This window comes from Drosophila persimilis, unplaced genomic scaffold (assembly GCF_003286085.1).
Source record: "Drosophila persimilis strain 14011-0111.01,24,50 unplaced genomic scaffold, DperRS2 tig00000697-arrow-arrow-pilon, whole genome shotgun sequence".
NCBI lineage: Eukaryota > Metazoa > Arthropoda > Insecta > Diptera > Drosophilidae > Drosophila > Drosophila persimilis.
The window spans coordinates 743,109-815,197 of NW_020825338.1; the positions used below are offsets into that span (position 1 = coordinate 743,109).

Genomic DNA, 72,089 nt, shown 5'->3' on the forward strand with positions numbered 1-72,089 from the left:
TGCCACACCATCCCCTGGCGCACGGCGGTCCGCACCTCCTGCGACACATACGGTCCCATTACAGCCGCCTCCGGTCCCCTCCATTGTGGTTGCTGCTGCCACTGCCCCTGCCCCTGCTGCTGGTGATGCGGCTGCTGGTGCTGCTGCTGCTGCTGCTTCTACTCCTCGGTCTGCGGTTGCCGCCTCTCGGGGCCCTCGTCGTCCTCGGCCGGTGGCGTAGGCTGCCCCAGCTCGCCTTCCTCCTCCTCGGCCTGCTGCAGCCGCCGCTGCCACTCGGCCTCGGGGTTCGTAGCCCGCTCGCCCATGGCCTGGGGCTGCGCCCCCTCGGTCTCCGCCTCGTCGGTCCGGGGCTGCATCGGCGGCAGCACCACCCGGAATGGTGGGGGTGGCGGCGCCTTGTCGCTCTCTTGGCCTGGCTCCTCCTTACTGGCGGCTCTTCTCGCCTGTCGCCGCCGCGCCTCCAGCCGCTCGTCCCTCCGCCGCCTGATCGCCCGCGCCGCCTCCAGCACCCGGTAGATCCGGCGCTTCTCCTCCGGCGTCGCCTCCTGAAACCTCCGTTTCACCGCTTCGATCCTGTCATGCAGGGTCAGCGGCCTTCTGGTCCTCGTCTCCGGCTCCGTCCTTTGTTGCCGTCTCCATCTGGCCTTCTCTTGAGCGGTTGGAGCGCGCGGTCCGTCGGTGCATAGAACCTCGTCCTCGCTCTCCCCGGCGCCCTCATCCGATGACACCGTCGGCGACACGGAGTCGTGCCCCGACGGCGCCGGCGACACCAACGGCAAGGCCAGCAGCTGGAGGGACTGGTAGCCATCGCAGCAATCCTCCTCGTCGCCACGCAAGGACGCCCGTCGCTGACGAGAAGCATCGGCGCGATAGCCCCCTTCTCCTACTATCGCCTGTTGCTCCTCCAGGAAGGCCCTCAGGTCCTCCATCTTCTTCTTGCCATCCTCGTGGTTGAGCCCGCGTTTTGTCTCCATCTTTTTTTCTAGCTTCGATTTTTTTTTGCGTTCTCTGTGGTGATAATTACCTTCAAGTGTTCGTTGTTCCGTTTTCCACCCGCCTATATACACGCGTTGCATTGCCAATCGTTCCTAACGGTGCCGGTGCTCCGGGTTTCGGTCTCTCTTGCCCGGTTCTAACGGTTGTTGCGTTTGTACTCATGGCCCTCAGCCTCGTCTCTCTGCCGGCCGCGCTCTCTAACGGCATCTTTCCCCTGGTTGTGTGAGTACCGACGCACTCTCCGCTCTCTATCCGATTTCGCCTTATCCCTTTTTTTTGGATACTGTTGTGTTCTCGCCGCGTTTCTCTGTTGGCTGATGGATAACACTTTTCCATCTTTGATGGACTTATGATTATTTTGCTTTTTATTCCCCCATTTTATTTTTGCTTATTCACAATTTTTATTTAGCACTTTATTTCTGTTTATTTTAATTGCTATTTAATTCTTACATGCTACCGTCGACCTGTCTTCCTCATCCCGTGCTGATTGGACCCTCCTTGGCCTGGGTGAGTTCTCCCGACCCGCGATTCCGCTCGTGAACAATGGGCCCTCCGACCCTCCGCCCGAGCTGGAATCTTTGGCTCACCTCCCAGCGCAACTCCTATGCGTCTAGGCGTCTCCCTCACACAGTGGCTCTGACCCGAGGATCATCCGACTCCTCGCCCGGTAGTCCACGCATGAGCGGCACTGACGAGTCTCGTGCGTGTCCTGCGCGGCACCCTTCCCCAGTGTCCTGCGTGGCACTCTACCGTTCCTGGTCCTGCGTGACCCTTTAGGGCGACCCATTACAGCCATTCCCCTTCACCCCTGTGTCTCTCGCTCCTCGGGTTGGGGTTTCAAATCTCGTATGTGTGCCGTTCTCTTCTTCCTGTCGCCCTCCTTTCTTAGGTTGCAGATAACTGGGGATATAAAGTCCTCTATCTGGTATGGCCAATCGTACCTTGGTGCCAGCTTCGCGGCGAATCCCTCCGCTGCATTGGAAAGGTTGTGCTGTTTGGCCCATACGACCTCTCCCACTTTGGGTCTCCACGGTCTTCTTCTCAGGTTGTAGTGCCTGGCCTGATCCTGGGCTGCCCTTTCCAAGTTTCGTCGAACCAACTGAAACAGCTCTTTTAACTTCTTCGCATTTTCATCCGGCGTCTCTGTGCCTTGTCCCGTGCCTACCGTCTCCTCGTCATATAGGGCCTTTGGCAGCCGGGGTTCCCTTCCTTGCACCACGAACGCCGGTGAATATCCAGTTGTATCCGACACTCCCGAATTCATGGCCAGCATTAGCTCCGGCCATTTTTCGTCCCAACACCTTTGATCACCCTCGGTGAACTGAGCCATCATGGTCTTTACCGTTCTGTTCGTTCGCTCTGTCGGATTCTCTTGCGGCGTGTATGGCGCCGTAAACTGGTGGCGAACTCCTAGCTGCTCCAGGAATCTTTTAAATGCCCTGCTTGCAAACTGCACCCCATTGTCCGTGATGAAGACTTTGGGTGCCCCAAACCGGGCTATTATGCGTTCTCGACAGGCCTTTATTAGTGCCTCGGCTGTGGCCTTCCTCAGCGGCACCAACTCGGTCCATTTTGAGAATCGATCCACTAGCACCAGCAGCATCGAGTTCCCATGCTTCGATCTCGGCAGAGGACCCTCAAAGTCCGCGCATACCGTTGCCCATGGTTCTTCCGGCACCTGTGTCAACATTTCCCCTGCCGCTTGTAGCTGACTTGGCTTAAAACGAAGACATAGTTCGCACGTAGGCCCTCACGTCCCTGTACATCCCTGGCCAGTAATATCTTGCCGCCACCCGTGCCGCGGTTCTCCTTCCGCCGGCGTGGCCTGCTTCCGGGTAATCGTGGCTCTCCTTTAAAACCCTTTCTCGGGCATATTTCGGCACACATAACTTCCACGAGGCGACTTCTTCGCTCCCTGCCCGGTGAGGAATGTGCCGATACAAGTTTCCCCCCTTCTCCACATAGTCGGGGTACTTCGGGGATTCCCTTCTGATCTTTTCGGCCATGCCCTCTACCCACTTGCAGGGCGGCTGGCAGGCTGGCGTATTGCCGCCGTTGCATACGATAATAGAAAAACAAACAAAAGTTGCGCAAAAATCAAAAATTAAAACTTTAAAAATCGCCAAAAATTCCCAAATTATATTGCACATGTATCAATATACAGCAATACAATACAGCATAGTCAATATGCAGCTCTATTTGGCTAATATTTCGTGTGTCCTCCATTAGCATCCAATACTCCTCTGAGACGTCGCGACATCGATGATATTAGGACATTTATGTCGTAATATTCGGGTATTTTTAGCCACTCCTCGTTTTTACACAGAATCAAATTACTTTTTCAGGTAGGGCGTCGTTTGGCCACCCTTTTCTTTAACAAGGCCCACAAATTCTCGATAGGATTAAGATCCGGACTCTGGGGGGGCGTGTCAATCACTTTGTTGCAATTGTAAAGTAGCCAAGTGCGGCAAAGGAATGATTTGTGCTTTGGATCATTGTCCTGGTACAGCTTGTATTTAAGTTTGCTGGTGTTCTGTGGATCAACGAAGCCAAAATTCTGCGCACTTTTTGTCAATTCATTCCTTAAAATGTCCAAATAAAATTCTTTTGTCATAATGTCATTGAAAATGCGCAGCTCTCCAACACCTTTGGAAGAAATACAGCCCCAAACCATCACTGAAAGCTTGCCAAATTTCACAGTGGGCACAATGTTCTTTGACTGGAGGGCTGTATTCGGCTTACGCCAAACTTTTCCAGGCCCATCATTATAATACAGCATGATCTTGGTTTCGTCACACGTCGTCCCAGTACGAGAGGCTTGTCAACATTAAATATCGCAAATTTTAAGCGTTTCTCAATATTAGCTGTGGACAGCAACGGCTTCTTCCTTGCCACGTGTGAGGAGTATCTGTGGACATTTAAAACTTTTCGCACAGTCTCAGGGCAAACGGTCTTTTTTAGATTAATTTGTATATCATTGACCAACTCTCTGAGGCTTGTTTGCGGCTTATTTTCCACGGTTTTCAATATTTTAGAGCAATCCCGGCGAGAAAGCTTTTTTGGTCTGCCGGTAGAGGTCTGCAATTCCAGCCTATTTTCATTTTCCGCACGTTCAATAATATTATAGACTGTTCTCAACTTAATATTGAACATCTTGGCCAGCTCTTTAGCTGTCTTTCCTTTGCCATAATTAAAATAAACCAATTGTATCAGATTATCTTCAGTTCGTTTACCGGGCATTGCTAAAACTTCAAATAACACAAGTAACTGAACTGAATTCAAGAAAATTTGTAAACGAATGACTGCAAAGAAGACTTAAGAAAAGCACGCGTCTGGCCGTTTTTGATTTTGATGTCCCGTTTGTTTTTCCTTCGTCTTCTTTCAATCAGTGTTTACATATTGCAAAGAATTAATAGACAGAGTCATACATGCGGCTTTTTTGTTTTTTATACCCGATACTCAAAATGAGTATTGGGGTATATTAGATTTGTGGTAAAAGTGGATGTGTGTAACGTCCAGAAGGAATCGTTTCCGACCCCATAAAGTATATATATTCTTGATCAGCATCAATAGCCGAGTCGATTGAGCCATGTCTGTCTGTCCGTCTGTCCGTCCGTCCGTCTGTCCGTCTGTCCGTCCCCTTCAGCGCCTAATGCTCAAAGACTATAAGAGCTAGAGCAACGATGTTTTGGATCCAGACTTCTGTGATATGTCACTGCTACAAAAATATTTCAAAACTTTGCCCCGCCCACTTCCGCCCCCACAAAGGGCGAAAATCTGTGGCATCCACAATTTTAAAGATACGAGAAAACAAAAAACGCAGAATCGTAGAGAATGACCATATCTTTTAGACTGCAGAATCTGAATTGGATCGTATTACTATTATAGCCAGCATCAAGAAAACAATTTCATTTTTTCTCGCCCTGTCTCTCTCTAACACACAGGTAGCATAGGCGGCTTTGCTTAGAGTAAAACATTAGCGCCTAGATCTCAGAGACTATAAAAGCTAGAGCAACCAAATTTGGTATCCACACTCCTAATATATCAGACCGAGACGAGTTTGTTTCAAAATTTCGCCACACCCCCTTCCGCCCCCGCAAAGGATGCAAATCTGGGGATATTCACAAATCTCAAAGACTATTAACGCTAGAGTAACCAAATTTGGAATCCGCACTTCTCTTAGATCTCACTATAAAACGTGTATCTCAAAATTTCGCCCCACCCCCTTCCGCCCACACAAAGGACGAAAATCTGTTGCATCCACAATATTGCAGATTCGAGAAAACTAAAAACGGGGAATCATAGATAACGACCATATCTATCAGATTGCTGAATCTGGATCAGATCAGATAATTTTTGTAGCCAAAAGGAACAAATCAATTTGCAGTGGCTACGCAGCGCGTGACATCACGCTCAGACTGATTTTCTGTCTCTCTCGCACGCACTCTTTGTCGTGTCGTTTAATATTAGCGGCGTCTGCCGGAGGAAAGCCATACTGACTTAGTATCGGGTATAACTGTAGAGTTGCGGTGTCCGCAGCAACTCACAACGTTCCCCCTCGTTTTAATTTCTTTACCGTTTGTCTTGGAATTTTGCCCTTTTTTTTCGTCATACCTACAGCTTAAACACATTTTGATAACAGTTAATAAAAAAAATTCCCCCAACTTATGCCTTTACTCATATTTTCAATGTTGAAGTCAAACTTATGTGCCTTTTTAGATTTTGCAAACAATTAATAGACATACTGTACATTGTGCAATATTCTGTAAATACATTCCGGGCAACGCGAAGTGTTGTGCCGTGCATAAGTTTTTCACTAACCTACAACATAACCAAAGTGCCGAAAGTGAAAAAACGTGGGGTAGGCTGCAGCCGCTGCTGTCCCCCCCCTCCCCAATATACACACTTGCCTTTGCGCTAATAAGGCTACAAAAGAACAAACAATGGTACGTAAACCGTGCCCCAAATCCAAAAAGAAGACCACTCTGGCCTCAAGTGCTCCCTGCTCAGACAACGAAATCGATCTGCATTCCCCCCCGCTACTAATGTCGGGAATTTCGCAGAGTGATTTACGCCCCCTTTCCTGTCGCTCGACCTCATTGGCAGATTTGACCAGTGATATGCCATCAACTTCAGCTGCTGCTGCAGCCAAGTTGATGCAGGCCCCGTCCGCTGCACTGTCAAGCAAGCCATTGCTAGCCCCCCCCTCTGCCATGCTAACCAGAGCCTCTGCTGCTACTGCCTGTGCTGCCATTCCTGCTGCTGCCAAAGCCACCGCCCCTACTCGCGTAGCTGCCGCCGCAGCTAAACGCCCTCCAGCTGCTACAGTTCCTACTACTGCTAGTGCTGCTCGTGTAGCTGCCCACGCCGCTCAACGTCCTCCAGTTTCTACTGGTGCTGCTCGTGCTACTGCTTCGACTGCTACCTGTGCCCCTGGCAGTTCTGCCATTACTGTCTCCACCAATCCTACTTCCCTTGCAGCACCTGTGCTGAGCCAGCCGACTCTGTACGAGATCCTCAAGGAACAGCAGGAGAAATTGGCAAGAAAGAGGAAAGTAATGGCTAAGCTGAAGGCGGAGTCTGAGGCCCGTAACAAGAAGCGGACGACCACCTTGGGCTCGCCGATTACAAAGGCGTCGGCCAAGAAGATCAAACGGACAGTATCCTCCAAGGAGAAGCCTGACTCTAACCAGATGAATATAACGAACTACTACAATATACTCTCGGATGCTGACGACTTAGCAAACGACGATATGGATGTTGACACTGACTGCAGCGAGGGAGAGACGGAAGCCGAAGAACCTGTTCCCACAAACAGGCCCTCCACTTCTCACACCACCCCCCGCCTGCCCCTACCACTGCGCACGCACCCAATGCTGCTGCTACTGCTGACGCCAGAATTGTGCGGCCAGCCCCTATATACATTCCTAATGTTTCTGATATCTTTCCCCTGCTCCAATGCTTTGACAATGCCATTGGCGCAGGCACATATGACACTAAGCCTGCTGCTAATAGGTCTCTCAAAGTCATGTGCCATACAATAGATGGCCATAGGGCCCTAATTCGCTCTTATCTGAGGGGGAAGGTGTGGATCACCATACATTACGCCTGCGAAGCGAAAGGGGTATGCGTATCGTCATACGTCACCTGCACCGCTCCACACCCACAGACTGGGTGCGCGAGCAGCTCGGTAGGCTTGGATACAAGGTGAGGCATATTGCCAATATACTTAAAAGATTCACAAAGGAGCCGTTGGACCTATTCGAGGTCCAGCTTGAGCCTCAGGACAATAATAATAGTATTTATGAGCTAACGGCAATTTGCAGCCAACGGATCAAGGTTGAGAAGCCCATACGCGCGCCAGGCGTTCCCCAGTGCCACAAGTGCCAGATGTTTGGGCACTCCAAGAACTACTGCAGCCGTGCAGTTATATGCCTGAAGTGTGGGGAGAAGCATGACCCCAAGGACTGCCCCAAGAAGCGGGAGGATGTGCCGAAATGCGCCAATTGTAATGGTCCCCATGTTGCCAGCTACCGTGGTTGTATCAAATACAAAGAGTACTGCAACAGAAGGAATAACGGATGAGAAAAGACCAACAGGATGTTGAGTAAACTTTCGATGCCTACCTTACCCTCCGCTCAGGGTTTGCGGCTTCCCCGCCAGCCACCCGTCATGAACCAGCAGGGCTTTCCAGCACTGCAGCAGCCGGGCCGCCGGCGAGCGCGCTCAGGCGCAAGAGCTCCTGCTCCTCCAGCTCAGATGAGCAGTTATGCTGACACCCTTCGCACAAGGCAGCCAGCGAGTCATTCCCAGCCTCTTCCAGGGAGGCAAGTATGGCAGTCGGTGCCACCCACAGCGACCACAATTGGATTCCAGCGCACGGTGAGCAATCAGAGCGTCCGTCCTAGCGATGAACTCAGCCAGAAACTGGACTACCTCATCACATTGCTGACACAGGAGCGGATCCAGCATGCGGCCGCTGCTGCTGAATCTACTCAGAAACTGGAAGGGAAAATGGATGTATTAATTGCACAAATGACGAAGCTGACAGTTTGTCTATACGCTGGCATTCAGGCGAGTTCTCATGCCGGGAATGTATAGTGCTGGTACAGCCAAGCCAACGAAAGCGCACACAGATAGAAGCAAACAAGCAAAAGCTCTGCCGGCCCCTCCAGTGGAGACTCCACACGCCACGCCACGCGCTCCGCACCGCCCCAGGGGGCACCTGCAACTGAAACTCGACCACCCAAGCCGCCACCAATAGTGCTAACCAAAATCACCAACATTACCGCCACTCTTAAAGAAATCTCGCAGCTAATCCCAGCAGAAAAGTTCCACACCAAGACAACTTCGGCAGGTGGACTTCGCGTCATGTGCAGTGACGTGCAATCTTTCTGGGTACTGCAAAGACATTACAGGGATGAGGCCTGTACCACGCCATCCTATTCCTACCAGCTACAGTCTGAGAGGGGATACCGAATTGTCATTAGGGACCTGCACCACACCACCGAAAGCGAATTCGTCACTGAACTTCTGGCCAGCCACGGCCACACAGCCACTTTCATTCGGGGCATGACGAGGCGAGCTACCAATGAGCCCCTCAACATGTTCGTAGCTCAACTTGAACCAAAGCCAAACAACGCTGTGGCGTTGAATATTACTAACATGGGCGGCCAACGAGTCAAAGTCGAGGTGCAGAGGAACACCGGCCCAGTTTTCCAGTGCCACAGGTGTCAACGCATTGGGCACACCCACAATTACTGCCGAAATGACTTCGTGTGTGTTAAGTGCGCGGGGCAGCAATCCTCAATTGTTTGCCAAAAACCCTTGCAACAGCCGGCAAACTGTAGCGGCCCTCACCCAGCCAGCTACAGGGGCTGTACCGCTTTTAAAAGTGCAGCGCTGCGTAAGAAGCCGAGCGAACTTGCCCAAGCTAACAAACTACTACATGACCTGGGCATGCCTGCCCTTCCAATGACTAGAAACCGAAGCCAAAGCCGACGTCGTCGTCAGCCAAGCAAACCACGCACTCAGCAGATGAATGCCCATAGCTCCCGTACACGAGAAGAAGCACCCTGCACTTCAAAGCAGGCCTTGAGTTACGCTGCAATTGCCAGAGCGAGCCTCCCAGCGCAGCAGAAACAGCAACAACAGCGCAGGTCGATGTCGAAGAGGAAGCTGACACCAAGTACACGCTTGCAGGAGCAGCTCATAAAGCACCTCAGCCGAAATCGCTCCAAGAGCGCAGGCCGTTTTAAGAGCACAAATCGACCGCAAGGCAGCAACAACAACAACAACAACAATAATGCCGACCTCAGTAGCCTAAATGAGAAGCTAGACAAGCTTATTACTCTCCTACAAGTGCAGACGGATCGAAGGAACGAGACCACTAATAACAAGACACAACCCCAACCGAGCCTTGAAGCTAGGCTCTCCATGATCGAGAAGACACTGTACCGACTTATGGCACGACTCCCACCACCCACAAACGTCAATGAGACCTCAAATGCATAGTAATTCCCCTTTAATCAAAATCGCTTTCTGGAATGCTGCTGGGCTTCCAAACAAACTCCCTGAACTTAACGCTTATTTGGCAGGCAACAGTATTGACATCCTACTGATATCGGAATCGCATCTAAAAGAAGACACAAACCTAGTGATTGACGGCTACCACGTCTACATGGCAAACCACCCGTCGAACCGGAGCAGAGGCGGAGCGGCGGTAATCATCAAGTGCAACATCCCGCACATTTCCCTCGCACCAACAAGAGAGGACTCCATCCAAATGTGCACCACAGCTGTAACAATAAAAAACCATCAAACAATAAACATTGGTGCGATCTATTGTCCACCTGCACACGAATGGACTGATACACAATTTAAACAGGTATTCGACTCTCTGGGTAGCAGATTTATCGTAGCTGGGGATTGGAATGCCAAAAGTCAGTGGTGGGGCAATGCAAGATCCTGTAGAAGAGGGGCTGCACTTCTGAAATGCATCCAGGAAAACGACCAAAGCATACTGGCCACTGGATCCCCCACCCATTTCCCTTCAAATCGACGACATATGCCGTCTGCTATAGACTTTGCGGTTTATAAGGGTATTAGACACAATTTAATTCACATCGAAACATCATATGATTTAGGTTCAGATCACAACATGCAAATCATTAGACTCCTCCTGAGACCTGAATATGGAAAAAAGAAGATACTATTACCAAAAAATGCAAATATCAGAAGATTTCAAGCTCACCTTGAACAGCGAATCCATCTGGAGACTGAACTTCACAACGGCGACGACAGACGATGCAGTGGCTATCCTTGAAAAGATGTTCTTTTTGCAGCTGAATTGGCCTCGCAAGCCTCAAGTAACCAGCACACAGTGTACGGACCGCAAAACCTTCATCTTGACTCGCAAACGCTGAAAGCGATCAAGATCAAAAGAATACTCTGCAAAATCAACCAAAGAGATAGGTGCTCCAACCCCCTCATTGCACGCACTATCAATCAGCTGACTAACAGAATACGTAAACGGATCAAGCTGCAAAAAGACAAACAAATGAACAGACTGTTACACGACATCGACCCAACTGATAGGTACAGTATGCAGAAACTATGGCGGCTCACCAATACAATCAAGAGACAGCCCATTCCAAATCTGCCAGTCAGGAGGCACGTGGCGGAAGGGCAGCAAGCTCCTGCTGATCCTTGGTGCAAAACTACGGAGGAAAAAGCTGAGGCCTTTGCGCAGCACCTGGAAGCACGTTTCACGCCAAAGATCACGGCAGCCCTAGAAGACAGAGAAGAAATTAACGCAGTATTACAAGAAAACGGTCCAGATGTAGCTGCTCAAATAATCAGACCTGTAACCATCCAGGAACTCAAATCGGAAATTAAGAAGCTCAAGACGAAAAAGGCACCCGGTTTCGACAGCATCGACAATCGCGTCATTAAATCTCTGCCAACATCCGCCATCGAGTATCTGCTGTTGATATGCAACTCGGCTCTGCAGTTCGGCCACTTCCCAAAGTTCTGGAAATGCGCAAAAATTTCAATGTTAAGGAAGCCAGGAAAGCCGAGTGATAGGCTTGAGTCCTACAGACCCATCAGCCTGCTTACAGGCTTCTCCAAAATCCTCGAACGCCTCATCCTCAAGCGACTCTTTGAAGAAGAAAGCTTTGCCATGGCTATTCCAAACCATCAATTTGGCTTCAGAACTCAGCACTCAGCGGAACAGCAAATCGGACGAGTCACGCAATTTATCCTCAGATCCTACGAAGCGCAGCGACATTGCAGTGCCGTGTACATGGATATCCAGGAAGCTTTTGATAGAGTCTGGCACCAGGGTCTTCTCTGCAAAGTTAAAACGATAAATAAAAAAATAAAAGTCGTCTGCTGTAACAACATCACCTCAAGCCTAAAGCACATAACCGCTGGAGTGCCGCAAGGAAGCGTACTTGGCCCAGTGCTCTACAATCTTTACACTGCCGACATGCCGCAGCCACCAAGACACGCAAACGCAACCCAAATGCTAGCAACGTACGCTGATGACGCAGTATACCTCGTATCTGCCCTGAGTCCAAAACAAGCCAACGAAAATATGGAGCGGCTCCTGGCTGATGCATTATCATGGTCTAAGAAATGGGGAATAACCATCAGTCTTGCAAAAACTGCTCATGTTCTACACACTCTCTCACCTGCGCAGCAACACACTCCAGCTCCAAGGTTAGCCGGGCAACTCCTGGCCAAAAAATCCGTCATGCCATACCTGGGAATACAAATGGATATGAGCAACAACGCACTGCATGCGGATCTCCAAGTAGCAACTGTGGAAGAAGTTTTTAACAGACTCTGCAGGAACTACTACACTCGGCTAATGCAGCACACAAACTTACTTGCCTGTGAGATCGCAACGCATCCATACATTCCAAGAAGGCTGGCCAGGCCAAGGTATGCCGCAATGATTGAAGAGCACAATCCAAACAGCAACAGAAGCCTGACAGCCATCCAAACAATACTGCTCCAAGTCAGACGCGAGAACTGGCTGCGCAATCCATTTGCAACACACAACATGGAAATCAGCCGTAGTAGCGCAAATGCAGCTGCTACGCAGGCAAATGACGGCCCCAGCAGAGAACCTGATGATGAACGGCGGCAGCTCCAGAATCCAGATGATGGCGGCGGCTGAAAAGAAACTAAAACCCCTTTTATTCTTCCACAGATACGAATCCACTCACCTTCACAGAAAATCGTAATCCACATCCAGAATGACGATGCACTGGACCTCGGCCAGCTTCAGCCCTGTTGATGCTGTCCTGCAGTCCCAGTTTAGCGCCGACACTCGCAAGGATTCCACTTCGCAGCTGACGACGAGACCAATAGGCGTAATGATGTTCTTCACGGCTGCATACTCCACCTGAAAACAAATTAAAAACAATTAAAATAATGTAAACAAAGTAGCAATAAGTTTAGTGTTACCCTGGCATTTAGCCAAACTATCGATACCTACCAAAAAATACCAAATAAGCCAATACCGTAACAAATGTTACCCTGCCAATTTACAGCCACTTCTGCAACTACATGTAATGTAGATAAGCAGCCGGCGCGAAACTATTTGTAAAATATGCTAATTTTAAGAGTATAATCACTAACCATACAGTATATAGATGTGCCAGTTCATACAACGAAAGTGTCACACACCGGCTTGCGCTATCCGTACCCCAGAGTGACGTCATCATGAGAGAGAGAGCGCAGAGAGAACATCTTTGCATGTGTTAGTACACACGCAATATGTTTCGACAAAAATATGTGATTGTATGTTTTTTCAGATTTTTTGAACTCTCTCAGGTCTGATCTGTTTTGCCACCAGCATGTTTTAGTGTATGGGTGCACATGCATTCTCACGTACTTTGCGTGTGTGTGTTTACTATTGCTGGCCGCTAGAACTGAAATTTGAGTTTGGTTCTTGTTTCGGGTCTTTTGATGGACTGACCTACCGCCACAAAATAAATGAAGAATGGGCAGGGGGTGGGGGTATGGTACACTAGGGCGCGGGAAACAAAATAAAAGCTTATTTGTTATTTGTTTGATTTATACCACAAAATATAAAATATTACAATAATATAATTACACATTTATTTCCTTATTTTAAACAGGTTGATTATAAATTATAAAAATTATGCAAACGCCGTCGGTTCTCGACGTTTTTGTTTATTATAACTAAAACAATGATGTATCTAAATATACAATATAAGAAAATATATATATATACTTAAATAAATATGCATAAATATAAATGGAATTGGTTTTACATATATTTCAAATCAATTGTCAATCGCGCGCTTTCCGACGGGAATCTGCAAAGTACAAATTTAGTTTTCCAATTCCCTTTTCGCCTGTACTTCGTCTCTACCGCGACCCCGCTGCCCATCGGTTTCGTCTGTTCGGCAATTCTGGACTCTCGAGCCTCAGCACCGTCGAAGCGGTGGGCGCGGATCGCCGATGTCTTTGGAGCGGCACAGTGGGAAAATTCGATTGGAAAATTCTCTATCAGAATTTATCTAAAGCACTCATACAATTTTTTTACTATTTCGGCTGAGTCCCCACTGTGCCGCGCCAAAGACATCAGCGACCACGCTGCCCTACGGTTTCAGCACGCAGACGATTCATATTTTGTTTTTGTATTCTTTCTCTCGAGACACACCGACTCGACGCTGACCGGGCAGCAGTAATTTTGAAAACCCTCATGCAATATACGAATGTAATAAACTTTAATATTTATGTGCATATGTATGTACATAAGATATTTTATAATTGAATTAGAAAATTTATGGGTATTGTCCATGAGAGTATTCAAGGTGCGACCGGCATCTAAATTTGTACTTTGCAGATTCCCGTCGGAAAGCGCGCGATTGACAATTGATTTGAAATATATGTAAAACCAATTCCATTTATATTTATGCATATTTATTTAAGTATATATATATATTTTCTTATATTGTATATTTAGATACATCATTGTTTTAGTTATAATAAACAAAAACGTCGAGAACCGACGGCGTTTGCATAATTTTTATAATTTATAATCAACCTGTTTAAAATAAGGAAATAAATGTGTAATTATATTATTGTAATATTTTATATTTTGTGGTATAAATCAAACAAATAACAAATAAGCTTTTATTTTGTTTCCCGCGCCCTAGTGTACCATACCCCCACCCCCTGCCCATTCTTCATTTATTTTGTGGCGGTAGGTCAGTCCATCAAAAGACCCGAAACAAGAACCAAACTCAAATTTCAGTTCTAGCGGCCAGCAATAGTAAACACACACACGCAAAGTACGTGAGAATGCATGTGCACCCATACACTAAAACATGCTGGTGGCAAAACAGATCAGACCTGAGAGAGTTCAAAAAATCTGAAAAAACATACAATCACATATTTTTGTCGAAACATATTGCGTGTGTACTAACACATGCAAAGATGTTCTCTCTGCGCTCTCTCACTCATGATGACGTCACTCTGGGGTACGGATAGCGGAAGTCGGTGTGTGACACTTTCGTTGTATGAACTGGCACATCTATATACTGTATGGTTAGTGGTATAATCAAATAAAACGGTTCTCTCTTCATGTCAGCCTCCCTCCCCCCCTGCTAATGCAGGTGGCGATGGGACTGGTTCGACATGAAGAGAGACTGCCAATTTAGTTCGCAAGACGAACACAACAGAAAAAATCAAAACGTTCCGCAATTATTAAAAATTAAACCATCAAAATCGCCAAAAAATCCCTAATAATATTGAACATGTGTAAGTAAACACTGTGCAATATTCTGTTAAAACATTTCGGGGCAACGCGAAGTGTTGTGCCGTGCACAAGTTTTTCTCTGAAATACACATACTACATAACCAAAGTGCCGAAAGTGAAAAAACGTGGGGTAGGCTTCAGCCGCTGCTGACCCCTCCCCCTCCCACATATACACACTTGCCTTTGCGCTAATAAAGCTGCAAAAGAACAAACAATGGTACGTAAACCGTGCCCCAAATCCAAAAAGAAGACCACTCTGGCCTCAAGTGCTCCCTGCTCAGACAACGAAATCGATCTGCATTCCCCCCCGCTACTAATGTCGGGAATTTCGCAGAGTGATTTACGCCCCCTTTCCTGTCGCTCGACCTCATTGGCAGATTTGACCAGTGATATGCCATCAACTTCAGCTGCCGCTGCAGCCAAGTTGATGCAGGCCCCGTCCGCTGCACTGTCAAGCAAGCCATTGCTAGCCCCCCCCTCTGCCATGCTAACCAGAGCCTCTGCTGCTACTGCCTGTGCTGCCATTCCTGCTGCTGCCAAAGCCACCGCCCCTACTCGCGTAGCTGCCGCCGCAGCTAAACGCCCTCCAGCTGCTACAGTTCCTACTACTGCTAGTGCTGCTGGTGTAGCTGCCCACGCCGCTCAACGTCCTCCAGTTTCTACTGGTGCTGCTCGTGCTGCTGCTTCGACTGCTACCTGTGCCCCTGGCAGTTCTGCCATTACTGTCTCCACCAATCCTACTGCCCTTGCAGCACCTGTGCTGAGCCAGCCGACTCTGTACGAGATCCTCAAGGAACAGCAGGAGAAATTGGCAAGGGAGAGGAAAGTAATGGCTAAGCTGAATGCGGAGTCTGAGGCCCGTAACAAGAAGCGGACGACCACCTTGGGCTCGCCGATTACAAAGGCGTCGGCCAAGAAGATCAAACGGACAGTATCCTCCAAGGAGAAGCCTGACTCTAACCAGATGAATATAACGAACTACTACAATATACTCTCGGATGCTGACGACTTAGCAAACGACGATATGGATGTTGACACTGACTGCAGCGAGGGAGAGACGGAAGCCGAAGAACCTGTTCCCACAAACAGGCCCTCCACTTCTCACACCACCCCCCGCCTGCCCCTACCACTGCGCACGCACCCAATGCTGCTGCTACTGCTGACGCCAGAATTGTGCGGCCAGCCCCTATATACATTCCTAATGTTTCTGATATCTTTCCCCTGCTCCAATGCTTTGACAATGCCATTGGCGCAGGCACATATGACACTAAGCCTGCTGCTAATAGGTCTCTCAAAGTCATGTGCCATACAATAGATGGCCATAGGGCCCTAATTCGCTCTTATCTGAGGGGGAAGGTGTGGATCACCATACATTTCGCCTGCGAAGCAAAAGGGGTATGCGTATCGTCAGACGTCACCTGCACCGCTCCACACCCACAGACTGGGTGCGCGAACAGCTCGGTAGACTTGGATACAAGGTGAGGCATATTGCCAATATACTTAAAAGATTCACAAAGGAGCCGTTGGACCTATTCGAGGTCCAGCTTGAGCCTCAGGACAATAATAATAGTATTTATGAGCTAACGGGAATTTGCAGCCAACGGATCAAGGTTGAGAAGCCCATACGCGCGCCAGGCGTTCCCCAGTGCCACAAGTGCCAGATGTTTGGGCACTCCAAGAACTACTGCAGCCGTGCAGTTATATGCCTGAAGTGTGGGGAGAAGCATGACCCCAAGGACTGCCCCAAGAAGCGGGAGGATGTGCCGAAATGCGCCAATTGTAATGGTCCCCATGTTGCCAGCTACCGTGGTTGTATCAAATACAAAGAGTACTGCAACAGAAGGAATAACGGATGAGAAAAGACCAACAGGATGTTGAGTAAGCTTTCGATGCCTACCTTACCCTCCGCTCAGGGTTTGCGGCTTCCCCGCCAGCCACCCGTCATGAACCAGCAGGGCTTTCCAGCACTGCAGCAGCCGGGCCGCCGGCGAGCGCGCTCAGGGGCAAGAGCTCCTGCTCCTCCAGCTCAGATGAGCAGTTATGCTGAGGCCCTTCGCACAAGGCAGCCAGCGAGTCATTCCCAGCCTCTTCCAGGGAGGCAAGTATGGCAGTCGGTGCCACCCACAGCGACCACAATTGGATTCCAGCGCACGGTGAGCAATCAGAGCGTCCGTCCTAGCGATGAACTCAGTCAGAAACTGGACTACCTCATCACATTGCTGACACAGGAGCGGATCCAGCATGCGGCCGCTGCTGCTGAATCTACTCAGAAACTAGAAGGGAAAATGGATGTATTAATTGCACAAATGACGAAGCTAACGGATTGTTTATATGCATTATAATAATAATGCTATTTACTCTACCCGCCAACACAGCAATCTAAAGATTGTATTTTGGAACGCCTCGGGACTCCGAGTGAAGACAGCCGAACTTGCGGCATTTACACGCAGACACGAAGTTGACGTTTTGATGGTCTCTGAGCCTCGTTTTAAAACCTCAGAGACCTTCAGCGTTAAGTGTACGTACAGTGCTAATCACCCATCTGGGACTGGTCGTGGGGGATCCCTGCTCCTAATCAGAGCTGGAATCCTTCATATTGCCCTGCCTAATATAGCAACAAACCACATTCAGTGTGTATCTGCTGCCCTGACCCTGCCTGATGGCGGCCGACTAGTGTTCTCATCCATTTACTGCCCCCCATTGCAGGAGTGGTCCGAGGACGACTTCTTGGCATTGTTTGGTCAGCTGGCAACGAGATTCGTTGCTGCTGGCGATTGGAATGCGAAGAACTCATGGTGGGGAAGCGCAAGGGTTTGTAGAAGAGGCGGACAGCTGCTCAGGGCCGTTCAGAAAAGTAGCTGCAACATTCTGGCCACTGGATATCCTACTCACTACCCGTACAAATACTCGGCATACACCATCGGCAATTGACTTCGCGGTCTACAAGGGCGTGAGGGACGAAGTACTGCATATATCCCATCTAAATGACCTCTCTTCTGATCATCTCCCAATGGTGATTGAGCTGAGCATGTCTCCAGCGGAGGCGGTGACTAAGAGACGCCTCTTGCCCCCAGGGGCTAGCATTTCGAGGTTCCAATCATGGCTTGACTCGCACATCCATCTGAACACTGAGCTCAGGTCAGCAGAGGATGTTGATGATGCAGACAATATCCTTGAGAGGAACGTGTTAGCGGCAGCCGAACATGCCACAAGCAGTCTGAGGAGGCCCGTCCGACCTAGAGTCCAGGCTGAGTACCAGGTCAGCAATCGCATACGGCTGATGATTGCCACCAAGAGGCGCCTGAGGAACCTGAAACGGAACCATGACGCGGCAGCGCGACAGCTGTACAACATGCTTGCCAATAGGATTCACAAGGAGCTAGAAGCGGGCAAAGCCAGACGCGCTGACGCCATTATTGGCTTAATTGACCCTACCGATCGCTACAGCATGCAGAAGCTATGGAGGCTGACTAATGGTTTGAAGCGGCAGCCAGCAGCCAATTTGCCTGTGAGGAAGTTTTGTGCCGATGGAGAGGATAATGCTGACGATCCCTGGTGCAAGAGCACCGAGGAGAAGGCAGAGTCTTTTGCTTTGCATCTCGAGCAGAGATTTAAGCCTGTTTTGACCAGCGCGGCAGCCGACAGACGAGTCATCGAAGAGTCCCTTGAAGAGTTTGGATCCCCTGGGCCCAATTCGGGCTTCAGGGCGGTCACTCTTCCTGAGATTGAGGCACAGATCAAGGTACTAAAGCTGAAAAAGGCCCCTGGAATGGACAGGATCGACAATCGGACCATAAAAGCTCTACCTAAGTCTGCTCTACTATATTTCGCGCTCATATGCAACAGCTCCTTTAGGATTGGTTGTTTCCCTAACAGATGGAAGCACGCGGCAGTCAGTATGATCCCCAAGCCAGGGGAACCCGCCGATAAGCTGCCATCTTATCGACCCATCAGCCTGCTTTCGGGCCTGTCCAAACTGTTTGAGCGACTTATCCTAACCAGGATGATGGAAGCTGATGGATTTGTTGAGTCTATTCCAAACCATCAGTTTGGCTTCAGACATGTGCACGCGGCTGAACACCAATTGGGGAGAGTCACAAAGCTCATCCTGTCCACCTACGAGAACAACCTGTACTGCTCTGCCATCTATATGGACATTCAGGATGCTTTCGATCGAGTCTGGCATGCGGGCCTGAAACATAAGATGAAGCAGTTGTTACCGGCAGCGATATATAAGGTCTTGTCTAACTACTTGGATGATCGGTCTTTCTACGTGGAATGCACAGGCGGCGTCAAATCAGGAAACAAAATGATTGCAGCAAGCGTTCTACAGGGCAGCGTACTTGGACCTGTACTATATAATCTGTACACATACGACAAGCCGCTTCCTCGCGACAGTGGTATGCTCTTGGCCACTTATGCCGACGACACAGCAATCCTGGCCACTGGCATGAACCAGCTCATGGCTACCCAAAAGCTCAACCGTTTCCTACTGAGCATCTCCAACTGGGCAAAGCAATGGGGCATCACCATCAATTCCTCAAAAACTGTGCATTTAGTGCATACATTGCGCGCGATCCAACAGCCAGTGGCTGATTTGCAGCCGCACATTGCTGACCAGCGGATTAGTAGCATCGCTGTGCACTCGTATTTGGGGGTCAAGCTGGACGCCAAGCTCCAGTTCCACCTACACATCACCAACGTCATCACAAAGGTCAGGGCAAGGGTCCAAAAACTGCGCTGGCTCCTAAACTCAAGCAGCAAACTGAATCTCGATACCAAGGTCATGTTGTACAAGCAAATGATTGCACCTATCTGGCAGTACACATTGGCTGTATGGGGTCCATTATCCAGCAGCGCGGAATTTGGACGGATTCAGGTTGAGCAAAACAAGACCCTTCGCATGATCTGCAATGCACCATGGTATGTGAGTAACGACACCATCCACAGGGACCTGGAAGTGGACACTGTTGAGGCAGTCTACGAGAAAGCTTGCAAAAGGTACACGGAACAAATGAGATCCCACCACAACATCGAGGCAGCCAAAGTGGTCAATGACCCTTATGTACCGCACAGAGTCACAAGACCCCGGTATTCCGAGCTTCTTGGCAAACACCTACCCAAGGAACTCGCGAAGCATGAATGGAATCGCATCGAGATTATCCCAAATCAAATCCCGTACACGGAAGAGGAGCAAATAAGCCATGACCGGAACCTTGATGAAATGCGGAGGATGCTGATCAGGATGAATCGCCCAGTGTCGCCACCACCGGAGTACCACTATTACACAGAGGTCATACTCCCTAGAAGAAGGTTACTGGAGCCTGCTCCCATAGCCACAATAGACTTGACGATCAGCAGCAGAAGACAGCGATTAGAGCGATTGGGCCTGGCAGTTGATACAGCATTGAACGACCTATCCACTGATCAGACGCCTGACACACATTCGCGGCAGAGCGAGAACGGCCAAGTCAACGAAAGCACAAACACACACACTAGTACAAATGCCCAGGGAAATCAACCGCCGCCAGCAACAGGAACAAGAAGCACTGAAAACAACAACCAAAATGCTCAGCAGCAGTGAAGACTTACCGCCAACACATTCCCGTTCAGCCCCTAAGAGGGCAACAACCATGGCTGCCGCATTTGGACAAACAAACACACAAACGCACGAAAGAAAACACACAAGTATATGCGAGCGCGACGAATAGCGGTTACGGAATGATCACTCTGCTTAATATCTTCCTAAACCGATCAACTAACGACATACATAGGAATGGACAGCTGCAAATTATTAAAAAGAGTAGAAGACTCACGCGAACGAACAAGGCGCTGCTGCACAGAACTATGAGCGTTAGCATTTCTGCTGCGCAATTTCTGTCTCCTCCTTCTCTTATAGATCTCGAATTGCCCGTTAGTGAACTCACTGTGAGAGTAAGAGAGAAGCCAACAACAACTGGAAGGTGGTGGATTTCTACCATTTCCACTGCTGAGACAACGGACCGTTGCGCACATACAAACACACATCCACTCAAACGGTCAACTCAATGCTGGCTGCCCCGGACCAGGGGGCGGAACAGTAATGAATGAAGAAATGAAGACAGAAACAAAATAAGCAATAGCTCTGGCTGCCCCGGACCAGTGGGCAGAAGAGAAACGAAAACAAACAAAAACAAAAAGAATACAAGATATAGAATAAGAAAAATATGTACATATATAATCTCCCTTTTCTGCCAATGTAAGGCAACCAAAATGTTCCCCTTAATTGATAGTCTACATTTAAATCTAATCTATAGTCAAGAGTATTTTATGCTTTAGCTCTACCCACTCCCTCTCCCCCCTCTGGCTAACGGACTGTTGCCAAAGTGGAGAGATTTCCCCAAAATGATAATTGCGCCGGCAGCACTGCCGGCAGAGAAGAATTCGTGCTGTAAAAAAGCATTGTATTTGCTGCCTACGGCTGCTAAGCTACAGCCCCAACAATTTGTACCTAAAATGCTAGATTAAGTATACATATGTACAATAAAGTCCCCATAGCGTAACGTAACACTGGCTCCCCTAACCTGCTGGATCAGGCCAAGGCTCGAGCTGGGTTACGTTGCGTTATGCTAGTTACGTATCGCCGCCGTTGCATACGACAGACAAAAGGACCCACAAAGTCCGCGCATACCGTTGCCCATGGTTCTTCCGGCACCTGTGTCAACATTTCTCCTGTCGCTTGTAGCTGACTTGGCTTAAAACGAAGACATAGTTCACACTTCTGCACGTAGGCCCTCACGTCCCTGTACATCCCTGGCCAGTAATATCTTGCCGCCACCCGTGCCGCGGTTCTCCTTCCGCCGGCGTGGCCTGCTTCCGGGTTATCGTGGCTTTCCCTTTAAACCCTTTCCCAGCCATCTTTCGGCACACAAAACTTCCACGAGGCGACTTCTTCGCTCCCTGCTCGGTGAGGAATGTGCCGATACAAGTTTCCCCCCTTCTCCACATAGTCGGGGTATTTGGGGGATTCCTTTCTGACCTTTTCTACCATGCCCTCTAACCACTTGCAGGGCGTCTCGTTTACTGGTTGTGTTCCCTCCTCATGTCCTATCCGACGGCATCGTTCCTCCAACGGTTGTCGGGAGAGTGCGTCGGCTACCACGTTGAGCTGTCCTTTCCTGTACGCGACTTCAAAGTCGTACTGCTGAAACTCTAGTGCCCATCTCGCCACTCTCCCCGACGGACTTTCTATGCTATTTAGCCACTTCAGAGCCATGTGGTCCGTGACCACCTTTAAGCGATACCCTTCCAAGTATGGCCTTAACCGGCGGATGGCCCATACCATGGCCAGACATTCTTTCTCGGTCGCCGAATAGTTCCTTTCGGGTCCGTTTAGGGTCCTGCTAGCATATGATATTACCCGTTCGCCCCTTTCCGTCTCCTGCGTGAGAATCGCACCCAGCCCGTAATCACTGGCGTCTGTCTGCAGGATGAATTTCTTCGAGAAGTCGGGGCACGCCAGCACGGGGTCCGCCACTAGTCGTCTTTTCACCTCCTCGAACGCTTCCTGCCGTTCTTGTGTCCAGACCCATTCCGTCTTCTTCTTGAGGAGCCCGGTGAGTGGCTGCACGAGGGTGGCGAAGTCGGGCACGAACATCCGGTACCATGAGGCCACTCCCAAGTACTGTCTCAGCTCCTTGATATTTGTCGGCGGTTTCAGTTGATGGAAATGTGAAAACTTGTTCCTAGAAGGCAGCCACCATCACCCAATTACCTTTGAAACAGCAGGATATCAATACAAACTCAAAACTTGTTTAGCCAAAAACAGGCTACTTAAAAAATCTAAGCCAATCTAAGCTTAATGGCATACAAAACTTTCCACCCATAACCCTGATATCGGTCTTAGCCAAGAAAGTAAATGGTAAAAGCCAAACTTGAAATGCAGATACCAGAAAAGCGGAATATACCTGTGAAGGCATAAGCCTCCACAATAGAGATCACGACACCATCCCTTGAAGGGACCGCCCCGACGGTTGTTACCTAATTTCATTATTATCTCCTGTTATCTTTATCTCATTATCTCATTATATTACTAGTATTATTATTATTACCAAGACAAACAAATGAATCCTCAGTTCCTTAATTAAAATAAGAAATAGGCTAAGAAAACCAAAACAGTGAGGTTTTTTTATTAGTAAGAGAACGCAACGAAGAGAACGGCTATACACAGATGAAAGAGAGCGAAGCGGCAGAGAAGCCGCCGATCGGCCTTACGCCCACGCAGCCGAGGAAAGAGCCGACGGCGAAGCAGAGAATACACAGACGCAGCCGATCGCCCACGCCGCCGAGGCCGACAGCCGAAGCTGCGCAGCCACGAAGCGGCAGAGAAGCTGAAAAAGACAAAGCAGAGGCCTGGCACGGTCCAGCGCGGGCCAGGCTCAGGAGGGATCTCCGAGGGCTGAGCAAGACCGGTTGTGTGGCGGAAGCCAAAAATGTGAAAATAAGCCGCGACCGCGCCGTGTAAAAAACCAAGCTGTGACCACGCGGTGTACAAGATAAGCCGAAGTGACGAGGACCCGCCGCGGGATACCAGGACCCCAAAGGAGGGAAACAAGGGTGAGCCACCTCACGTATGTGAGCTCTGGGGGGGAACAGATCGGTGCAGTAGGCAGGTATAGACAGAACATTCCCGCAGTTGTTTTACATATCCATGCCCACATGTTGTTTAATATAAGTTTTTTTGGCGTTTATTTCCCCGCTGCAGGCGCGGGAGTTTAAGTAGGGAAATGATCCGAAAACAATAAAGACACCAACCTCAACCCACCTGTCTCAGAACATTCGCCCGTAGGAGTCACTCACTCCCCCCTCCCCCTCTCTTCCCTTTTCCCGGGAGGCCCAGCGAAGTGGATGTGAGTCGTGGATCATGCGGCATTCACCAAGCTGGGTTTTTCCTCTCCTGTACCTTTTCCCCCTGGGGACCCGGCGATGCTGGATGTGAGTCGTGGATTCACGCGGCATTCGCAAAGCTGGGTTCCCTCTCCTACACCCTCGCCCTGGGGACCTGGCGACGCAGATGTGAGTCGTGGATCATGCGGCATCTGCTAAGCTGGGCTCCCCTCTCCCATACCCTTCCGATCCCTGATCCAAACCTCTTCTCCCGCCACACATGATCCCCAACGCACGTCTCTGCAGCTCCCAAGCACGGCTTCACCCACGCCTCGTGGCCGGGTCAGGCCCGACCGTCCCACGAACCACCCCACAGGCGCGCTTTCGCCACGAGCGGCTTTCCCCTTAGGTCCTCACACAACAAATTTTGCTGTGGGGAAGGACCGGGCCCTGGACAGACTGAGAAGCTGTACCTCGGCCTGAGAACTTCCTTACATACCTTACAGATCTTATGTCTACCAGAAAAATAAGTCTGCAGTGATGGGCATTAATAATGTCATAAATGTAATAGCATAAAAAAAGGCCAAGGAACACGTTATTCTCGTGGCTGTTGACCTCAACAATGCCTACAACTGTGTCAACCTTAAATTCTTAAAAAGACTAATAGAGAATGAGCACTTTCCAAAATATACATTGACTGGTTTACGAGTATCAGCTTCATGTCTTTGAGACTACTGAAAATAGAGAATACTGTTCAGGTAGTGCAGGGTGGAATCCCACACGGCTCTTGTCTCTCGGCGCTTCTTTTTAGACTGCATGATGTGAGTATCTGATGTAGTTTTCAGACGACTGTACGGTGAGGCTTGTAGCTGCTGTGAGGAGGCCTAGGGTTTTTAGGGTCCGCCGAAAATTAGGCACCGTCTAACGAGAAGCAAGAGAAATTCTCTTTAACAGTCGGCAAAGAGGGCCTGGGATCAGAGAGTGGGTCAGAGCCAGGTCAGACTTCCTCGTCGAAAGGAGAGCGGATTCGAAGTCGAAGTTCGACAAGAAGAAAGGCTACAAATAGATGTCATTGGACGCCATTGCAGCATTCCATTGGTCGACAGCATTGGATGGTGTTCATTTTCTAAAGTGGCAGCCGGATTTTAAATATTCAAAAAAAAAGAGAGAGAAACCTTTTAAATTAAATAACGACAAGGAAATATATCTCAGGCAGTGAGGCGTTGTGTAGTGATACCCTTGCAATACACCCTTTCGACGGGGCACCCGTTTGGGTAAGTTGAAAAGAATAACAGCCGAGTGAAGTGTATAAAGGTGTTCTGTGTGTGCAAATTTCCCTAGGTTGGAAATTGGAGGAGGCTCGTCTTCCACGACAACCAGCTGCAGGTCATAGAAATTCGCCGGAGCTTTGGGACGTCGCCTTGGAGCACTGCGGCGAGCCAGAGAGGAGAGGCCAACTAGTGCCCGGCAGACGGCAGCCGCGTCGGCTTGTTTCATCGCTCCGCGTATGCGTCCATACCCCATGAGTAGGGGAGGAGGCAGAGAGAAAAAGTGTTCGGCAGTTAGTGGCTGATCGAAGTTGAAATTGTCACAGAGATCTAGCCTGGTCCAAATGAAACAAAAAAATAGCAAGAATAAGAAAAAAATAACGTAACACAGTCATATGCTCTAAGCATTTTTACCCGGGTTATTTCATTGTCCCTCTTCATTTAGGCTTCTTGATCTCTCTATCCCTTTCCTTCTTTCTCCATCTAACTTTGCCGCTGAGGGCGAGCCCCCACATACCGGTGCTCGATAAGCGCCGGTGATCCGCAAAGAGGAATGCGAAACTGAGCGCAGAGGAATGTGAAGGGGCGTGAGGGACGGGAAGAAAAGAGATAGAAAATCACAGTTAAACTTAGCTCGATCTGCCTGAGCCACTCGTTGTCGTTTCACTTTTTTTGTGTGTGCGAATTGTGTGTGTTCTTTTTTTTAAACTTTTCAGAAGCCCAAATCGGAAGCGCTTCGTCGATGGAGGTTTCTGTAAATCGCTTTAATTAAACAAATAAATTATCTTCCACTTTTTTTTGTGTGGCGAATGCTCTGAAGGTTCGTCACTTAATTATTCGTCAAACTTAATTACAGGGGATCAAGAATTTTAGTCATAAGCAATGAATAAATGTTTATAATGTGTGAACAGAAGCTATAGTGTTTGATCTCCTGCAGCAAGCCCCTGTAGGTCCCCCATAATATAAGGGGTCTTGTAGCAAATCATGTGTTATCGGGCACAACAAGACCAAGGTAGGGTGGGCGAACATCACTCCTTATGAACAGCTGAGGAATTCTTTTCGTTGTCCGTTGTCCGTTGCAGTTATTGTCTTTCGTTTTAGGTGTTGTGCTTTCCGTCCGGTTTCAAATGGCTTAGTGACACGCATTAAATGTAAGATAATGATAGGGTGGGCCTCTGCTTAGGAGCAAAATACATAAGAACACCACACTCGTGGCCGACGAGCCAGTAGCCGGAAAATTGACAGCGTGCCGCATGCTTTTAACCTTCTATGTGGTGATCTCGGCTTCAGCTTCAACCCTAGTAAATCAGCGGTAATGAATGTAGGAAAGGGACATGTCAGAGTTGTTAATATTTCTGTTGAAAATGTGCCAATACCAAATCGAAACAATATCCGTTTCTTATGCAGACTGATTAGCGCAAACTTATCAAATGTCAGCCATCTTAAAATGGCTAAAGAACAAACAAAAAAAGACAACAGGCTTCTTCAGCACGCGACCACTATAAAATCAGTGCTGAAACCTAAGACAAGTGTCAACATCTTCAAAGCTTTTATTAGAACAAAACAAGAATATGCTATTACAAGTTTTGTAGACATGGGATCTGGAGCAAGATATGGAAATAGCGCAAGCTAAATCACTCAGAAGGTGTTTTGACACAAGCTATCAAGAAATGTTTGTCCTCGCTGGCGTAATGCCACCCTCTTTCAGGGCAAAGTAGCTTACAGCCAAAGAACAGCTCAAAATCAAAAGATTTAATCCAATAATGTACAACGAGCTACATACATATAGTGACATATCCATAATTCCCCACATCCCATACACATTATGTTTATGTACAATTCATCCACCCCATCCACACAAGTAACAGGACCCCACTCAAGAATCAATAACTGTTTCTTCCCATACTCCAAGCTAGGGCCCCCCATAATATAAACAATGGACCACATTGTTTCAGCAACATTAGAATCACGCCACTCTCGAGAAATCGATTCTTTAGAATCACGCCACTCATGAGGACCAATAAAAGCTAGACATAAAACCAAGGAGTATCACATTCCTAGCTCCGTCATGTAATGCAACACCGATCGCCAGCAGTGGATGCCTTTCATCAAAGCCGACGCATCCCCAAATATCGATCCAGGCACGTACGCCACCGACACGAAGATGCAGCCGAGGAAAGCAACGCCCGAAGCCAGAGTCGGGAGTTCCAAGAGAAGGGCTCATGGAAACTAGCCAGCAGCAGAGAGATCAGTTCCGTTTGAGACAAGCAGACCGAAAGTCAAGTCGGGGAATTCATTTAAATCTTGTGACATAAAGATATTTAAGTTTGTAAAATAAAAGTATTTTTTTAAAAACTTAAAATCGAGTTGCGGATATTTAACTGGCGCAGTCGGTAGGATTTCGTTTAAAATTAACACCTATATTTCGGTAATGGTCAGCTTGTGTAATTTATAATTACTGTGATCACGTAATCCCGGAATTGTTAATAAAATTGTGAAATCCGCCAAAGAACCTATGTGCTGCAAGCACATACGATTTGCAAAGCTAATTTAAGTGAACTGAAGTAAGCGGAGATAGTGAATCACCAAGGACAGTGAAACACTTAATACAAAATCAAAAAAAACTTACAAGTGAACCAAAATAAAGTTAAAAACTACAACAAAACAAAACCCAATCAACACCAACAACATGGCGTTACCACCACTATCATTGAGCGAAATCCACTTGAACCAGGCACTGCTGTCGATCCGACAAATACCTGCCTATGACGGTTCATCTGGACAGCTAAGCTCATTTATCAAACGAATCGAATATGTATGCGGATTATATCCAACTGAAGATCTTCGCCAACAAAGGATCCTATTTGGAGCGACCGAGATCCAACTGTCAGGAGAGGCACAACGCATATCGCAAATGACACAACCCAACACGTGGCTCGAACTGAAGACGGCGCTGATCAACGAGTTCAAAAATCACACACCATATGAAGAACTCTTACGACAACTATACACCACCAGATTCAACGGCAGTCTTCGTAAGTTTATAGAAGAATTAGAGATAAAAGCATTATTAATAAACAATAAGCTAAACTTAGAAAACATACCAGAAAATAATGTCATTTATAAAAACGCTTTGAACAACACAATTAAAGATGTCATTACTCGAAAACTTCCTGACAGAATGTTCATGACCTTAGCAAGAAAAGATATTACCACATTGTCTAATCTTAAGAAGGCAGCACAAGAAGAAGGATTGTACGAAGCTAGTACAACAGATTCAGGTACAAATAAAGATCAATCGAAATCGTCTCAATCAAATCGAAAGAATGTTGGAAACTATTATCCAAATTATAATACTACTAACTATCACAATCAAACTCAGAGTTCATCTGGAACAGGTCAGACGAATCGAACAAATCAAAATCAAAATTCCCAAAATCCTGGATTATACAATGAGTTCAAAAATTCCTTGAATCAAGGTAGGGCTCAGAATCCATTCAATCAGCAAATATTTCAAAACCAAGCTAGTGGGAGTGGACCCAACCAACCTACTAAAAGAGGGAGGGAGAGCCAGAGTGGCCAAACGAAGATGGACGTAAATTTTCATCAAGCCGCCTCGGAAGAAACCGAGGAGGACCCTATATAAACATTACCATTAATAAAAGAATATTAAGGTGTATCGCTGACTCGGGATCATCGATCAACATCATGAAAGAAAATTACACAGATTCCGAGATAAAAGACGATAACCTTACGGTCCATACCATCAATGGACCTGTCCGTTTAACTAAGAGTATAATGAGGAATGCGAACAAAACATGTCCGTCCGAACAAAAGTTCTACATACATAACTTTTCCGAAAATTATGATATTTTATTAGGAAGAGAATACTTGATGGCAAGTAAAGCCGTCATCGATTACAGAAATGACACTGTAACACTAGGAGCTAGGTCGTACCCAATCATTCAGAGTGGAGAAGCTATTGAAACCGGCAAGACCGCACAGAAGTGCACTGATCCCTCTACAAAAGAAGAGAAGATCGCACCTAAGTGCCTTGACCCATCTCCAGAGGGAGATCAATACTTCGCTTCCGCTCTAGACAGTGAATTAAGGGAATGTAATCAATTAAGATTGGAACACTTAAACGACGAAGAGAGGGAAGAGTTAAAGAAGGTCTTATATGAGTTTAAGGATGTGCAGTACAGAGAAGGTGACAATTTGACTTTCACAAGTACAATCAAGCACGAGATCAAAACTCAACATGAAGACCCGGTCTACAGACGACCATACAAATATGCCCAGATACATGATCAGGAGGTAAACCAGCAAATCAAAGATATGATCAGGCAGGGAATAATTCGAAAGTCGAATTCTCCTTACTGCTCGCCCATATCTATGATTCCGAAGAAGATAGATGCCTCAGGAAAGCAAAAATATCGAATGGTAGTAGACTATAGAAGTCTAAATGAAATAACAGTTAAAGACAAATTCCCAACTCCAAGAATGGATGAAATCCTAGACAAACTAGGTAAATGTCAGTATTTTACGACAATCGATTTAGCAAAAGGTTTCCATCAAATACCCATGGAACCTAGCTCAATCCCCAAAACTGCGTTCTCCACTAAGCATGGACATTACGAGTTCACTCGTATGCCCTTTGGGCTAACCACTGCCCCAGCTACCTTCCAAAGATGTATGAACAATCTGCTAGAAGAGTTAATCTTCAAAGATTGCTTTGTATACTTGGATGACATCATTATATTTTCCACTTCATTGGAAGAACACTTGTTGTCACTAAGGAGAGTATTTGGAAAGTTGAGAGACGCCAACTTGAAGCTACAAATGGATAAATGTGAATTCATGAAAAAGGAAACTGAATTCCTAGGTCATGTAGTCACTACTGAAGGAATAGTACCAAATCCAGGCAAAATCTCTGCCATTGTCAAATTTCCAATACCAGAAACGACTAAACAAATAAAGTCATTCTTAGGTCTGTGCGGGTTCTACAGGAAATTCATTCCTAATTTTGCAAACATAGCAAAACCCATGACACTCAAACTAAAGAAAGGAGCTGTCATAGACCCCAAGGAAGAAAAGTACGTCGAGGCATTTGAGAGACTAAAAGTACTCATCACCTCAGACCCTATCCTTGCGTTCCCAGACTTTGACAAAATGTTCACGGTAACAACCGACGCTAGTAACATAGCATTGGGAGCGGTTTTGTCACAAGAACACAAACCGATCTGCTACGCTAGCAGAACCCTAAATGAACATGAAATAAACTATTCAGCCATCGAAAAGGAATTATTAGCGATCGTATGGGCAACCAAGTATTTCCGTTCATACCTGTTCGGTAGAACATTCGAGATACAAAGCGATCATAAACCCTTGATTTGGTTGAACAACCTCAAGGAGCCAAATATGAAATTACAAAGGTGGAAAATAAAACTGAATGAGTTTGATTTTAAAATGAAATATCTACCAGGCAAAGAAAATCATGTAGCTGATGCCTTATCAAGGGTAAGGATTAATGAAAATCTCCTGGGAGAAGCTTCCAATAGCGTTGGTGCAACTGTACATAGCGCACAGGAAGACAATCTAAATCACATTGCTATCACGGAAAGACCAATTAACTATTACAATCGGCAAATTGAGCTAATAAAAGGCAATGAAGATAAGGTAGAAACAATTCGTTATTTTCACAAGCTAATCATCAAGATCACGTATAAGGAAATGACTAACACCTTAGCGAAGGATATAATAAAGGAATATCTATGCACCAAAAAGAGCGCATTATATTTCCATAACGAAACAGATTTTCCTCCATTCCAAAAAGCCTATTTAGAAATCATTAATTCTAACAATATAACCAAAGCTATTAAATCAAGCACGAAACTCCTAGATATTCAGAATTATGCTGAATTTAAAGAAACCATATTAAAGAATCATAAAGGCTTACTCCATCCAGGGATAGAGAAAACCGTCAATTGGTTTAGGGGAAAATACTATTACCCGGATTATCAAAAACTAATCCAAAACATCATAAACGAATGTCCTACTTGTAATATTGCCAAAACAGAGCATAGAAATACGAAGTTGGCATTCGAAACTACACCGGAAATACTGAACATCAGAGAGAAATACGTCATGGATTTCTATATGGTTGGTAACCAACAGTTCCTATCATGTATTGACGTATACTCGAAGTTTGCCACTCTTGTAGAAGTAAAAAGTCGTGACTGGTTAGAAGCAAAAAGAGCCATCATGAAAGTTTTTAACGAGATGGGCAAACCAATTGAAATCAAAGCCGATAAAGATTCAGCTTTTATGTGCACAGCATTGCAAGCATGGCTGAATGCGGAAAACGTCAAAATAGAGATCACTTCCAGCAAAAATGGAATATCTGACGTAGAAAGATTTCATAAAACAGTAAATGAAAAATTAAGAATAATATCTAGCGAGGATAACACAGAAGATAGATTCACGAAGTTTGAATTAATTCTTTATACTTATAATCATAAAACCAAACATAATACAACAAATAGGACACCAGCTGATATATTCATTTATGCAGGCTCACCTGATTATGACACACAACTAAATAAAGTGAATAAAATCACTCAATTAAATAAAAACCGCATAGAGTATGAAGTAGATACCCGCTATAAACTATCACCTCTAGTTAAGTCTAAGGTAACAAATCCTTTCAAAAGGACGGGTGAAATTAGACAGGTAGACGAAAAACATTATGAAGAAAAGAATAGGGGTAGGAAAATAACTCATTATAAATCAAAATTCAAGAAAAAGAAGAAATCTAATAGAAGCAAATATAATAATTCCAGAGAAACCGAGGAAGTTAATGGAATCAGCAAATAGAAATTTTGATATTCAATCTACAACATTTCACAGAATATATCGAAGATATAGAACTAGGTATGCAATTAACTAGGCTCGGTATATTTAATCCAAAATTATTAAAACAAGACTACCTGGAACAAATAAATTCTGAGAAAATACTAAATATAAAAACCTCCACATGGCTAAAATCCGATACCAACGAAATTCTAATAATTTCCAACATTCCCAAAGACATTACAAAAGTACCAATCTATAAAATCGTTCCGTATCCAGACGAATTAAATAACATGTTAACAGATATGACATACGACAAGTACTACATAAAAAATGAAGAAGTATTTGTTAAAGAAACTAGATTGAAAACCAATGACAATTGTATAAAAGGAATTTTAATGCAAACTCCCACTAAATGTCCATATTCCAAAACATTTCAAAACTTTCAAATAAACTTTATTGAACCCAATATACTAATCACGTGGAATCTTCCAAAAACAACGCTAAATCAGAATTGTGTAAACCAAGAAATCATAGCGGAAGGAAATACCATTATAAAAATCTACAACTGTTCAATCCAATTAAATGAATTTACAATATCAAACACAATGTTAGATTTTGCCCCGAATGTTTATGTCAACAACAACATAACTAAAATAAAACCACTGTCGTATGTCCAAACTAATGAAATAATTATGCAATACACCACATAGAGTAACCTATTACAAATAAGTCTACTAATTTCATTTGTCATAATTATATTAGTACTACTAAGTTATGTAGCTGTTAAATTTAAGAAAACTTCTAAAAGAGTCACGGTTAAATGTATAAACCCTATAATAGAAGCAGAAGAGGAACCAACCTCAGCCACCGCACTTGACACCCCGTCACTATACCCGAGGGTAATCGCCTAGGGACAGGCTAATAACAAACGTTGGGGGAGTGACATATCCATAATTCCCCACATCCCATACACATTATGTTTATGTACAATTCATCCACCCCATCCACACAAGTAACAGGACCCCACTCAAGAATCAATAACTGTTTCTTCCCATACTCCAAGCTAGGGCCCCCCATAATATAAACAATGGACCACATTGTTTCAGCAACATTAGAATCACGCCACTCTCGAGAAATCGATTCTTTAGAATCACGCCACTCATGAGGACCAATAAAAGCTAGACATAAAACCAAGGAGTATCACATTCCTAGCTCCGTCATGTAATGCAACACCGATCGCCAGCAGTGGATGCCTTTCATCAAAGCCGACGCATCCCCAAATATCGATCCAGGCACGTACGCCACCGACACGAAGATGCAGCCGAGGAAAGCAACGCCCGAAGCCAGAGTCGGGAGTTCCAAGAGAAGGGCTCATGGAAACTAGCCAGCAGCAGAGAGATCAGTTCCGTTTGAGACAAGCAGACCGAAAGTCAAGTCGGGGAATTCATTTAAATCTTGTGACATAAAGATATTTAAGTTTGTAAAATAAAAGTATTTTTTTAAAAACTTAAAATCGAGTTGCGGATTTTTAACTATATATATGTACTTCAAGAGAATTTAAGTCTTTTTTGTCAACACTCAACACTTGTGATAGTTTTAAGACCTGTAACAAAATCCACATAAGAGACAATTTCTTGACCAAGAGTAAGACAGAATATTCGGAGGAGGTTTTATGAGTTTTTAAACAAGTACAGAAAGGACGACTAGAACATCTTATCAACAGATGCCTCAGTTACAGAGAGGACGTGTGGTATAGGTATCGTAGAATGGCCTAGTGGTAACATTCACAAGTACAAAGTAGAAAACCGGTTATCTTCAGTAGGTGCCGAACTTGTAGGCCTTAAAAAGGCCAGCGAACTATGTCTCAAACATGGTTACAAAAAAACTGTGATATTATGTGATGGGTTAGGAGCATTAACAATAAGCAAACAGACTCGTACCTGGTGAATGACATTCACAATATCATTAACTCATCCGAGATCCAAAAACTTGATATTCTATGGGTTCCAGAGATCAAATATATATATGTCGGGGATTATGAAATAATTCCAGTATTTTGAAATAAAATAAGTAATCGACTTACTTAAAATTAGTTATTACGATAACTGTATCGATATATTTAATGATATTCAATGTTGCTGAGAGCATAGTCTGAGCGAGAAAGAGAGCGTATCAGATGAGCATGTTGCTAGTGTTGTTGTTGAGAGTCAGTCGAGATTGGACTACGAAAAGAACGCGACGCAAGTGACTTGCTGTGCTACAGCGGTGATACAAAATGGCGGATGAAAATCAAGAGAACAATGTGCCGCATCAGGGCACTATGGTCCGAAAGACCACTTTTGTTGGCCAAAATCTAATTTTTCAAAGTCAAAACTGAAACCTGGTTTTGATCGCTCTGCATTAGAAAAAGATCGACCATTAAATCTGCGTACCAGAAATTTCCATAGATGGCGCCACATTCGCAAAATCAGCTGTGCAACCCAACTGTTTTTTAAGTAAAGCACGTGAAGGGAAAAAGTGCCAAATTAATAACCATTTTAGATCTCTCAAAAATTGAAAAACGCCAAGACGTGATTAAATTTTTTTGATGAATCTTAATCTGTCAGGTTCTTACTACGTGTTTTGAGTTTTTAACTGTCTCTAGTAATTGTGATGTCTTCGTATTTGAAGGTTAAAGTGATGCCTTCAACATGTGCCAACTTGTAATGAAAACTAATTTTTGAAAAGGTGTACAAAGTGAGTCCTACCTAGTCCCACCCTGCAGGGTCTTCATGTTCCGACATATATGTATTTTAAAACATTTAATATTCCACGAGGAACAACAAAACACAAGTCACTTTTTTTTTTTTTTAAGTTAATTTAATGCAAGTGCACGCCTAAGTTGCGCACACTCGCCCGCCAGATTTGCTACTGGCGGAATTTTATTTTCAGCTATTACTTATTACCTAGGACATGGCAATTTACATTTAAGACTAACTTACAACAATAACGTGATTTAAAATTAGCGGGCTGTTGACGTTGACATGAATTAACATTAACATTAAACATGAAACTAATGGTCTGGCAGCCCTTATTTGTCAATCACAGAATTAACGTACATAAAGCAGCATGTGGTCACAAACAGATAAGTATTGACAATATTTTAACAATTATTTACATTTTAATCTAATTTAATTATATTTTATTTCTATTTGCAGGTACTGGATCATCATCGTCGTCTGGAGCAGTGAGTTTGGCCCGGTGCGCAACCGTAAAGCGCTGGATGAGCGCGTGTGCATGTTGCGGCAGGAGACGTGGACATTGTACAGCGCCGTGCAGAGTGGATGGAGCGATCGCCGTGGTCCTCCAGGTGACCCGGGACTCGGCCAAATTTGTGTGGCGATGGTTGCCAGCAGCCATGAAGTGCAGGAAAACCATCCCTGCGTGGATTCGGATGCGCCATGTGTGCAGCGCAAGCGTGTCCAAATTGGCATTCATGGCCTGCCAGCAGCCGTGGTGACGCTCGTCGATTGGACCCCTCCGGAGCCCGGATGCCGTGGTGACGCCCATGGAGAAGCATCGGAGGAACGACTGGAGGTATCGCCCGGTGTCGCAAGCGTGTTTTCACACGCTTCAGGTGAGTATTTGTGGTTCTCTGTGGATGGAATAAAGGCGTGCAAATTAAAACCATTTTTACACTCACCAGGAATACCGACAAAGACCAACACAGGAGTATTGGTCTAGCTGCGGCCGGATTGCGGCATCCCAGTGAGCGGCGCCTTGCTGCAACAGAGTGCAGAGTGACTGCGGCGGTGTGTGCAATGTGCCGGCCGGAATCATTCCAAATTTGGTTGCTCTGGCTCTTATGGGTTCTGAGATCCTTGAACTCATATTTTGAAATTGGCAAAACCGATCATGAAACCTGTGTGTTAGAGAGAGACAGGGCGAGAAAAAATGAAATTGTTTTCTTGATGCTGGCTATAATAATAATACTATCCAATTCAGATTCTGCAGTCTAAAAGATATGGTCATTCTATGCGTTTTTGGTTTTCTCATATCTTTAAGATCGTGGATGCCACAGATTTTCGTCCTTTGTGGGGGCGGAAGTGGGCGGGGCGAAGTTTTGAAATATTTTTGTAGCAGTGACATATCACAGAAGTCTGGATCCAAAACATCGTTGCTCTAGCTCTTATAGTCTTTGAGCATTAGGCGCTGAAGGGGACCGACAGACGGACGGACGGACGGACGGACAGACGGACAGACAGACAGACAGACAGGGCTCAATCGACTCGGCTATTGATGCTGATCAAGAATATATATACTTTATGGGGTCGGAAACGATTCCTTCTGGACGTTACACACATCCAGGCCGTCAGCCGTCGGGTGCTACAGGGGGATAAACGGATGTCGGGTCGGCTCGTCACAACTGTAGACTCGGAACGGGGCACAGGCGCCTCGGGTTCATGGCTTGCCCTGGATCCAAGGTGACTGTGCTCCGCGTCATAGGATACAGGTGGGCACGAGCGAACCGGCACCCGCCGTAACTGTACACACCGGCGGAAGTGCGACTATACTCTCCCCGTGAGGGCGGCTGGAAACAGGCCCTGGTACGGTCATGTCTCTACCAGGATGCTGGCTAATTGTAGTCGGGCGGAGAGAAGAAAACCCTCAGTGAAATAACCCCAATCCAAGGTGACACTGTCATATGCCGAGGGATGCATGGCCGAGGGGGTGCTCGGTCGCTTATATGCGGACTCTGGATACCTGCCGACCTCCAGTTTTAATAAGGCTTCCCGGGGCACGCGGGCTATGCCCCGGGCGACTAACCCCTTCCCGCCTACTCGTGGGATCAAATATGCCAAATTTAAATATTACAACAAAAAACACCGCAAAGGAGCACGGCACTCCTCCTAAAGTTCCGGAGGGAAAAGACAATCCCTCTACAAACGCACCTGGGAAACCAGTGCCCAAAAAGACGGGGAAGGAGACTAAGTCGGTCCACCGTCTCGAGGCAGCAGGCGCTGTGAGGAGAGGACCGAAAAGCCAATCGGGCCAATCCACGTCGGGGGGCCCCAAGGGCGACCCGGTTACCGGGGGGACGACCATGCAGAGCGATATCGCGGCTGGCGGACCCCTTGGGACCGGGAACCCCTTGACAACCCCGGCAGGCGGCGCCTCTGCCTCGAAAGATAGGCCAAAGTTCCAGGACAAAAGACGTGCGGCCTTCATCCTGGGCAACGACGACCCGGTGTTCCTGGCGTCTGCCCAGGGAATCGAATCGCGGCGATGGGCCAAAACAGGCCTGCCCGACTACCAGCCAGCAAGGCCACAGCCAAGGCCCCAAGCAAGCGGCAACGCTCGGCGGAGGACACCGCCACACAAGTCCAACAGGCCAAGAGGACGAAGACACTGAGCAGCCGCTCGTTTGCCGAGGTGGCGAGGGGAAAAACCCTGATTGGAGTCCTAGACAGGGGCTCTAAAGACGGGCAGATCCCTAGGGACAAGTGTCACCTCGTGGAAAACGAGCTCCAAGACCGTTTCCTCCACGAGTTGGAGGAGAATGGAGGATCACCGCCCAAGTGTGAGGACGCCGGGTGGCACCAAGGCAGGGTGAAAGCCATCGCCTGCCAAGATGCTCGCGAAGGCGGCCCTCTACGCGAAGGCGGTAGCATCGCTCAAGGAGGTCTACCCAGGAGCCCAGCTGGAGGCCGTGAAGTGGGAGGACATTCCCAGGAAGCCGAGGGCCAGAGCGTGGGCCTCGGCGAAGCCTGCAGAGCCGGATAAGACTCTCCGGATTCTGCAGGTCTGCAACCCCCACCACAGCCGATTGGAAGGTGGCCAAGGTAGAGGAGAGCAACGGGCAGAGGCGCCAAATCATCCTCGTCCTGAACGAGGAGTCGGTCAGACTTCTCCACGACACGGAGGGCGCTGTGGACTACGGCTACAAGAAGGTAGTCGTAGTACCGTACAAGTCCGACTCCAAAGGCATGCAACCGACGGTCGAGCCAGACCTGGAGCCCCCGGAGATCCCTAGTATGAAGATCAAGCCTGCGATGTCAGACGTGGCATCAGTGGTGTCGGATGACATCCTAGATGGTTACGTGTCAGACGTGAGCGATCTCACTAGGGATCTCAAGCACATCGGGGTCGCGGAGGAGTTGGACTCTTCGGAGAGCGACCACGACAGGACAATGGTGGAGGTGAACCTCAGGAATGTCACTGATACTCCTGCAGATAAACCTCCACCATTGTAAGGCAGCATGCGCTGCTCTCCTGCTCCACCTAGCCAAGGGTGGAGCCGACATAGTCCTCATTCAGGAGCCCTGGATCCTCGGAAACAGGGTCTCTGGTCTGAGGACTCCTGACTATAAGCTATACGTAGCTGACTCCGCAGGTAAAACTCGCACCTGCATCCTTGCAAAAAGAGATTTGCACTTATTTTTGCTCCCAAATTTCAGCAATGAAGACCAAACAGCAGTGAGCCTCGAAGGCCAGGGGTGCTCACTGAGAATCTGCTCCACGTACATGGGTCACGACCAACCAGACCCCCCTCCACAGGCGCTCAGGGCGCTAATCACAGACTGCGAGGCCAAGGACAACGGCCTAATCGTAGGGTGCGACGGCAATGCACACCACTGCCAGTGGGGAAGCACTGACACCAACGAAAGGGGTGAGTACCTTTTCAACTATTTACTGACCACTCAGATGGTCCTTTTAAATAGGGGGAGTGATCCCACCTTCATTATTAAAAACCGCAAGGAGGTCCTGGACCTCACACTTGCCTCTCATGAGTTACACGGGAACATCGTATCCTGGAGGGTCCTGGAAGAGCACTCCTTCTCGGACCACAGGTACGTGGAAACCGTATTCTCTTTTTCACTACCAAGACCAGCTCAATTTCGGAACCTTAGGCGAACAAACTGGGCTCGGTACTCAGACCACCTCTGTCGTGTTCTCCCTGAGACTCCACCTGAGGAGGAGATCTCCAGGGAAGCCACGACTCATCTTGTTAAACTATTTACCGACGCCTGCAATGAGGCGCTCGATAAATCCTGCCCCTCTAGCAAGAGCAGAGGCCGGAAGAAAACTGAATGGTGGAATCCGAAACTGAGGGAACTCCGGAAAGCCTCCCGAAGACTCTTCAATAAAGCTAAGGCTGAAAATGCTGAGCAGAACTGGGCCGATTACAAGGCCAGTCTGTCAGTTTACAATAAAGAACTGAGGAAAGCCAAACGCGCCTCATGGCGTAAGTTCTGTAGCGACATTGAGAATAACTCGGAAGCCTCGCGCTTGCGCAAAGTTCTCTCGAAGACTACACCCACTCTGGGCTACCTGAAGAACGCCGACCAATCATGGACAACGTCTAGCAATGAGTCGCTAAATCTTCTCCTTAACACCCACTTTCCCGGCTGCGTTGAAAACAGACCACACTACATCGCGGCTCCCTCCGTTGCCTCAAGTGTTATCATGAACCTGCTAAGCCAGGAGAACATTTCCTGGGCAATAAAAAGCTTCAAACCATACAAATCCGTGGGACCAGATGGCATCATCCCTGCCTAACTGATTCACGCTGGACAAAAAGCCACTAATTGGCTCAAAAGGATATACGAGGGAATCTTCTCCCATGGATATATCCCGGAAACCTGGCTTCATACCAAAGTCGTCTTCATCCCCAAGGCAGGCAAGCCCTCGCACACTGCCCCCAAAGATACGGTAAATATTCCGCCTAGTCTATTCTCAGACTCCCAGCATGCCTATCAGAAAGGAAGATCCACCGAAACGGCCCTACACACGATCACATCGATCATAGAAGCGTCCCTCAACTGTAAGGAGTACACCCTGTTAGCCTTCCTCGACATAGAAGGCGCTTTTAACAACTTCCTTCCGACCGCCATAACGGGCGCAGTGACGGATCTGGGGGTTGACTCCCGGACGGTGAGCCTGATCGATCAGATGCTACAATGCAGGACGGTTGAGGCATCACTGGGGACGTCAACGTCCACCAGATTTGTCAGTAGAGGCACCCCGCAGGGCGGAGTCCTCTCGCCCCTCCTATGGAACGTGGCAGTGAACGAACTGCTGCGGGAGATAGAGGGGGGTGGCTGCCGCGTGGTGGCGTATGCGGACGATGTTGCTATAGCATTCTCGGGTAAATTCCCGCAGACGCTGTGTGAGTGCCTGACAAGCACTCTCACGAAGATGTCAAAATGGGCAGACAAATGCGGTCTAGGCGTCAACCCGTCTAAAACGGAACTGGTGCTCTTCACTAGGAAGTACAAAGTTCCGTCACTGATTCCCCCAAGACTATGTGGGGAAGCGCTAATCTTCAGCAACAACGCCAAGTATCTTGGTCTAATCCTCGATAGAAAGCTCGATTGGAAATTGAGCATAGAGGATAGAGTAAAGAAGGCCACAGTAGCCCTCTATACTTGCAGGAAAGCCATCGGACTAAGATGGGGAATGACCCCCTATATAGTTCGGTGGCTTTACACCACCATCATACGACCGATCATGCTCTATGGAGCGGTAGTATGGTGGCCAGCCTTAGACAAAAGGACATGCCTCAATAAACTCAGCAGAGTTCAACGCATGGCAGAGCTATGCATAACTGGCGGGCTACGCACTACTCCAGGGGAAGCCCTGGATACTGTGCTGGACCTCCTCCCCATAGATCTCATGGAAAAGAAAGTGGCAACACTTTCCGCACTCAGAATGAGAGAAGCCAGACTGTGGAAAGCGTCCGCGGTTGGGCACTCGGGAATCCTGACGAGACACCCGCAACTACCAGAGAGAACAGATTATTGTGTCCCTAGTGATCACCTCTCGACGCCTTTCCAGGTATCAATCCCACTTAGGGAGGACTGGGAGATGGGCGAACCAGGACCCGCAAATGCGGTTCACTTCTATACTGATGGCTCAAAGCTAGACGGCCGCGTGGGAGGCGGAGTCTACTCCAGCGAGCTGAACATCAGTCATTGCTTCAGGCTCCCGGACCACTGTAGTGTGTTCCAAACGGAGGTTGTAGCCATCAAGGAGGCCATTTCCATCGTCTCCAAACTACTTCTAGACACGCACTTAGTGTGCGTTTTCTCGGACAGCCAAGCAGCTATTAAAGCTCTAGGCTCAATATCGTCGAACTCAGCGACTGTAAATGACTGCCGCAGGTCTCTGCACGAGATCGCAGATCAGTTAGACCTCTTCCTTATATGGGTCCCAGGCCACAGGGACATCGAGGGGAACGACGCCGCCGACGAGCTAGCAAGGCAGGGTACTACAATTCCTCTCCTTATGGAGAGGGAGCAGGTAGCGATGCCTCTGGCTACGTGCAGGCTCCTCACGCACGAATTGTTCGAGCAAAATGCCAATAGGAGATGGCAGCAAACAGTTTCCTGTAAAATCTCAAGATTGATATGGCCATATCGATCGAAGAAGCGCTCAGCCGAGCTGTATAGGCTCAGCAGAGCACAGTGCTCTGCAGTTACTCGAGCCATTACGGGACACTGGCAGATTGGCACTCATGCCTCTAGACTGTCAATCCCTCATAACGACTTCTGCAGGAGCTGTCGCGACGAGGAAGAGGAGGAATCGGTCCCCCACTTCTTCTGCCACTGCCCGGCCCTTGGAAATCGTCGTCTTCGTTTTCTCGGGGCTGCTTTCCTCACAGACATTTCGGACCTGGCCGAAATCAAACCGGGGACCTTGTCCAGATTCATCCAAGCCTCCGGATGGGACTGCCCTTAATTTGCAACAGCCTGTTTCTCCACGGTTTTTAGGCACTGGGAAGGGGCACACGCCCATGCGGCACCACAACGGACCTTCTACAGGTCCAAGTGAGCTTGGGAGGGTTTCATCACTCCCCCAGGCTACCGCCTGAACCTAACCTAACCTACACACATCCACTCTTACCACAAATCTAATACACCCCAATACTCATTTTGAGTATCGGGTATAATTAAAGTACACCGAAATTATCAAAATTTTACATTTCAGAGAACAAACCAAATTACAATTGTGCTGGTGTGGTGACGGCTGCTGTGGAGAGCATGGAGGGAACAATGACGGCTGCAGTGGAGCGCATGGAGGGAACAATGACTGCCCTTCTAACTGAAATGCGCACTTTACGGAGTATGATTTCTATTAACTTGAAATATGAACTATGAACTAAATTGTACATTGGTTTTCAGATCAACAAAATACATCGATTCAACAAATGCCTGTGCTGGTTGAAGCGGTCGCTGAGCAGGCTGGCACTTTAAAAAGTCTAGTCAGGCAGCAAGGACAGGTGCAAACGGTCGCAAAATGTTTCCCTGTTTTAACAGTCCAGGGACTTCAAGAGCTGGACATGCGACTAAACAGCACAAATAGGGAGATATACGTAAATATGTTTAAAATCACAATTTCACTGCCTATTTTAAAAGTGTTATTTTTACAGATTGATGCAATAAAAACAATTGGCAGGCTTATTTGCTTTTTGTTTTTTGTATGCCTATTGTTCAAAGTGACCGCCACGATAATTAGATATTGATCTGTAACAACACTGCGCATGTGCCCTGCTGCATATCGATGTTCTCATATCGATGTTCTGTATATCGATGTTCCCTTTTTCGGTGTCTCTCTCTTGCGTATGTTACTCGGAAGCACATATAATTCTGTATACTGATATTCTGCTGTCTTACAAATAAAATAACTTTAACAGGTTATGGGCCCAGACACCAATTCACCCAGAAACAGTATAAAACAGAAACAGTGAGAAACAATAAACATTGTTTGGTGCTTAGTGAAAAGCAGTGCTAAAAAAAATGGCATAGACTCATTGGGGTTATGTGTGTACATAGAAAGGCAAAAGAACAAGTTGAACAAATTCAACGGAGATTCGCATTGTGTTTTTTGATTAGAATTTTGCAGCGAATCGGACCGTTGCCGTGGTTTAAAGTCCAAAATAAAGCAGTCCCAACGGATCAAGAAACACAAAAGCGAACGGAGACTCAAGTGTGTATACCAAAAAGTGCGTATGCCAAGCCGCACAAAACGGCGAGTGTGTATACCCAAAAGTGTGTATACCAAGGCATAGAAAATCGCGAGTGTGTGTGTGTAAATAGCAACTCGGGGGGATACTTAAAAGAAAACGAAAAAAACAAAAGAAAGACACGGACAACAGTATTGTCGTCGTAGTTGCTTTGTGCATGAGACGATCGACAGTTACAAATTTTGCACTGTGGGACAATAAGTATAAAATATGAGTGGAAATATGAATTTCAATATTGAGAAACTGGACGAAAACAATTATAGCACATGGGAAGTTTTGATGAGAAGTGTTCTCATACAAAATGATTTGTGGCCAATCGTCAGTGGTAAAATTGAGCTTAGTGAAAGTGCAACAAGTGAGCAACGTGCAGCTTTTGAACTAAAGGATCAAAAGGCGTTGGCGTCAATTTTACTTTGTGTTAAATCGACCCAACTAAACAATATTAAAAATTGTGTATCGTCGTCACAGGCATGGCAAAAGCTAAATAAAATTCACAGGCCAAGCGGACCAGCAAGGGTAGTGTTTTTAATTAAACAATTGTTGACGTTAAAAATGTCGGATGGTATAAGTGCACAGGAATATTTGCGGAAATTCCAGGTGGTACACGAGGCTTTAGCAGAGGTCAACATAAAGGTTGATGAAAAGATCTTATCAGTTGTGTTGCTAAATGGTTTGCCTAAATCGTATGAAAGTTTTGTTGTTGCGATTGAGACGCGAGATGATTTGCCGAGCTTGAGCATGCTAAAAATAAAAATTTCTGAAGAAGCGAATAGGCAGGAAGATAGCATTAGCAAGGAAATTACAAGTAGCGCGGAACTACACGTCAGTTATGACAACAACAATTTTAAGAAAAACTTTAAGAAGGGCAAAAAGTGTTTTAAGTGCGGAAAGGAAGGCCATTTTAAATCGGAATGCCGTGCTAAAAGCAAGCAGGAAGGAGCAAACAACAAGGGCGCAAACAGTAAAAGCGGGGAAAGATTGGGTACAATGCTTTGCGTAACCGAATATGACAAAGTGGAACCAGAAAAATATGTACCAATCCTAAGTTTAGCTAAGCCGAATGACCAGATGTTAAATGCATGGTGCATAGACAGTGGCGCAACGGCGCATCTATGTTGTGACAAGGAACGCTTTGTGTCGTTCACGGAAGATAATCAAAAAGTATTTTTAGCCGGCGGTAAATCACTTATTGCTGAAGGGCATGGAACTGTTCAAGTAAAGTTCGGTGATAGATCCGTTACGATGGAAAATGTTATCTTGGTACCAGATTTGCAGTACAATTTTATATCGGTCACAAAACTATTAAAACATGGAAAAAAAGTTGTGTTTGAGAAAAATCAAGCGATGATTTTTGAAAACGGAAAAATAGTTATAAAGGCACATCTGGAAAATGGATTGTTTATGGTTCAGGACAATCAGGAGAAGTGTATGAACATTGTAAATGTTGAGGCAGATGCATTCAAATGGCACAATAGGTTCGGACATGTACATTTTGACGCATTAAAGGAAATGGTTAACAAGGAGATGGTAATAGGTCTCAAGGGCATATACAAGCCAAAACAAGTGTGTGCAACATGCGCAAAAAGTAAAATTTGCGTGCAACCATTTCAATCGAGCACAAACAGGTCAAAGGGCGTTCTAGACTTAATACATACTGATGTATGCGGTCCAATGCAAAAGCAGTCAATGGGAGGCAATCGATATTTCGCCACATTTATTGATGATTGTTCAAGATATGTATCAGTAAGTTTCCTAAAAACCAAAGATCAGGTTTTCGAGGCTTTTAAAGAATTTAAAAGTCAAGTTGAGTGCCAAACTGGGAGAAAAGTCAAGGTTTTACGAAGCGACAATGGCCGAGAATACATATCAAACGTTTTTGACAATTACCTAAACCAAAATGGAATAAAGCGAAACTTAACAGTGCCATATACACCTCAACAAAACGGAGTTGCAGAAAGGGCCAACAGAACATTGGTAGAAATGGCAAGAAGTATGCTGCTGCATGCTGGGTTGAGTGAATGCTATTGGGCAGAAGCGATTCGAACTGCCACGTATTTGCGAAATAGAGTGGCAAGCAGCTGCTTGAGCGGGGTGACACCTTTTGAAATATGGACAGGTCGAAAGCCAGTGGTATCGCATTTAAGAGTTTTTGGCTCAGTAGCGATAGCTCTAGATAAAACAAAGAAATCAAAGTTCGCACAGAAAGGCTTAGAGTATATAATGGTGGGCTACTCGGATACGGCCAAAGCATACCGTTTGGTCAGTAAAGAAACCAGGAAACTCGTAGAGAGTAGGGATGTCATTTTTGTAGAACCTGAAGGGGGCAAACTAGATGCATCATGTTCCAATGACATATCATCAATTGAGGTTCAACAAAACCAGAACGCTGAACCCGAAATGGATAGCGAGCAATTTAAAGATCCAGAAAATGAGCCAGAAAATCAGGAGGAGATTAGGTCTAGTAATGACATTCTTGTAATTCCAGAACCAATAAGAGGACCAGGACGCCCAACCATAGTACGGACGGGCAAACCAGGACGACCAAGGAAGCAGTATCATATGCTCAATGCGATACTGGCAGCAGACGTACAAGTTCCACAAAACTACGCACAAGCTGAACGGTCTACTGAAGGCGAGATATGGAAAGCATCAATGAAGGACGAGTACGAATCTCTCGTGAAGAACGTCACGTGGTCGCTTACTAAATTGCCTAGCGGGAAAAAGTTCATTGGATGCAGATGGGTTTACGCAGTTAAGTCCAATCCGGATGGAAGCGTGAACAGGCTCAAATCACGTCTGGTGGCGAAAGGTTGTAGCCAACGCTACGGGATCGACTACAAGGAAACATTTGCACCAGTTGTACGCCACGCAACTATCAGGTTGATAATTGCACTTGCAGTCGAACATGGTCTCCACCTACATCAAATGGATGTTGTCACGGCGTATCTCAACGGCGAATTGGAAGATGAGGTTTTTATGAGACAACCTGAGGGCTTCATCAGCGAAGTTCACCCAAATCACGTTTTGAGGCTTCACAAAAGTATATATGGCCTAAAACAATCAGGAAGAGTGTGGAACTCTACGTTGGATGCAACGCTGAGACGCATTGGTTTTATACCGACTGTCAACGAACCCTGTCTGTATCGTAAGCCAGGTAAAAATATGTGTCTAATAGCTGTCTACGTAGATGACATTATTTTGGCGTGTAAGGACCTAGATGATATATCTGATATCAAGATAAAGATCGCAGCAGAATTTGATGTGGTTGACATCGGGCCTATGCAATACTTTTTAGGTATTGAGGTGAAACGTGAAGGCAGTACGGGTGCGATTTCAATCAGCCAACGGAAATATATTAGAGAGTTGCTCGAACAGTACAATTTGAAAGATTGTCGACAGACGTCCACGCCTCTTGAAGCTGGTTACCAGGTGGCATGCAACAAAGAGGATTGCCGCAGGGTCGACATCACATCGTTCCAAAAGCTAATTGGAGAGTTATCTTATCTTGCTGTTATGACTCGTCCAGACATTGCGCATTCGGTGAACAAATTAGCACAACGTAACAAGGATCCTCATTCCGAGCATGAAGCGGCAGCCAAGCACATCCTTCGATATTTGGCAAAAACTATCGACTGGGAGATATGCTACACAAAGCAAGGAAAGGCAATTGAGTGTTTTGTTGATGCAGATTGGGCAAGTGATATGACGAACCGAAAGTCATTCACTGGCTATGTATGCATGTTGGCAGGAGGAGCGGTTTCTTGGGAGTCAAGAAAGCAATCGACGGTTGCCCTCAGTTCCACGGAGGCAGAGTACATAGCCTTATCATCTGCAGCAAAAGAGGCGATATACTTTCGCAGCCTACTGATTGACTTAAAGCTGATATCCAAGGAGTCAGCTATTCAGATGTACGGCGACAACATTGGAGCACAGCAGCTTGCTAGAAACCCCATGTTTCATGCACGTACAAAGCACATCGACGTCAAGATACATCATATTCGAGAGGTTCTCAAGAGAGGTGAAGTCAACATTGCATATCTGCCAACCGATGAGATGATAGCAGATGTCCTCACAAAGAACTTAGCCAAGGTTAAGCACCATAAATTTGTATTCGCATTTGGTTTAAAAGATCGTTTATAAGTGCTTGACATGTTATTGAATATTAGTTAAGTATATTTAAAGTTTGTAAACATGCGTTGTGTTGAGGAGGAGTGTTCAAAGTGACCGCCACGATAATTAGATATTGATCTGTAACAACACTGCGCATGTGCCCTGCTGCATATCGATGTTCTCATATCGATGTTCTGTATATCGATGTTCCCTTTTTCGGTGTCTCTCTCTTGCGTATGTTACTCGGAAGCACATATAATTCTGTATACTGATATTCTGCTGTCTTACAAATAAAATAACTTTAACACCTATTATATCTCTATTTTATATTTATAGATGCCATAACTGTAGATACGGGGACTGGATCAGCTGAAGTCCAGCTTAGGAAGGCCCTACAGCTGCAAAAAAAAAACGCTACTTCAAAAACAGTACCACCGCGAACAGCAAACCTTCATTAGTTAATTAAAAAAATAACATGAGATGTATAATAAAATAAAAATCTAAATATGAAATGAAATAAGAATTGATAACCTACTTCATGGGTACCCATTTCACTAGCTACTACATGGGTACCCATTTCACTAGCTACTAGACGAGTACCCATATCACTAGTTCGGGGGCAAACGATGTGGTGTTGCTGGTTCCCATGTCGTAGGACATTGCGGGTAAAAATGGAACTGATGAAAAGCATTTTTTAGGGTTAGTAAAGAAAGTACCCCTGGTCTGTTAGGGAGTGGAGATATCACCACCTCCGAACTAGTTCCCAGTACTGCTGGGTACAGACAGAAATTTAATTGTTATGCTCTATCGCGAAAATTGAACCAAAAGGTAGCAAACGAAAGACAATTTAGTGTGCATCTGCACATACATATGTATGTAGGTACATATGTACGCGCGTAACATCAAAGAGGGGTGTTACTAAAATTCCAGTTACATTACGTTAAACTGCTGATGTTCATGCGTTGGAACTTGATAGTGAATTAAAAGTAAATTGGACAAAACTCGATCCTGTGCCGCTGCTTTGTAGACTCTTGCCCGCCTGAAGTTGTTTAGAGTTCAGGCGTTCACGACCGTTCTCTTTCGTAGTGATCAGACGTGTTTTTGTTTTGCGCTCCGCATTTTTTCCTTTTGTTTTGAATAAACAGCCGGTGTTTTCCTAACTAAATTCTAATTATACTTCCTAACCAGACAACAATCTGGAATCCTATTCTATTACGCGAGTGCATGCCTTTTGATTTGTGTTAAAACATTATTTAACTTTTCATTTTTCGGCGTCGGCTTGTGTTGTGTTGTTGCAGTGAGTGAGTATTGCATTGCAGTCCGCTCTCGTCTGGTAGCTTTTGTTGTCTTATCACTCTCTCGCTATCACCTCAACTTCAATAACTGTTCTTTCTCTCTCGCTCTTTAAACTTTCTGAGCAATAGCGCTCTCTGTTTAGTAGCTCTCGCTATAACCGCTCTCCACTCTGCTCTCTTTTTTTTTTTTCTTACCAATTCCGCTTTGAGCGTTGTCTGGCACATTAGTCTGATACCAATTTGTTTTGGAAATTTTAATTTTTCTTCGTAAATTTTCTTAAGAAAATATTTAAATAATAAAAATGGAATTCTCTGTGGTCTGCGCCAAAAAAACCTGTAAGAAGCAGATCACTCACGATCAGCCGAATGGCTCTGCGACAGCGTAGTCCACGCAAAATGCGCGGGATTCTCTGGCCTCGTGAGTGATGCTATAGCCAAACGTAATGGCTTGCATTACAGTTGCGAGGCATGCCGTGCAGTGGAGAAGGAAATGGTATCTTTCATGAGGCAGACGCGGAGTGGCTTTAAGGAGCTGACCGTTGGTTTCAAAAACCAATACGATCGGCTCCTAGCCATGGAGGCTCAGTTTAGCGGTTTAAAACTGCTGAATGAGTCTCCGAGGCGCAAAAAGGTCACTCCGCGGGACCTGCAAGTGCCAACCGTCACTCAGCCGTGCGCCGCCGAAAAACTGACTCCGACCACTCCAAGTGTGCAGCAGTTGATCTCGTTTGCCACTCCAAAGGCAACGACAGCTGCTGGCGATGCAGATTCGGTAGCCGAATTCATCGCCTCGGAGAATGTGCAGCCAAGTACGTCTGCAGCGTCCGTGTCCGTGGTGTCCGCAAGTTCACTAGTTGTCCCGTCTATCCCGATCCCACCAGTAAATAGACGTTCCGGACCTCCGGATATTGCCACCACAGGTACTAGACCTGTGGTGACTAAACCACTGGTGGGAGTCCCACCAAAACGACAAGTTTTTGTTTCACGGCTGGCCCCTGACCTCACATCTAATGATGTAACTGCTTTTATTCAAAGCAAAATAAAAGCCGTGGGTTTAAAGGTGGAGAAATTTAACTTCTCTTATGCCAGGGAGATAGCGTCGTTTAAGATAAGCATCTCCCCAACTCAATTTGACACCATTTGCTCCACCAAATTTTGGCCGGAGCATTTGGTGGTGAAGGAGTTTAAGGCTAAGAAGAAGAATAGGACCCCCATATCGCTTCCAAATCTTTCCAGCGTGCCACCCTCAACCTCAACTTTCTCTTCCTCAACTTCCCGTCTTGCTCCAACCTTTCCAAAGAACTAACTTCTCTTTTAGTAACCTATCAGAATGTAAGAGGCTTGCGTAGTAAGCCGAATTTGCGAAGCTTAATAACCTAATTAGGGATCAAGACTTTATAAAAAATTTCAAGAAGTGGGCTCTCATACTTCTCACTCTCGTTATGTAATAGCTCGGTCAAACTTTTCAGTTCTTAATGCTCAATGCTATAAGAACTACCTATCTCGTTGCAGGATACGTTTTTCTCAGGACCCTAAACAGTTTTACTGCTTCGTAAACAGTAAGCGTAGAACGTCCGCACACCCATCCTCGCTATCATTTTGTAATACGTCGGCAAATAATGATCAGGCAATTGCCGATCTTTTTGCCCAGTTTTTCCAAACCACCTATTCTGAGGAACGCTACTCTGGTCAACCGTACCCATACGGATTACCGAGGTCGAACGGCATTTTCAGTCCCTTGTTAAATGAATATTCCCTACTTCAAGATCTTCGACTAGTTAAGCCGGTGTTTTCACCGGGTCCAGACGGGGTTCCAGGTTGTGTACTCAGGTACTGCGCCGAGGCTCTGTGTGGACCATTGCTTAAACTATTCACCCTGTCCATTGATTCCTCTTGCTTCCCCCCAATCTGGAAGGAATCGTTTATAATTCCTCTCCATAAAAAAGGTAGCAAGTCTGATGCAAAAAATTATAGAGGTATAGCAAAGTTATCCGCTATTCCCAAATTGTTTGAGAAGGTTTTAACTCCGCACTTGCAACATCTCTGCAAGTCACTTATATCTCCAACTCAGCATGGATTTATAAGGCGGCGATCAACCACCACGAACTTGTTAGAGTTTACCTCTTTCATTATTAAAGGCTTTCAAGGTAACTTACACACAGATGTTATTTACACCGACTTTAGTAAAGCATTCGACTCTATAAACCATTCCCTTTTAGCACATAAACTTGACCTTTTAGGGTTTCCGCCCAACCTCCTGAGATGGATTTCTAGCTATCTTTGTTCTAGGTCTCAAAGAGTCCTCTTCAAAAACTCCCTCTCCTTACCAGTAAAGGTTTCTTCGGGAGTACCACAGGGCAGCCATCTAGGCCTCTTACTCTTCACACTCTTTATTAATGACTTGCCTTCAGTATTAACATACTCTCGAGTACTTATGTATGCGGATGATGTTAAACTCTGTGTCCAGTACAAGGACATTTCATTTCATTCTCGCTTGCAATCCGATCTCAATAGCTTTCAGTCATGGTGTTGTGCAAACTTGTTACACCCTAATGCCTCGAAATGCAAAGTTATGACATTTCATCGTTCTAGCCCTTTGTTGGCTCCCTACACCCTATTTGGGGGTTCTCTTGAGAGAATTACCCTGGTGGATGATCTGGGTGTTATGTTAGACCCCAAGTTAAGGTTTTCCGAACACATTTCTACCATGGTAAATAAGGCCATGGGCGTGCTTGGGTTTATAAAGAGGTGGTCAAAGGAATTTGACGACCCCTATATAACAAAGACTCTCTATACCTCGCTTGTTCGTCCGATCTTAGAATACGGCTCCTGTGTATGGTGCCCTCAGTACAAAGTACACCAGGACCGTATAGAATCAGTACAGAAAAACTTTTTACTTTTTGCTCTGCGGGGCCTTAACTGGGATGCGGGTGTAAGACTCCCATCTTACTCTAGTAGACTATTATTAGTAAACCTCCCATCCTTAGTTAACCGTAGAATAATGCTTGGTGTGATATTTATGCACAACTTGATCAGGGGTGACATAGACAGCCCTGATCTGTTGAGCCGCATAAACTTCACGATTCCTGTTAGACTGACTAGAAATTTTATACCGTTGTTCCTTCCACTTTGTAGATCGAATTATTCCTTGCATGAACCGTTTAGGGTCTTATGCTCGGATTATAATTCCCTCTACCATATTATATCCAATACTAATTCTCTTCCTCTTATTAAATTATTAATCCTTACACACCTTTCGATTAATTAGTAACTGTAGTGGTATTTGTATTTTGATTGCATGCTTAGTTTCTTAGTGAGTTTAGTGCTAATTTTCCTCGAATGTTAGTCTAATATCTATCTCTCTTGCATGTTCGCGTTTGGTTCGGCTTCGCACCGCGCGTCATGCGGCAGCGCCCCTCGGTCGGTTGGGCGGGAGGAGGGCTGCGTTTTGCCTGGGATCCGCGCGTAACAGCCTTGTGCTGGTGTCACACGGGCCACGGTGCAGTAACTGCATCGCCCCTTGAAAGATGCAGTCATTGCATGTCAAGGTCCAAGAAAGGAAAAAAAAAAAAAAAAAAAAATATCGACCAGGCCCCTTGGAGGGAACGCATCCGTAAATGTTTCCCTTTTTGAGCCAATGTTTGACACAGAAGGGGATGCGGATTTTGCAGAGATGGAGATGGACTCGCCAGAGGGTTCTCAGAGTTCCTTGGGAGCGACGGTTCTAGAGTTTGAGCGTCGTTTCTTAGATAGGAGTCTGTATGTCAAAAATTGCCACCAATCCCACTTAAAACTGACGCTTGCATACACAAACAATCTTCATCAAAGACGCCGACAAAAATTGCTCCCAGAAGCGAAAGCGCAACGGGTGTCAAAGATAGCGGCGCATTCGCTCCAACTAAAGAGCATCTAACTGCACACAACCAAAACAAAAACAAAAACTATGCCCATATGTTTTCGCACCAAACCAACAGCGAAAACGAAATACAAACAATACACTCAAGCATCATAGAGAGCGACGCTTGCGCTCTCTCAGCATCCGAACCCTCGCCGCAAAAACAAAACGAAAGCGCGTCTCTTCAAGCCCCAAAACGTTTGCCGCCAAAAATGCACACAAGCACATGACAAAAAGAAAGATGCTTGCTCTCTCCCGCCGACAACGCCGAAACAAAACGCAAAACGAAACACAAACACGAACAGTAAACCAAACGAAGCTACCCTGACCTACGCCAATACCAAAACAAAAACAAACACATTGACTTCTGCCGAAACTATAAACGGCATACAGCAAAACAATGACCAGCAACAGCAACAACGTTTGACGACAGCTAAAAGCACCAACACTAGCAGAAGCAGAAAATGCTTGCTGCCTACATTGTCACAGGCGGACGAGCATAATGCACTGACAAGGCCTAATACCAGAATAAAGCTGGTAAAAGAATGGCTAAATAGTGTGCCCCCGCTATTGGACAATGAGATGCCCATGCCCCTGCCCCTTACCCCCATAGCAAAGGCCAACTTGACTACAAATTCGTTTCGCTCGCCGCTCAAACGAAGATGCGCGGCGATCGAAACGGATTCAGATAATGACGACTTTACCTGCCTGACACTGGACACGCCCATGTTTAAGAGTCAATTTGCGAAAAGATTGCATCACGAGACCCGGCAGATGGAGTCAGATGTTGGTCAAATATGCTCACCGCCAAATAGTGAGGTTCCGGTTCCACCGAGTGAGGTTCAACATGGGGAGCCTCAAAGGAAGGAGTCCGAAAGTCAACAGATGGAGACGGACAGCCATCAGCCGCAACATCAGCCAGTCATCAATGTAAATATAACGCCCGTCCAACCGTCATTACGTAGCACCAAGGTCCCTACAATCTTCCTGCCCCTGGTGCCTGCAATTGTACCCCTAATCAATAAATTGACCATAAATCCGAACGTGGGGAAATTTAAGACGAAATCTATGGCCAACAGTGGACTCAGAGTCCAGTGCGACGACATGGCAACATACAACGCCATACATAACGCCCTTGCTGAAGATAGCACTCAACTGCATACACACCAGCCGCGCAGCGACAGGGGCTACCGTGTCATAGTTCGGCATCTACACCACACTACACCAAGCAGCTGGATAACTGATGAGCTGAAACGGCTCCGATATACTGCCCGGTTTATCCGAGGCCTAAAGCATCGATTCAATGGAAGGCCACTGAACATATTTGAGGTGGAGGTACAGCCCAAGGCGGATGGCGACCATGAGGCAATACTTGCCATAAAACAACTGGCCAACCAATGCGTCTCGGTAGAGAGACAAGCCAAGCCACGCAACCCAGCTCAGTGTCATCGGTGTCAGGAATTTGGCCATACCAAAAATTATTGTGAGCAGCAACAGCCTTCGCAAAGGAAGCGGCCACAGCAGCAGCATCAGCGGCAGCAGCGCGCAAGCGTTGCTCAAGGGGCCAAAGCAGCGACAACATCTGCAGCAGCAGCAACCTCCAAAAGCAGCAATCCACTGTATAGCCGCGTTGCCAAAGCCAATCCGGCCGAAAACCACCTGGCCAACCTCCAACAGAGGCTCAGGGATGAGCAGCAGCAGCACCACCACCAGCAACATCAGCAGCAACAAGAACAGCAAACAACTCTCCCCGTCAATTTTCAGTCCCATGCCCAAAAGGAAAATGCCGAGTTTTTCTCAAGACTTGAGGCCAAAATTGACAATCTATTCTCTGCAATTGCCAAATTAATAAATATAAACTCAAATAAAGCAAGCAAAACAAACAGTACGTCACCAAACTCTTTGGATATGGTCCTGTCTTCCGCCAATGACGCTTTCTATGTCTAGTCCAGTCCCGAATAGCCTTTCAAACTCAAACGTCAATCCAGTCCAGAATATTTCCACCCACAGCGCCAACCAGAACTGCAACTCTTTTAAAATTTCCTTCTGGAACGCTTGTGGGGTGGCAAACAAGCTGAACGAAGTCGAAGTTTACCTTAAACGAGAAAATATACAATTAATGATCATCATTGAAACGCGTACAAGGGCCGTCTCTGTTAACGGGTATCACACTTACACTGCCCACAATCCGACAAACAATCGTAGAGGGGGTGTAGCCATTCTAGTCCGGGGAGATATCCGCCTCTCTGCACTGCAGCCAATCTCCAAGCAGTTCATCCAAAGCGCACCAGTCATCTTGTTTCCTGTTCCCTGTTCCCGCCTGTTTACAAGTGGTCAGCCGCCCACTTCACTGGACTAATAAAACATTTCGAGGAGCTCTGCACCGAAGAAACTGCATCCGGCGATTGGAACGCAAAACATTCTTGGTGGGGAAATGTCCGTGGCTTTGCTAGAGACAAAGCGCTGATGGATGTCAAATTGTGCGTAAACGAAAGTGCTGTGAATTGTATTATTATCAGGTAAGTGTTCACGGCTTACTTCACGTAAGAGAGACTGTATAGCAAGTCGGAAACCCGATTTCAGGATCCTCTTACGCTTTTGAAAATTATTTGCAAACTCTTAAATATTTTGTCCGAAAGCCAACACATATCTTACAACAAATATTCAGAAAAACAGTCGAAGATAGGTACGTTGCTCCCGGTAAAGAACCAGTATTGTTAGTAGGCAAGGTTTTAAAGATTCAGAACAGAACCCTAAAAGATAGTAAGCCAGATAATTTTTGCTTTGTAAGAGGAGATGTTCCTATTCAAATCGAGTCATTTGAAGAGGAATTAGGAAAGATTTTTATTATAGGCAGAATAATTAAAAACATTAGATGTTTTTATAGTGAACCATTAAGTTCGACTCAGTTAGGTATATACTTAGTCAATTTAGAAGCACCAACGGAGCTGGAAAAGTTTTCGGTAGAAGACTGCCATATAAAGGAGAACTAGTTTTAGTTCCGTTGTTGCATTTTCCATAGGTTTATTTGCTACCTTTACTTATTTTCATTTGTAGTATTTTTTGCTTATTTTTAAATTCATAAAATGGAGGTGTTTAGTCCGTAGGCGTAATTGAATTACGAATCGGGCATATCTTTAGCGCCTGCGCTAAAGATATCTTTGGAAGATTCACCGGCCAGAGTCCGACAGACCAAAAAAAAAAAAAAGTAGTTTGCAAGAGACGAATTTTCTTTATATTTTCAGTATGGAAAATACAACATTCAACAACAACTATCAAACAATTGGCCGTTTAATCTTTGATGCAGAGCGTAAGTATATAATTTTTGTGTTTGATGTATGAAATAAGTATTGACCCAATTAACATTGTTTTCACAGAACCTGTGCCAGAAGAACAGCAAATTTCACGTAAGTACATGAATTTTTAATTACTTTGTGTACAATGCATAATAACTATGAAAATTTTTATTGCAGTTCCGACAGAGCGTGACGTAGACAATTTCGTAAAATTTCCGATACAGTCGACGATGGAGTTGGAGCATTTAAACTCTATTATAACTCCAGAGCTTACCGATTTTTATGTGAGTGGTAGCCTATCCTTCTATGACAGCTTGTTGTTATTTTTGTTCATTTTTTTCTTTTATTAGATCAACAAATTACGGAACTTAATGGGGACGAGCACATCGATGGCATGCAGCTTAAAAAATGTGCTGGACGCGAAGCTCATTTTGGAATACAACTTAGACGGTACTTCGGGGAAGAGCTCGCTAAAAAATTGTAAAGAATTTTACAATGTCCTGGAATGTAGGTCTAAAAAGAACTTTAAAAAAAACATAATAACTAATTAATTAATTTATTCATATTATTTCAGCGGCGGTGAAGATGAAAATACCCGACGAGCCAGCAGACAAAGTGATTCGGAAGGCTATTCACAACATTAAGAATAGTCATTTTCAGAAGACCTCAAGGGAAAAAAAATTCAAAGCAGACAATAATGAATAATAATAAATAAAAATAAACAATTACAATGTATTACTTTTTATATTAAATGCATGATTTTTCGGGAAAAATCATCACTTATAAAATGCATGATTTTTCGGCTAAAATCATCACTTATAAAATGCATGATATTTAGGTAAAAATCCTCACCTATAAAATGCATGATTTTTAGGTAAAAACCATCGCTTATTATGTGCATGGTGGAGAAATGCGATCCGCGGAAAGAAGAAACACGCGAAATGCAGCGCCACATTGAACGCATAATCTCTGGGGCAAAAAGTGTACTTGATCTCCAGCAGCAGGAGTACAATATTGTTGCCTTTAACTATTTCGCCAACACTGGGAGTGTGTACGTCCCCGCTGAGTATGCCACCTGCCGTTACTCTCTCAAGGAAGGCATCAGTGCGGAGTACAGTACCCTAATTGATCCGGGGCAACTTATCTTTGGGCAAGGCCACCAGGCCAGGCAACATTCGCTGGATACCCATAAGTTGCCCTTGCCCCCGAATGCCTTGGGCACGAAAATGGGGAAACTGTATAAAAAATTCATTGATGGAATTCCAGAGGTCTGTGAAGGAGAATCGATCATTGTGTACACCACCACCGATCAAATACCGATGGTAAAGGCCTGCTTTGCCTATTTGGAGTGCAATCAACGTGACAGCTACTGCATTCCATTATTTGTATATTCGTGTGGTTAGTTATCCTTATACATAAATACATATATTTGCGAATACTTGTGTTCAACAGGTTCCAATCACAGACGAGTCGCACCTAGGTTCACGAAAAACATGGTGGGCTCTAGATGAGATTTTAGGAGGCATTCCACCGCAACTCGCATGAGTACCAGTACAGGCTTAATAAACTGACAAATATGAAGTGCGACACGGTGTGCGACACGCAACGCAAGAAGCGCTTCAACGGGATTTTTAAGCAGATGCCTCCAGAAAACTGGTGAGGATGGACTTTTCGGACCCGAAGTTTGGAAAAATTTGAGAAAAAAGTCGCAAAATGAACTAAGCGCACGTCTTTTATAGGCTGCAGAGTCGCAGTAGCCATTCTGCTGCGTCGCTGCGTCGCTGCTACTGCGCATTCGTCTTATTTACCGGCGTCAATGAAGACTTCGGCTCTGGCGTTCGGGTACTGACGCGTCAGCATGAGCCAAACGCAGAGAGAACATCTTTGCATGTGTTAGTACACACACAATATGTTTCGACAAAAATGTGTGATTGTATGCTTTTTTCAATTTTCTTTTAACTCTCTCAGGTCTGGTTCTGTTTGGCCTCCAACATGTTTTAGTGTATGGGTGCACATGCATTCTCACGTACTTTGCGTGTGTGTGTTTAGTATAGCTGGCCGCTAGAACTGAAATTTGAGTTTGGTTCTTGTTTTGGGTCTTTTGATGGTCTGACCTACCCCCACAAAATAAATGAAGAATGGGCAGGGGGTGGGGGTATGGTACACTAGGGCGCGGGAAATAAAATAAAAGCTGTTATTTGTTTGATTTATACCACAAAATATAAAATATTACAATAATATAATTGTACATTTATTTCCTTATCTTAAGCAGGTTGATTATAAATTATAAAAATTATGTAAACGCCGTCGGTTCTCGACTTTTTTGTTTATTGTAACTAAAACAATGATGTATCTAAATATACAATATAAGAAAAAATATATATACATATGTATACTATAAATTTTCTTTCTATAAATAGAGGATATACCAAACACAGAGTACACACACAATATGTTTCGACAAAAATGTGTGTTTGTATGCTTCTTTCGTTTTCAGAGATCTGATGGTGATGCTACTTTCTGTTTTCGGGTGTGTGTTCTAGTATTGCTGGCCGCTAGAACTGAAATCCTTCTATGGCAGCTAGTTAATATTATTTTTTCATTATTTTCTTTTATTAGATAAACAAATTACGGAATTTAATGGGGATGCGCCCATCAATGTCGTGCAGTTTGAAAAATGTAATGGACTTAATGTATGACTTAGTGGACTGATAATCTTTTGAATATTGAGCATATTTATTTATATTGGTTATTTAATATTGGTGGTTATATTACAAAGTATTTTACATGTATGTATATGAATAGCGGGGGTGTCGATGATACAAACTATGCGTGCGGTTGATTTCATCTAGAAATTTCTACTAACTTCCACTCCACAAAAGAAGTCGAGCCAAAAGGGAATTGAAAGATGATGCGTTGCGACGGTCTAATGCAAAACGGTACACATAGATGTATGCGTGTGCAGTTGCGGGCTTTAGCTATACGTGTGAGTACATTACAGCTATGTTTTGTGAAGTCTCGCAAAATGCTCGCAGACGGACTTAGAAACGAGGGGGAACGTTGTGAGTTGCTGCGGACACCGCAACTCTACAGTTATACCCGATACTTAGTCAGTATGGATTTCCTCCGGCAGACGCCGCTAATATTAAACGACACGACAAAGAGTGCGTGCGAGAGAGACAGAAAATCAGGCTGAGCGTGACGTCGGGCGCTGCGTAGCCAATGCAAATTGATTTGTTCCTGTTGGCTATAAAAATTATCTGATCTGATCCAGACTCAGCAATCTGATAGATATGGTCATTCTCTATGATTCTGCGTTTTTAGTTTTCTCGAATCTGCAATATTGTGGATGCAACAGATTTTCGTCCTTTGTGTGGGCGGTAGGGGGTAGGGCGAAATTCTGAGATATACGTTTTAAAGTGAGATCTAACAGAAGTGCGGATACCAAATTTGGTTACTCTAGCCTTAATAGTCTCTGAGATTTGTGGATGCCCCAGATTTTAGTCCTTTGCGGGGGCGGAAGGGGGTGTGGCGAAATTTGGACACGAAACGGTCAAGGTCCGATATCACAGGAGTGTGGATACCAAATTTGGTTGCTCTGGCTCTTATAGGTTCTGAGATCCTTGAACTCATATTTTGCAATTGGCAAAACCGACCATGAATCCTGTGTGTTAGAGAGAGACAGAGCGAGAAAGAATGAAATTGTTTTCTTGATTCTGGCTATAATAATTATACGATCTGCTTCAGATATTGCACTCTAGAAGATATAGTCATCTTCTACGATTCTGCGTTTTTAGTTTTTTCGTATCGTCAAAATTGTTGATGCCACAGATTTTCGTCCTTTGTGGGGGCGGAAGTGGGCGGGGCAAAGTTTTGAAATATTTTTGTAGCAGTGACATATCACAGAAGTTTGGATCCAAAACATCGTTGCTCTAGCTCTTATAGTCTTTGAGCATTAGGCGCTGAAGGGGACGGACAGACGGACAGACGGACGGACGGACAGACGGACAGACGGACAGACGGACGGACGGACAGACGGACAGACAGACATGGCTCAATCGACTCGGCTATTGATGCTGATCAAGAATATATATACTTTATGGGGTCGGAAACGATTCCTTCTGAACGTTACACACATCCACTTTTACCACAAATCTAATATACCCCAATACTCATTTTGAGTATCGGGTATAAAAAGCATTTACCGGACAAAAACCGAGTGACGACAAAGTCTCGCAAAACTATCACAAACGGACTTAAAAACGGGTGAAAAATAGACAGAAAAGTGAAACATAACGGAAAAAATAGCTAGGTACGGGTGAAGTCTCACAAAATGCTCGCAGACAGACTCAGAAAAGAGCATTTACCGGACGAAAACCGTGCGACGACCAAAGTCTCGCAAAACTATCACAAACGGACTTAAAAACGGGTGAAAAATGGACAGAAAAGTGAAACATAACGGAAAAAATAGCTAGGTACGGGTGAAGTCTCACAAAATGCTCGCAGACGGACTCAGAAAAGAGCATTTACCGGACGAAAACCGTGCGACGACCAAAGTCTCGCAAAACTATCACAAACGGACTTAAAAACGGGCACAATACGCAAGAAACGCCGGATCACGTAATAGAACATGAACGAACATGTCAAACTGCGGCCCGGCACAACGCCGCCGTTTTTTCGTTTTGAGTTATTTTGTGATTAAAAACCGCAGCAGAAGGACGTAAACGGGGAGTTAAATCATAAAAATAGTGAAAAAAAGGAAAAATCGGTAAGTAAATTATTATTTATTTAATAGTATAGTATAGTGCACAAAATTTGAGTTTTGGGAGCAGTATAAGACCCCAAAAAGACAACAATCTACACATTCTGTGTATATATTTTTTTCTAGCCATCTTCTTGTGCATCAGGCCACCTGCGTCAACGAATATAACAATTTTCGCTGGAACTGACTTTGCGCACCATTTTTTTTATACACAGGGGAGTACTAATATTAATAAAAAATGCCATTTAAGCGGAAAAGCAGGAAATATATATGCGAATCGAAGCATATCAATAAAAGTACATCGAACATTATGGACCTTATGCTTAATAAACTCGACGGAATAAATAACCTGGACAAAAAAATGGACATCATGATTAATAAACTGGACAGAAACACAGCGGAAATGGTGGCTCTTCGTTCCGAAATTGGCTCCATTAAGGCGAAGGTTTGTGGTGAGATCCGCAAACCCAAAGTAGTTCTGCCTTGCCAACCGCTCACAACCATAGAAGAATTGGATCATTTCGAGCATAACTTGCAGGAAGAAAGTTTCTTCAAAAATGTGGTAAGTGTTTTGCGTGAAACTCACGAGCTAAAAATATATTCAAAAATATTTCTGTACAGATCGCAGAGTAATGATGTCGGGCGAGAAAGCATTCGACAAATGGATTCGGAGTTCTTGGCGTTCAATTGTGTCCGACGAGGTCGCACGACAGTGCTCTTGGCGGGGCACAGAGGAGAAAAAGTGCATTAGGGGCTTGCGGGTTACTCTAGCCATCCGTAGTAAGTATTAGTTTCAAATTAATATGTATATTGTAATATAATAAACATGATTATTTGTTTACAGCGGGATTTAAGGAAAGATTTTCGTTAGAAGACGCCGATTTCGACCGAATCACGCAAAAATTTTTCCAGTATGCCCAGGACAGAGTGTCGAAGGAGAAAAAACAAATTAAATTTAATTCACTAATATAATTTTTTAATCTATTTATGTACCACCAAAATTAAAAATTAAAATTAATTAAAATAAAATTAAAAATTATAAAAAACAAAAAAAAATTGTGCGATATTGCAAAAGGCTCGCAAACGATATAAACGGCTCGCAAAAGTCTCGCAAAAAATATCATAAGCGGCTCGCAAAAGTCTCGCAAAAGATATCATAAAAGGCTCGCAAAAGATCCGTTTTTGAGCTACCGAAAATGAAACTTTCACTGCCACAAACTGAGCGACTAGTGATTAATTTTCTTATCGTTTTCGGATCTCAATTCGATAGTTTTACACGGCTGAGTTTCGCTTAGCTCTCGTTTGCGATATCTTTTACGAAGTTTTGGTCCACTGGGAGTAGTTACTTAGGCGGTGCAATACAATCATGTGCATATGAATAGGGCAGTTGTAATATACACGAACATTGAACTAAAACTACGCGGCAAATTTCTCAACATACCAGACCCCCTGAACGGCTGTTCAGAACAAGGGAAGCACAGCAAGTTTGGAAACGGTGACCACTCGAACCCTCTCGTCTTGGCCAGGATGAACTTCGGTGATTCGCCCAAGCAGCCATTTGCGAGGTTGCAAGGACGCAAGGAATTCTAGACTCCAACGTTTCCAGAATCCCTGAACCTTGGCTTGCAGTTGTATCCAACGCTGCAGTCTGTTAATGTTTACGTCTAGCAAGGACGGCTAGAAAGTCAACGCACTGCTACCAATCGTCAGAAAATTAGAAATCTCCTTGTCCTGATTGTAAGATATCTGCGAATTTATGCAGCTCCGCTTGAAGTGGCGAGGATAGGTATCGAGGTATGCGAGAGCTTTCCAGTAAATGAACTTCAGCTACAAACTGTTCCCATCGTGCGCACAGCTGCATTCGACCGAGCTCAGCCAACTATCTTGAAACATAACCTTTAGAAATACAGTTGTGGGGGCAAGCAACCCCAGGGTATCGTAGATCTTTGCAAGCTCAGACAGACCGGGTCCCAGCGTATTCCAAGAGCCTTGACATATTGAGTTGGGCTATCTCCCTCTAAAACTTCAAACGTATTTTTTGAGGTCCAAAATGAGCCGACGGTATGACATGAGATCCAGCCCATGAAGGCGTGTCGGAATCGGATGACGCTGCACGCGGCATATGCTCAGCAACTGGTGGACGGTCAGGGTGTCCAGTGAACGGCTGTCCGTGTCCCAAATTTTCCGGTGATAGGCATTCTGTAAAAACTTTATGATTGCGCAGGTTCTTGCGCAGCTTTCGGTTCTCGTCCAGCGTCTGCTGTTGCCTCCCACTCACCGACTGAACGCAGGCCCATGACCTTTCCGAATGCCTCCTCTTCAAGTGCCCACTCTTGGAAAGTGATCAGTAGCAGCTGGAGTGGGAGGCACTGCAAGAAAGATTGGTGTTAGGCGGTTGCGGCCTATCACCATTGAATCTCCGCTCAGAGAATCAAGCCAGCCGATCTCGTCTAGCCGCTTGAGGAATATTTTGTTCCGCTTGAGATCTATCTGGGGGGTCTCGCCGTGTGCCTCAGGCAGTTCGTCCAGCAGACGGTGGTAGTCCTTGCTTTTATCCTCGAGGAGAAAATCGTTTTATTGCGTGAGGGCATCGGACAGATTCCCGACATTCCCTGTGTCTTGCCTTTGGAGGTACTTGGCTTTGCTGAGCCTGGGCGTCTCCGAATTTGGCATAGACTTTTCGTTCTAGACGAATCCTCACCGGTGACACCGTCAACCCAATTTACATATGTATGTAATTATATGGGACTGCTCCTCCGGTACGGCGTAGGTCCACATGCCAGACCACGAACAGAACGAACGCTGAGGAATGAAAATTCTTATTGGAGCGAGATAACGACCCAACGAAAACACGTGGGAGGTTTAATAAAGAAATTGACTAAGTTTTTATTTTTAGAAGGCAAAAATTATGGGTTGCTTTCGCCTTCTCTATCGCTCTCTCAATCTGTCATCCAACAAACGTCGACATTAATAAATCGATCGCAATATACGCTGCTTAAGAAGCGCATTAAACAATTACATACAGTCAGCACAACATTTATTCGGACACTCGTCTATGTCAACTTTCTTTATAAATAACTTGAAAAGTATTTAAGTTTGACAAAAAATTTTGATTTCATTATGAACATGGATATTACTACTACTAATTTAAAAACTAAAAACAAAAAAAAACTTCTTTGGCGTATCAAAAAAAATTAAAAGTATCAAAAAAGCCACTTTTTTACGCACAACAATTATTCGGACACTTTTTATTTTGTACGAAAAAAACTTATTGTCCCCAATTTTTTCTGATTTCAATATTTGGTGGGGCCGCCCTTAGCTTCAATAACAGCTTTTAGACGTCGGGGCATACTTTTCACCAAATGATTGGTTTCATTTGGATCAATATTCTCCAATTTCGTCATCAGACCCGTTTTAAGGATTTCCTTGGAGGAAATTTTATGTTTCCTAATTTTTTTTTCTAGCAAATCCCAAACATGCTCTATGGCGTTCAGATCTGGTGACTACGGCGGCGTTTTTAACTGCTTGCACTGATACAACAGCCATTCTTGGACCAAAAACGAGGTATTTTTGGGGTCATTGTCTTGTTGAAACAAGAAATTCATCGCTTTAAGACCCAATTTTTCGACACTCGCCATTGAATTGTCAGTCAAAATTTTCTTGTAGATGTGTTTGTCCATCTTGGTCTCAATAAACACCATTTGCCCAGGTCCAGCTGCTGCTATACACCCCCAAACCATTACATTTCCACCGCCATGCTTCACTTCATTTCCGATGTGAACAAAAAAAAAAGATTGGAGTTCGCAAAACTTCACTTAAATAAGCCAGATTCTTTTTTGGAGAGTGTTATATTTAATGAGGAGTCTAAATATAATATATTCGGACATGATGGACCATCCAAAGTATGGAGAAAGGATAATCAAGCCATGAAAGAGAAAGACCTCATCCCAACAGTGAAGCATGGCGGTGGAAATGTAATGGTTTGCATTAATGTAATTTAGTGTAATGTACTCACACGTATAGCTAAAGCCCGCAACTGCACACGCATACATCTATGTGTACCGTTTTGCATTAGACCGTCGCAACGCATCATCTTTCAATTCCCTTTTGGCTCGACTTCTTTTGTGGAGTGGAAGTTAGTAGAAATTTCTAGATGAAATCAACCGCACGCATAGTTTGTATCATCGACACCCCCGCTATTCATATACATACATGTAAAATACTTTGTAATATAACCACCAATATTAAATAACCAATATAAATAAATATGCTCAATATTCAAAAGATTATCAGTCCACTAAGTCATACATTAAGTCCATTACATTTTTCAAACTGCACGACATTGATGGGCGCATCCCCATTAAATTCCGTAATTTGTTTATCTAATAAAAGAAAATAATGAAAAAATAATATTAACTAGCTGCCATAGAAGGATTTCAGTTCTAGCGGCCAGCAATACTAGAACACACACCCGAAAACAGAAAGTAGCATCACCATCAGATCTCTGAAAACGAAAGAAGCATACAAACACACATTTTTGTCGAAACATATTGTGTGTGTACTCTGTGTTTGGTATATCCTCTATTTATAGAAAGAAAATTTATAGTATACATATGTATATATATTTTTTCTTATATTGTATATTTAGATACATCATTGTTTTAGTTACAATAAACAAAAAAGTCGAGAACCGACGGCGTTTACATAATTTTTATAATTTATAATCAACCTGCTTAAGATAAGGAAATAAATGTACAATTATATTATTGTAATATTTTATATTTTGTGGTATAAATCAAACAAATAACAGCTTTTATTTTATTTCCCGCGCCCTAGTGTACCATACCCCCACCCCCTGCCCATTCTTCATTTATTTTGTGGGGGTAGGTCAGACCATCAAAAGACCCAAAACAAGAACCAAACTCAAATTTCAGTTCTAGCGGCCAGCTATACTAAACACACACACGCAAAGTACGTGAGAATGCATGTGCACCCATACACTAAAACATGTTGGAGGCCAAACAGAACCAGACCTGAGAGAGTTAAAAGAAAATTGAAAAAAGCATACAATCACACATTTTTGTCGAAACATATTGTGTGTGTACTAACACATGCAAAGATGTTCTCTCTGCGTTTGGCTCATGCTGACGCGTCAGTACCCGAACGCCAGAGCCGAAGTCTTCATTGACGCCGGTAAATAAGACGAATGCGCAGTAGCAGCGACGCAGCGACGCAGCAGAATGGCTACTGCGACTCTGCAGCCTATAAAAGACGTGCGCTTAGTTCATTTTGCGACTTTTTTCTCAAATTTTTCCAAACTTCGGGTCCGAAAAGTCCATCCTCACCAGTTTTCTGGAGGCATCTGCTTAAAAATCCCGTTGAAGCGCTTCTTGCGTTGCGTGTCGCACACCGTGTCGCACTTCATATTTGTCAGTTTATTAAGCCTGTACTGGTACTCATGCGAGTTGCGGTGGAATGCCTCCTAAAATCTCATCTAGAGCCCACCATGTTTTTCGTGAACCTAGGTGCGACTCGTCTGTGATTGGAACCTGTTGAACACAAGTATTCGCAAATATATGTATTTATGTATAAGGATAACTAACCACACGAATATACAAATAATGGAATGCAGTAGCTGTCACGTTGATTGCACTCCAAATAGGCAAAGCAGGCCTTTACCATCGGTATTTGATCGGTGGTGGTGTACACAATGATCGATTCTCCTTCACAGACCTCTGGAATTCCATCAATGAATTTTTTATACAGTTTCCCCATTTTCGTGCCCAAGGCATTCGGGGGCAAGGGCAACTTATGGGTATCCAGCGAATGTTGCCTGGCCTGGTGGCCTTGCCCAAAGATAAGTTGCCCCGGATCAATTAGGGTACTGTACTCCGCACTGATGCCTTCCTTGAGAGAGTAACGGCAGGTGGCATACTCAGCGGGGACGTACACACTCCCAGTGTTGGCGAAATAGTTAAAGGCAACAATATTGTACTCCTGCTGCTGGAGATCAAGTACACTTTTTGCCCCAGAGATTATGCGTTCAATGTGGCGCTGCATTTCGCGTGTTTCTTCTTTCCGCGGATCGCATTTCTCCACCATGCACATAATAAGCGATGGTTTTTACCTAAAAATCATGCATTTTATAGGTGAGGATTTTTACCTAAATATCATGCATTTTATAAGTGATGATTTTAGCCGAAAAATCATGCATTTTATAAGTGATGATTTTTCCCGAAAAATCATGCATTTAATATAAAAAGTAATACATTGTAATTGTTTATTTTTATTTATTATTATTCATTATTGTCTGCTTTGAATTTTTTTTCCCTTGAGGTCTTCTGAAAATGACTATTCTTAATGTTGTGAATAGCCTTCCGAATCACTTTGTCTGCTGGCTCGTCGGGTATTTTCATCTTCACCGCCGCTGAAATAATATGAATAAATTAATTAATTAGTTATTATGTTTTTTTTAAAGTTCTTTTTAGACCTACATTCCAGGACATTGTAAAATTCTTTACAATTTTTTAGCGAGCTCTTCCCCGAAGTACCGTCTAAGTTGTATTCCAAAATGAGCTTCGCGTCCAGCACATTTTTTAAGCTGCATGCCATCGATGTGCTCGTCCCCATTAAGTTCCGTAATTTGTTGATCTAATAAAAGAAAAAAATGAACAAAAATAACAACAAGCTGTCATAGAAGGATAGGCTACCACTCACATAAAAATCGGTAAGCTCTGGAGTTATAATAGAGTTTAAATGCTCCAACTCCATCGTCGACTGTATCGGAAATTTTACGAAATTGTCTACGTCACGCTCTGTCGGAACTGCAATACAAATTTTCATAGTTATTATGCACTGTACACAAAGTAATTAAAAATTCATGTACTTACGCGAAATTTGCTGTTCTTCTGGCACAGGTTCTGTGAAAACAATGTTAATTGGGTCAATACTTATTTCATACATCAAACACAAAAATTATATACTTACGCTCTGCATCAAAGATTAAACGGCCAATTGTTTGATTGTTGTTGTTGAATGTTGTATTTTCCATACTGAAAATATAAAGAAAATTCGTCTCTTGCAAACTACTTTTTTTTTTTTTTTTGGTCTGTCGGACTCTGGCCGGTGAATCTTCCAAAGATATCTTTAGCGCAGGCGCTAAAGATATGCCCGATTCGTAATTCAATTACGCCTACGGACTAAACACCTCCATTTTATGAATTTAAAAATAAGCAAAAAATACTACAAATGAAAATAAGTAAAGGTAGCAAATAAACCTATGGAAAATGCAACAACGGAACTAAAACTAGTTCTCCTTTATATGGCAGTCTTCTACCGAAAACTTTTCCAGCTCCGTTGGTGCTTCTAAATTGACTAAGTATATACCTAACTGAGTCGAACTTAATGGTTCACTATAAAAACATCTAATGTTTTTAATTATTCTGCCTATAATAAAAATCTTTCCTAATTCCTCTTCAAATGACTCGATTTGAATAGGAACATCTCCTCTTACAAAGCAAAAATTATCTGGCTTACTATCTTTTAGGGTTCTGTTCTGAATCTTTAAAACCTTGCCTACTAACAATACTGGTTCTTTACCGGGAGCAACGTACCTATCTTCGACTGTTTTTCTGAATATTTGTTGTAAGATATGTGTTGGCTTTCGGACAAAATATTTAAGAGTTTGCAAATAATTTTCAAAAGCGTAAGAGGATCCTGAAATCGGGTTTCCGACTTGCTTTACAGTCTCTCTTACGTGAAGTAAGCCTTGAACATTGTAGGACACACTGTTTTCACCGAAAATAATAGGAAAGTTCTCAACAGATTTAACATTTGTTGAGAATTTTCTATATTACTTTCGCGCTGTTGCGAGCAGAGTAGTCTATATATATGCACAGTGCAGCAATAGAAAGACATAGTACTGCTCTTCATGGATTGTATCTTTAAGAGCTACAATCCCAGTATACAATAAGAATTGCCTAAACTCAGTGCTTTTCCAGTTCGGAAGCTCTAACAATGTTCTGGGCTTCCGTGCAAACTCCCTGGGTACATAACTTCGCATTGATGTTAATATTTCGGAAATCGTAACTTTATTTTGTTTAGAAATTTCACTTTTTACTTTATTATAAAAAAATCTTTCCAAAAATTTTCGCATTACACCCAAATCTACAAGATGCATGCAATCTAGGGGAACTTGGGTAATCATTAGGACCCCAATAATCACTACTATGATGCTTTGGATACTTTCGGCTTGAAAAAGCTTCATCTGTTATTAACTCTGCACAACTAGTGCTGTAAGTTAATGTAGAATCCACTTTATGCGCTACCTGTATATATTTGGTACAGCCGTGGCTGGACGTGTGTCCAGGTGTGCCTGTAACAAATGCTCTTGCAGGAGCATCGCAAACAACAGCTCGAATTTCCAAGTGAACAGTTTTATCTTGAACGGTGAGTCCATTTGCCTTTAAATCGGACAACTCATTTGTGAACTTTGACAAAAACTCTTCAGAATTAAATGGCTTATTGTGACCTGAAAAAATACCTATGGGGAAGACCGGACATTTGTTTAAATTGTTTACTCTAATTAAAATAGGCCACAATTGTGGACGAGAACTTTTAAATAATGGAAGCCCGTCAACATTAACATCAATACTTGTTGTTTGTTTTGCTGCTGGACTGCTCAAAAATTGCAATTTCATGCCCACCGCAGATTATAACAATTTAATTCGCTAATACGGATTTATATTCTATTTCTTTATTCTTCTTTTATTATAGAGCATAAGAGAAGAATAAAGAAATATAATGTGAATGCAGCGAAACATTAATATAATTTGAACACCGTTTTTTCATAAATTTAACTTTTTATACAATTGAGATTTTTTTTATTTAACACGCGCACAACACATATTATTAATTAATTCAAAACTGCACTTAACTGATAATAATAATAATCACAGATTAATAATCACTTATTAAAACTCCAGATTAATAATCACTTATTAAAACTCCAGATTAATAATCACTTATTAAAACTCCGTCTGACGATTGCAAATAGCAAAGAACAAAGCAAAAGAGTTCTGTCGACGCAGGCGCAAAGAAGACGAAAAGATAAAACGAAGTTCTCTGCTACTGCGCACGGTCGGCAGAACCGAATTACGTACGGCACGCGCGGAAAAGAAAGAAACAAAAGAAAAAACAAAGGGTTCGATTTGGCTGGCGTCAACGCCTCGATGACATTGTAGATGACATTCGTCATCGCTCAATGCTGGTACTGCAGGGATATTTTGTGTGTACTAACACATGCAAAGATGTTTTCTCTGCGTTTGGCTCATGATGACGCGCCAGTACCCGAACGCCAGAGCCGAAGTCTTCATTGACGCCGGTAAATAAGACGAATGTGCAGTCGCAGCGACGCAGCGACGCAGCAGAATGGCTACTGCGACTCTGCAGCCTATAAAAGACGTGCGCTTAGTTCATTTTGCGACTTTTTTCTCAAATTTTTCCAACCTTCGGGTCCGAAAAGTCCATCCTCACCAGTTTTCTGGGGGCATCTGTTTAAAAATCCCGTTGAAGCGCTTCTTGCGTTGTGCATGCGCGCCTTGGACACCGTGTCGCACTTCATATTTGTCAGTTTATTAAGACTGTACTGGTACTCATGCGAGTTGCGGTGGAATGCCTCCTACGGTTTGCGGCTGCCGTCCCGCATCACAAACAAATCACTGATCAGGAGATTTGCCATGTCCTTGTTAACCGTTGAACCTTTCTTTTTATTCTCGTCAGTTTTTGTTGACGGTGTCCCTGGTGAGGATTCGTCTTGGACGCAAAGTCTATGCCAAATTCGGAGACGCCCAGGCTCAGCAAAGCCAAGTACCTCCAAAGGCCAGACACGGGGAATGTCGGTAATCTGTCAAATGTCCTCACGCAATAAAACGATTTCCCCTTCGAGGATGAAAGCAAACGCCCCCAAAAACGACGAAAATCTGTTACATTCACATTATTGCAGATTCGAGAAAACTAAAAAAGCGCAGAATCATAGATAATGACCATATCCATCAGATTGCTGAACCTGGATCAGATTAGATCATTTTTATAGCCAAAGGAAACAAATCAATTTGCAGTGGCTACACAGCGCCCGACGTCACGCTCAGACTGATTTTCTTTGTCGTGTCGTTCAATTTTAGCGGCGTCTGCCGGAGGAGAGCCATACTGACTAAGTATCGGATATAATTGTAGAGTTGCGGTCTCCGCAGAAACTCACAACGGAGCCGGCCGGTATGCGGCGCAATGTTCTGCATTGCGTTTGCCCTGCCGGCCGGTGCTTTGTTGTAGTTGTCCTCCTGTTAAAAATAAATGATATTTAAGTATGTTTATTGTTGTGTAAATGTATTGTAATTATTGTTTGTTTTACCTTGTATATATCTCTGTAGTTTTGTAGTCCTTATTTGTAGTAATTGTAGATAGATTGTCCTTAGCTGTAATGTAATTTAATTAATCTTAGTTATTTATTTTAGCATATTTACCTTTCTTCTTCTTCTTCTTCTTTCCCAACTATCTCCCATTCCCCAATACCTGACAAGTGGCAACGCCATTAATGACCAAAAAATACCACGCCAATTAAGAAAATACCCGACCCGATAACACACAAAAGCCAATTCAAATTCAAATTGCATTTCTCAATGCCCAGTGTGTTATCGGTCGCAAATTCGGCAATTTACGCCCAGCCAATTCCTTACTCAATATTGGGGTGAGTGAAAGTGGAACCGGGGGTGAGAGCACCGGTAAATGACGATCGGCGATCGGGCCCTTTCGAGTGGGGAGCATGGGAGTTGGCGGACATATGAGTGTTCCACCATGAACCTCGTCCTTCCACTCTCATCTCGTCCGCCTGCTCGAGAGGTCGCGATCGTCGGACGTACCATCACCTTTTCGTGTCGTTTTACCGTGTCGCCATTTCCGTTATTTTCCGTGTTGCCCTGTTCTTTTTGTGGTGTCTGTCGTGTGCTGTACCGTGCCGTGCCCCCGCTGACATGACAAAAAGTCCCTTCCCCCCCACCACCACTACTACTACCGACAAGCTTTCTGCTCCCCAATAAATGTCATTAATTTAAACGCCAACAAATAACATAAATTTTTAAAACACAAACCAAAGAGAGAAAAACTGTGTAAAGAGATAGAAAGTGCCAATAAAAAGACCTAATACAAACACACAAAAACAACTGCAATTAACTTGACGAAAGGGAAAAAACCAACACCAGCAACAAAAATGACAAGAGGAATGGCGAAGAGGGGAACGCGCAGACGCCACAGCGACGGCGGCAGAGCGGCCCGCAGAGGCGCCCTAACAGCAGCAGCAGCAGCCAACAACACCAACACCAACACCGCCAATAGCAGCAGCAGCAGCAGAGCCCTCGGCGCAGGCGCCAACACTAACGTCAACGCCAAAGCAGAGCGCCGTCGCCACAGCGACCCAACGAGTGAGTACCCAGCCATCGCCATGGCCGATATATCCACGGCCACAGCCACTCCCCCCTCGAGCCCCATCACATCAGCAGCAAAAGCAGCGCCAATACCAACCGCAAATTCCGCAACCCCGCCAAAACCCAAAATTCCGCCAAACACAAAGGGAAAGGCCGATAGGACGCCGCTCTCACTGCCACTTTTCCCGCCTCTCACGCTCTCGGACACTCAAAATAGTTCGAGAGTAACGGGAGAGGGAGAAGACGGAGGAGAGCCGGCTGGCCGACGCGCAGGAGCAGAGCGCCAAAACGGCAAACGTGCCGCCACACACACACACGACCGGATCGAACCCGTTGCGTATCGAACTTGGTTCGAGTTCGAGCAGCGGGTCGATCCGTGCCATTGCCCAGCCTGCACCAATACAAAGACAACTAGCAACAACACAACCGCAATCACAGCCAATCCCACCAACACCAAAACG

The 72,089-nt window shown here is 45.0% G+C and overlaps 1 protein-coding gene and 1 long non-coding RNA gene across 2 annotated transcripts; one reads left to right on the forward strand and one right to left on the reverse strand.

The window, feature by feature from the left end:
• Positions 1-10,081: 10,081 nt before the first annotated feature.
• On the reverse strand, positions 10,082-10,654 carry LOC113566435. The gene is made up of 3 exons (XR_003409082.1): positions 10,624-10,654; positions 10,250-10,537; positions 10,082-10,184 (listed from the first exon to the last, which is right to left on the reverse strand). It is a non-coding gene; the product is annotated as an uncharacterized LOC113566435 (long non-coding RNA).
• Positions 10,655-14,764: 4,110 nt separating this feature from the next.
• Positions 14,765-35,560, forward strand: LOC113566439. Its single transcript, XM_026991937.1, has 3 exons — positions 14,765-14,802; positions 34,986-35,404; positions 35,474-35,560. Exons 2-3 carry the CDS (start codon positions 35,065-35,067, stop codon positions 35,509-35,511), a joined length of 378 nt encoding a protein of 125 aa, XP_026847738.1. The 5' UTR covers positions 14,765-14,802; positions 34,986-35,064; the 3' UTR covers positions 35,512-35,560.
• The last annotated feature ends 36,529 nt before the right edge of the window (positions 35,561-72,089 follow it).

What these genes read in the sequence shown, in the direction of transcription:
- LOC113566439 (XM_026991937.1), top strand. Translation starts at nt 35,065, where the DNA reads ATGTTGCGGCAGGAGACGTGGACATTGTACAGCGCCGTGCAGAGTGGA. An exon ending in CGTGTTTTCACACGCTTCAG is followed by an intron (nt 35,405 to 35,473) that starts GTGAGTATTTGT and finishes TACACTCACCAG; the next exon opens with GAATACCGACAAAGACCAAC.